Below are 61,733 nucleotides of genomic sequence, written 5' to 3' on the forward strand. Positions count from 1 at the left end.
AAATAGAAATCCCATATATTGGGAGAAAATCTTCACTAGCTATACAACAGCCAAGATCCTCACATCAAAAATATACTTAGAGTTAAAAAAAACTAAACCCTCACAAAAACAAAGCCTCAAAGAAACAATTACCCCATTAATAGTGGGCTAAAGAATCAGAAAAAGACTTCTCGGGAGAGGAAATAAGAATGGCCAATAGGCACATGAAGAACTGTTCAACATCTCTGGCCATAAAAGAAATGCAAATCAAAAAAAACTACAATGAGATTTTACCTCACCCCAGTCAGAATGGCCATTATCAAGAAAACAAATAATAACAGATGCTTGCAGGATGCGGACAAAAGGGAGCCTTACTGCATTGTTGATGGGAGTGTAAACTTGTTTAACCACTCTGGGAAGTATTATGGAGGTTCCTCCAAAGACTAAACATATATCTCCCCTATGACCCAGCAATCCCACACCTGAGCATTTACCTAAATGATCACAAACAAGGCCTCACTAAAGCTTCCAGCGCAATTATGTTCACTGCAGCATTATTTACCATAGCTAACTATGGAACCAATCCAGATGTCCCTCAGTAGATGAATGGATCAAGAAAATATGATATATATAATGGAATTCTATGCTTCCATCAGAATGACATCGCCCCATCCATAAGGGAATAGAAAGACTTGGAAAAAATCATATTCATTGAAGTAAGTCAGACCCAAAGAAACGTAGTCTCCATGGTTTCTCTCATTTGTAATAATTAGTACATGTCTAGGATAGTCCTAGGATCAATCACAATAGCTATGTACATACGACCATAAAAAATGATGTTAATCTAATGATCTCCATGATATGGAAACAAGAGGGGTTTTTAATGGTTGTTTTGGTTTTCTTTTCTTTTTCTTTCTTTTTTCTTTAAAGTGTATTGTTAGCCATTATTTATTTTGTCTTTCTTTTTTTCTCCTCTGCTTTACTCCCCATGCTCACTATTTCTGATTTGGGTACCTTTTGTCTTGTGTATAAGCTTATCTGATTTGGGGAAGGGAAAGGGAATCATAGAAATGATGGGACAAAGGGTGAACCAATGCAACAGCAATACCCACTAGACTATGTTGGAAATGAACTTTACAACTTGGCAGGAAGGGGAGCCAGGGATGGGGAGGAAGGAAAAGCAGTAGAAAATGAGGGAGTGGTAACACTGTTTGAAAATAAACGTACTCACACCTTTACAATGAAAAAAATAAAGTTATTAAAATATAAATAAAAAAGAAAAAGTGATCTTTATCAAAATGAATTACAAGAAATAGAGACAAGAGGTTTTTTTTTCTCTTTTGCTGCTTTTGTTTTTTTGCCTTTTGTCTTGTTTGTTAGTTTATCTGTCTTTGGGAGAGTAACAGGGGGGCACAGAAATGGTGGGTCAAAGGGTGAACACACGCAGCAGTGATACTCACTAGACACTATGTTGAAAATGAGCTATACAACTTATATGTTGATAGGGCATGGAAAGGAAAAACTGAGAGAAAGAGAAGGAACGGATGACACTTAAAAATTGTGTTCATTATAAGAAAACTGAGACATGAGGTTATCAGGATAAAGAAAGGGCAAAAGTAAACTTAGCAGATCAACAGGCTTTATTTGGGAGTGAAGTCTGGGAAGGGCAACTACGTCTCCTTCAGCATGGCTGACAGGGAAATGACACAACTCTCTCCCCCTTACTAGGGGTCTTTAAATACTATGCAGAAAAAGTGAAATTGGGGAAGGCAGATGGAAGCAGGTGAGATGAAGGTGGGGTGGATGAACGATATTATTTCACCTGAGGAGTTTCAAGGTGTTAACAGCTTCCATGTTAGTTAGGGGTGTCAGCATCAAATATTTTCATGCCTGAAGAAAGGTTGTTGGTCTGTTGAGTTTGCTTTCTGCCCTTTCTTTATTCTGATAACCTCATGACTCAGTTCCCTTACAAATAGTGTTGAAACCTAGGGCAGAGTTTCCCTGAGTCTCCCATCCTTGAAGTGTGCTGTTCTTCATAGAATAACTTATATAACTCATTTCCAGTAACTCATTACACTCATTACCTGACATGTAACTATATCCCCTCTGTATATCACCTTTACAATAACAATAAATAGTAAATTATTTTTTAAAAAGAAAGGGCTAGAAGTGTTACTCAAGTAGTAGAGTGCCAGCCTAACAAAGTGAGGCTCTGAATTCAAATCCCAGTACTAGCAAAAAACAAAAACCCTAACTCCTCAAGAAAAAGACCCAAAGAGGAAGAAACAAGTGCAAATCCTCTCATTATAGAACAGCCAAGTCAACTTCCAGCTAAATGATGTAAGTGAACGATGGCAAGAGCAGAGAGACAGAGAGAATAGGGAAATTCAACCATCAAATAATGACACCAGAGGAAATGGAAACGGCCAGCAATATCAAATCAACATTCAAGGAGATAAAGTCCAACTGGATCCAAAGAGACTCCCAGTACCAACATTGTACAAGAACCACAAATTTGTACAAGAATCATGTAAGCCTTGAGATGGCATACTTAGTTCTACAGCTTTGAGATGGCTGCACATGACTGTGAAGACTGCTGCGCTGAAGAGAAGGAGCTGCTCTGTGGTATGTAGGCCAGCGGCATGAAGGCTATGCCTCCCCTGGACCCATTTCCTTTTGTACAGTAATAGTTTTGACCTAAGCTATTCCACTTGGAGTGTAAATGCCAAAACAGAATGATTCTACATCTTGTTTATATATGTAAACAACTACCATCTGTCAGCACACCATGAGGCACAAACTGAGAATTTATTTGTGCCAATAAACAATTACATCTTCAACTAAATTATAACAGAAACCCCAGACACATGAACTTATCAGTCATGCCAGATGTAACACCCTCACCTGGGACCATCACAGAGAAGCACGTCAAGCCTGAGATGGGGCAGGCACACCAATCCACTCACCAGGTCATCCATCAAAAGCCTCACCCAGGAAAACTGCCAAAGCAGTGTCTTTGTCCACAGACTCTAGCTCCAGGGCACTTCTTCTTGCCAGTGACACATCACTCACTTCAAACTAATGCAGGAATCCGCCTTCCACCAGATCTGCAGTTGATAACTGTAGCCCTTGGCAGGATTACTCATCTTTTCCCCTGCAGAAATATTTCCCTGCATCTGTATCAGCATCTCTTTGTCTTGTCAGCACAGCCCTCTGTAATCTGCAATTATTTAACTTCTGTATGATTGTGAAATGTAATGTGTGATCTGAGAGTTCACATTAGTAATTAAGATGGGAATAAAAGAACTTGGATTGATAGCCTAAGCTCTCAAGTGACTTCAGTAGTAGTTGGCAAATTCAAACCAACAGAATTGACCTTGCTTATGGATTTATTGTTATTCAATAAATTCTGACATTGTAAAAAGACACAGGTGTGTTCACCTTTATTTTTTGACACAGTTCATTCATAACAAAGGTCAAAGAGGGAAAGTATTGGATATTGGTAGGAAGAAGAATTAAGATTTATCTGTCATATGATAAACCATAATAAACTGGAGGCCTTGGTAACTTAGTAATAGAGCACTAGTGTGACATGAGTAAGACAGACGTTTGGATCAACAGCACTGAATATTAAATAAATATACAATAAAATTTAGTGAGTTAAGGTGTAAAACATACACGTTAAAATTTTATACATCAAACTAACCACAATAAAGACTTGAAGTTCAAGATAGAAATGGTTAGGGAAGAGACCATGTTTACAAATTCCTTGGCTGGGTGACAAGGGATCGTTGGAAAATGGTGATGCAGAATGTTGACTCACACAGTAATGGAGAACATGTGGGGAGAATATGAGAAGGGTAGAAGCCCAACGAATATCAGCAGTTAATTCTTCTTGGTTTTTCTCTTTTCTTTCTTTCCTTTTCTTTCCTGTCTATGTGTGTGTGTCTATGTGGGGTGGGGGTGTGTCTGTGTCTGTGTGTCTACATGAGTGTGTATGTTGGTACTAGGACTTGGACTCAGAGTCTCTTGCCCTTGGGTTTTTCATAAACCTTGATGCTCTACCATTTGAGCACACCTCTATTTGTGGTTTATTTTTGGTCAATTGGAGGTAAGAATCTCATGGACTTTTCTTCCCAGGCTGTCTTTAAATCAAGATTCTCAAATCTCAGTTTCCTTGAGTAGTCAGCATTGCAGAAATAAACTACCACCTCCAGCTTTCAACACTTTTAAAATCCATGTCTAAAGAGAAAGAAATTGATGAACAAAGAAAATAATTCTAGGCTTAAATACCTGAAGAAGTAGACAAAAATTGGTGAAAATAATTGTCCCAATGGCAGAATTTGAAGAGCTGAAATGGCAGAGTAGAATGCTGTTGTTTTAATAAGCCTTTTAATCCTAGAGCTAGGATTTGGAGTTTTGTAGGGGGGTTTTGACATTGATTGCTTTGAAAACTGTTTGTTCTAGCATAATGAATTAGCTTATTTATTCAGGAACAATTTGACCATGACTTCAATTTATCATTTTCTTATCCATGATTTGTCTTCAAGAAACAAAGGTAAGGATATTGCACCCAGCTGAACTGAGTGGAAAATGTGCACACTTGGGGCTGGGAATGTGGCTTAGTGGTAGAGTGCTTGCAGAGCATGCATGAAGCCCTGGGTTCCATTTCTCAGTACCGCATAAACAGAAAAAGCTGGAAGTGGCACTGTGGCTCAAGTGGTAGAGTGCTAGCCACCAGCAAAAGAAGCCCAAGGTCAGTGCCCAAGCCTGAGTTCAAGCCTCAGGACTGGCCAACAACAATAACAAAAATGTACATGCTCTCCTCAAATACCTACTGGCTACTTACATTCACCCTGTGTGTGTGCCAAGGCAGCCTTGTCAGTGCCATATTCCTCGATAAGATGAACAGCCATCAATACTACAAGTGTTTGTTGGCACACCAATAACAGGACTTTTTGGCTTTAAACAATTTCCCATAACTATTTTTAAAATATTTCTTTTTTAATCATTATAAGTCATATCAATATGTGTCCTACAATGTATATTTGTTTTGTTGTTGCTGCTTTTAACATTTTTTAGATTCATTGGCTTTATTTTCTTAAAACAGATTTAGGTTTACAGAAAAATTGAATGGAAAACAGAATTCCCAGGCTGGGGAAAGGTTCCGATGGGAAAGCATTTTCCCAGCAAGCATAAGGCCCTGAGTCCAAAACTCAGTAGTAACAAAAACACAGCCATAGAATTCCAATACAGAGAATAATATAGTTTTCTCTGTTACTAATTAACATTCTGTAGTACTCTATAAGCCAATGTTGATTCTTTTTTTAAATTTCTTTTATTGTAAAGATACTGTACAGAGGGGTTTCAGTTACATGAGTAAGGTAATGAGTACATTTCCTATTGAGCATTGTTGATTCTTGATTAGCCAAGATTCACAGTTTGCATTAGGGTTCGCTTTGTGTTATACCTTAGAGGGGTTTGGACAAGGACCAGCATCTTTCATTACAGTGTCATATGGAAAATTGTCACTGCTCTAAAGCCACCTCTCCATCTCCTCTTCCCCTAACTCCTAGAACCATTTCTTTTTTATTATCTCCATAGTTTTATCTTCCCCAGGATTTCACATAGTTAGAATGTTGCTAACTAGATTAACTTCTAGTTAGCAACATGCATTACAATTGGTCCTTGATTTTTTTTAATGATTTGACAGTGAGTTTCTTTTTATTGCTAAAACAATATTCTCATGTATGGAGTATCTATTTACCTACTGAAGGACATTTTGATTTATTCCAAGTTTGGGCAATTATGGAGAAACTCTCTTGTTGTGGTTTGAATATGAATTGTCCCCTAAAATACAGATGTTTGAGGGCTCAGTCTCCAATGCAATGTTCAGAGACATTTGGGAAGTGAGTAGGTCACAAAGACTCAGTTTAACCAATGGATCAGTCCACTGATGTGTGCAAAATTTGATGCTATTATTGGAAGATGGTGAAAACTAGCAAGCGGGGCTAGCTGGAGGAAGAAGATTATTTAAAATATGCTTTTGAAGGTGTGTTTTGTTCTGAGAACCTTCCCCTTGCTCTTCTGCTTTCTGGTTCCTCTGAGATGAGCAACATCTCTCCACTGTACCCTGCTGAAATAATATTTCTGTCTCACCACAGGTCTAAAAGCAACACTGCCAACCAACCATGGGTAAAATTCTCCAAAACCAACAGTCACAATAAGTCTTTACTTATTTAGGTAGATTTTATCAGGCATTTTGTCACAGCACAGAAAACTGTCTAATGTATAGCTGTAAACATTCACACCCAGCTTTTGTGTGTAGACTAAAATTTTCTGCTCATTTTGATAAATAACATGGAATGTGGTTTTGTGAATATACCACCAAACCCTTCCAAACTGACTGAGCCATTTTGCATTCTGATTAGCAATGAATGAGAGTTGCTATTATTTCACATTTTTGCTAGCATTTGACATTGTCAGCAGTCTATATTTTGGCCATGCTAACCAATGTGTAGTGGTATCTCATTGATTTAACTTGGAATTACCCAAAGACATATGATGTCAAATATTTTTGCATATGGTTACTGGCCATCTGTACAATGTTAACATCTTTTGCCATCTTTAATTGGGTCATTTGTTTTTATATTGTTGAATCATATGAGTTCTTTGTATAATTTTAAATACTGTCTTTTGTCATGTGAGTTTTAATCTATTAACACGGAACATGGAAACAGTCTGGAATGGATATTAGGGTGCTGGGTATGGTGGCTTAAACCCACAATCCTAGCTACTTGGGGCAAAGATCAGAAGAACATGGTTCCAGGATAACTTGGTTAAAAGAAGTTTGGGTGACTCCATCTCAGTGAATGGACCAATGGCTGAGTGAAGTGGTGTGTGCATATTATCCTCAGCGACATGTGAAGCACAAGTGGGAGGCTCACAGCTCAGGCCAGCCTAGCATTACACTCAGGCCCAACCTCTAGGTAAGGCCTAACCTTTAAAAATATCAAGGTTAAAAGTGCTACTCTGATGACTGAAGTGATAGAGTGCTTGCCTAGCAAGCATGAGACCCTAAATTCAATCCCAGAACTAAAAAGCCATCAAAAAATCCAAGAGAATATTTTGTGTAATATGTAATCCTAATATCCTAATGTACATTTAAAAAATTGTTAGCATGTCAAAATACTAAAGAAATCCAGCCCTGGCAGAATAGTCTGGGAGTCTCTGGAACCAAAAGATAACTAGCAAAAAGCAAGGCTGGGGGCATAGCTCAAGTGGTAGAGCACCAGCCAAGCAATCATGAGGCCTTGAGTTTAAACCTTGTATAAAGAAAAAATGCATATCATATGTTTGTATCATGTGCTGTGTCAAAATATTACAGTGGAACTCTTCTGTTTGTCTAATTAATTCATGGTAATAAAATAATGTAAAAATACTCCCACCCAAAACAGGCTGGAGACATGGCTCAAAAAATAGAGCACTTGACATGCACAAAGCCCTGGGTTCAATCTCTAGAAACACACACACACACACACACACACGCACGCACGCACGCACGCACGCACGCACTCGCACAAATCCAAATGATGGAGATGTGTAGCTGCTGAGGGACCCAGGACTCTGACAGCCCTTGGGGCCCTTAGCTCCTCTGCTTGGAGTTGGGAGGTCTAGGAAGGCTGGACTTTGAGGGCTAAACCCCTATGTCCACATCAAGGCAGGCTGGAAGTAATGGACTAGCTGTGTGTTCAGAAAACAGGATCCCTTTCACAGCTACAGCCTACTTTGAGCTTGTTAAAGTTCTTTTCTCAGGTTCCTTTCTCCTTTCAATTTTGTCTAAGTCCATCATAATACATAAATTTCCCTTATTACCTCAATGTATTCCATTTCTGAGTCTGGATTACAAGAGTTTGAAGAACACTTCTCCAAGTCTCGTAGGTGTCTGTATGCAGATGGTAAGAGTCTTGGTAGCTAAGATTTATCCTTCCTTTCTTTAAGAAAATTTGCAAACTCTCTGAGCTCATGCCCCATCTTTCATTCAGATAACACCCCCTAAATCAACTGAGATGATTGCCTGTCCTATTTAAAACTTTAACAGCCAGATTACATGTCTTGCCAGGGAAATAATGTGTAGCAATCCTTGCTCTAAGTGATTTCTCATTCCTAACTTAAATCATTTCATGTTTTTATGAGATAGAGAAGAATTTCATATTTTTTAAGTTGCAAAAAATACTTATCTTTTTAACCTGTATATTTACAGCCAGTGTTTGGCAGTGGAACTCACGGGAGTCAATTTCTAAAAAGTGTAACATTGACGTTGGATATGCCATAAGCATTAGTAAACATGGTATATTTGAAGAGTGAAAAATCTTTACCACCCCCATTCATTCCTAATGTTTTAAAACACAGTTAGTATTGCCTTCCAGTTACCATCTAATTTTAACAAAAGTTTCACATTGTTTGGCAATTTTATAGATGATAGTAATTATTGCTGTTTAATAATTATTTTATGTGCTTGCTAGCTTATTTTTCCAGAAGATTTTTACTATTTAATTTTTCAGGTTGTATAAAATGATTCATAGGAGCTCATGATGAGAATTTATAGTTAATCAACACATAACTTAGGTAGTGTTATTTTTAATCCATAAATTTGTGAATCTTCCTTCTTAAAACCTACTAAGATTTTATAATACTCTGTTAATATGTATTTTCTGTTACAAAATAAATCACCATTTATTTAACCAACACTTTTATAAGTTGTTTTGTTTTCTAACTATATGCTAGTAATATAAATACATAATTGTTTTTTAAGATATCTTTTAAATCTTGAGATTTTGTGTGAACTTTACTTTTTTAAATGCCTTATTGAATTCTTTGTACAATTTTAAATTTTGTAAATTTACTCTTCTAACCAGGTGACTTAAGATGTTATTTGAGTTGTCCTTCAATTTTCTTGACAGTATTATTTAAGTTTCAGTAAGGTAGTACTGGGGAATACTTTACTTAGTGTATTCAAGGTTCTAGCTTCAATTCTCAGCACTGACTCACTCCAAAGTTCAATAAGATAAACAAATTAAAATGTACCCATTCTTAGTCTTTTAATTACACAAGTCATTTAATTAAAACCAAACTATAGATAAAAATTCACTGAATTTTAAATATCACTAACTGGAAATCATATGTCATCTAAGATTATTCATGGAATCAGAAATTTAATTTCTGTAGACATTAAAAGAACAAATTGATATCCCAAGTGAGTACATAAAATGTAACCATAAATTTTATAAGCACATTCTTTTATATCATTAAACTTTTACTATAATGGCAAAGAATGTTTCTACCATGAACCCTGAGGGAAAAATCTTATCCAAATTACAGAATCAGTATCAATTTTTTGTGTTATGATATCACCACCTACTGGGGGATTAGAAAGGAAAGGTTTATGCTTTGGAGATCCCCATCAGTCACAATGTTTATTGAATCTAAGCATTCCTTGACTGGGAACATTTTCGAAGGTGCAGAGGTCCTAATACCTGCCTTTATGTGCATAAAAAAATAAATATAGATGGGATAAGTAGGGTTCAATGGTGTGTTCCAAAGCATAAAACTAAATGGTGTGTGTGTGTGTGTGTGTGTGTGTGTGTGTGTGTGTGTGTGTGTGTGTGTGTGTGCAACTAATTATGTCTAAGACTCTAATCCATGTCTCCAAGTCTTCATTGACTTGGAGGTCAATATCCATTTTAATAATGGCTAACCCACTCTTGACATGATAAAAAGTATTTATCATATTGATGGCTTCTCTCTTACTGTCTCATTTTTTGTTTGAGAATTTTGGCAGTACTGTTCTTTGAACTCAAACCCTTGCATTTGTTAGGCAGGTGCTCTGCTACTTGACATGCATCTTTGGTTCTGGCTTAGAATAATTAACAGTGAAATTCCTATTCTTCATATTTTCTGTAAAGATAGCAGTTGATTGAATTATTTCATCAAATGAATCTGAGTCTCATCATCTCTCTATTATTTCTTACCTGAAATTAAGGGAAAATGGTAGCAATTTTTAATCTGATCAATAATTTAAATCCCTGTTGAAAAAGTGCCCTTGTAAATCATTAGTAGTAAACTGATAAAATAAATGATTGTACACCAATACAGCAATACTGTAGAGGATATTGCCAGTGTGTCTCCACCCTTGGTAGTAATAGAGATTGAACCCAAGGCTACAGAGATATAGATATAGATGTAGATATAGATATAGAAATTCTTCTTCAGTCAGTATCTTAGCTGCCCAGGCCCAGCTTAAACCTGCAATGTTTTTTACCTCAGTCTTCCAAGTAGCTAGAATTACAGGCATGTATTCTGTAAAAGATATTTGTATATATCATACTGTGTATACTTACCAATAAGCCTGATGTTTAAGGAAAGGAACTAGTTTCTACTTTATAGACGTGCTATCATTGTATATGTATAAAAAATGTTTTAAATTTTTATTATTTATAGTAAATACAAAGTATTAGTATATTCATAACATTTAATTTGATAAGTATGCCTAGACCCATAAGCAATGTACACATTTGTTTACACATACAGAAGATATTATGACAATATTCTCCATATTTTTTAGGCTAAGACACAGCAAAATAATTGTCCTACCCTAGGGGATACACTGGAGGGGTTTTAGGGACATCTGTGTGGAGTTCGGTAAGAAAAACTAAAGAAGAAATCACCACTCTTGCTTTACATGACAAGATCATGTTGGAAATTCAAAGTGCTCTCATTTCATCTCAGAATCTCTCTAGCGAGTGGTCTGTTTCCTTTTAGTTCTCTCCACCCAGCAGTTATTTGCACCTACCTGTTTCTGGAAAAAATAATTGTGGACTTCAGTTCCAGCCTCTGGAACTTTGTGAATGTGCTTCAACTTAATCCTAGCTCCCTCTTCTAACAGAAAAAAAAACCAGATTGGCCATGCTTGGGTGACAAATACCAATCTATTCATTTGTGTTCAAGGAGCAGTCTCTGGGATCGCTGTACTGGAGTACAGTCCTCAAGGACTAAGAGACACCCCAAAACTAAGCTCTGTCACTGTCTGTGCTCTTTGTCTTATCATAATCTGACTTGCCTTTCCTCATCCATTAATAATAATTAGGGAAATTTCTCTGAATTCTCTAATTCTACGTTCTAGTGATTCAAGTAAGGGAATGTTGTTAACAATTGAAAGAACAGAGACGCCACGGCCTACATTCTTTGAACCATATACTAGCCTCCCTCTTCTATCCATGAAGTCAGTCCTTCTCTATGAAAAGCAGACCAAACTGTGTTTAAGTCTACATAGCATCAGGAGAGATACATCACACATACACAAAAATCTTTAGAGCTTGGAGTTCTGTGTCAATTAATTATTCAAATACCTATGATATGTACTAATGTGCACTTAGAAGGGAGCTAAAAATTAGTGATTCAAAAGGAAGAGGAGAAGCCAGATGCCATTGTCTCATACCTGTAATCCTAGCTATTCAGGAGACTGAGAACTGAGGATTGCAGTTCAAAGCCAGCCTGGGCAGAAAAGGTCATGAGACTCTTATCTCCGATAAACCATCAGAAAACCGGAAGTGGCGCTGTAGCTCAAGTGGTAGAGGGCTCGCCTTGAGCTGAAGAGCTGAGGGACAGCGCCCAGGCCCAGAGTTCAAGCCCCACGGCCGACAAAAAAAAAAAAAAAAGCTGGAAGTGGAGATGTGGCTCAATGTAGAGCACTAACCTTCACTATAAAAGCTCCCAAGCCCAGAGTTAAAGCCTCAGGACCATAAAAAAAGGAGTATTATTTACTCATAAAAAAAAGAATGCAGTTGTGTTATTTACACAACAATGGATAGAACTAGCAACCATGTTAAAATAATATTGAGAAAATCAACAACTCCATGTTCTCTGTCACATGTGAACTCTAGTCCTTAAAATGAATGATATGGATGACATTGATCAAGATATATTATATTCATAAGCTACTTTGTTACATGGCAACATCTTTGTAAAACTACTTAAAGATAATGAAATGAAAAAAATACGTGGAAATATAAAAAATGAAACAGATTGTACTCTCAAAGTCAAATAAAGTGGTAGTGAGTCTGAAAAAATAGAACAGAACAAAGAAAACTATTAAAATAACAAAGGAGAAGAAGGAAAGTGATGGAAAGGGTGACTGATCAGAAATATATATATATAATGAAAATGACAAAATGATATTCATTTGCATAACTAATATAAGCTAAGAAAGTGGGGGGAAGTGGAATTAAAAAGCTATGCTTGAGTAAAGGTGCTAAATTAATTCATTAGGCCAATTAATTCATTACCTAGGTAGAAATGGAAGGCAAAAACTTAGGAAAGAAAACAGAAAAGGCTTCTGTTCTTTGTTAGTATAAAAGGTAAAGAAATATATACACAGGAATAATATTGAGGTTATTCAGCCTTGGACCAGGTGTTTTCTTGGCCAAAGTGAGATTCAAATGGCAGCAGTTTCAAACCAGCCTCATTCAATTTCAAAGCCCAGATAACTTATTATAGTCAAAAATAAAACTGAGGCAAGCATGTCACGTCACTGGAGAACTCTGTCTCTCTTTCTCTCTCTTACTGTCTCTCTCTATATGTCTCTCTGTGTCTCTGTCTCTCTCTCTGTCTCTGTCTCTCTCTCTGTTTCTCTCCTTAGATTTATGCTTTGCTTTGACAATGAAGGATAATTCACAGGGTTCCATAAAGTGGAAGAGTAGGCCCCTGGCATAATAAGCAGAGATGCGAAGAGAGATTTGTTTATTGTATTCTTGTTACTCATATCTGCTGATCTAATACTTGGGCCACGGAAGGGGGTTAAAGGAGGACAATGTTGGAGGCCTAGAAAATGAGAGAAGTAAAAAGAGATTTCAAAAGAAAATGTAAGGAATATCCTGTTTCAAATTCTCTACCATATCAATCAATAAAATCAAAGTGCAATTTTTCTAGATGATTTAAATCTTGTCTTTGAATTTTCTTTCCTAGCGTGTTAGGAAATAAATGAAAACAAGGGCTGAAAATTTCGTCTTTTTTAAGCAAATGAAGTTAACCGTTTGTATAAAATAATCAAATAGTAAGATATTTAGCCCTCTATTATCGTCCATCTTGTATAACACTGTACTTCTGAAGTTTTTTGTGTTCAATAAAAAGATCAGGAATTTAAATCTCAAGTTACATTTGGAACATGTGGGCTCTTGGTCCCTCTTGTGGACACTTGCCACATTACACATCTTTTGCTTTTTTTGTGTGTTTTTCCTCATTGGCCAAGAGGTACTTTGTGAAGCCAAGAATAGTTAGAAAGTAATCTTAATTAAAAAAACAGCTAGGATCCTAAAAAAAGAAAAAAAGCAACAAACTTCGCATGATCAAAAATGTGTATCTAGTGATACTGAGAAAACTACATATTCAGCAGAATTTATTGTGGTTTTTTTTTTGTTTGTTTTTTTAAAGCAAGACCAAGTTAGGCATGATGTGATACATGCCTATAATCTCAGCTACTCATAGGCTGAGGTGGGAGAATTGCTTAAACCCAAGGGTTCAAAACCTATGTGGGAAATGAAGTGAGAACTCACCTCAAATATTAAGAATGATCATGATAATGATAAATAACAACAACAAGCTAATTATGTTGTAAGGTAAGAAATCAGAGAAGCCACATTTTGAAGGATTGAATCTTGGGATCTTTATTAAAAAGCTGGCAACTGCATGGTGGACACCTATCTCAAAGACCAGAAGCCAGCACACACACTTAACACTTTTGGAAAACTGCCATGAAGGCCAGATAGGAAAGAAAGAACAAAAGCAATACCAACAAACCAGTTCAGCTCCAATGGAGATGGGAGAAGAACCAGGAGACTAGAGACAGGACAGGAATACTGAGACAATGGTAATGGTACCTGACCTGGTCTGGTCCTAAATAGAGTCAGTTCAGGGGGCATGATCACAGGAAACTCCCAGTCCCAGGCACTGGATTGACAGGTTTAGGAACCTATCAGCCAAGTGCCCACCTCTGCCTCCAGGGATTCAGGCATGCCCATCCACTGAAGCCCTGGGAAGGAGGGGCTTCATCTTACCCCACCATGAAGACAATATGCCAAATCCTACCATCTACCTTGGGGCCATGATGGCACTGGCCAGGCCCCATCTCCCTATTTCAATAACAGTCTTTGGTGGGCAGTAAGGATGACTCATTAATAATTGTTTTGTAAAATGTTTGTTCCGACTGATAAAAGATTAGACATTTAAATTGGGCAGCTAAGTAAGGAGAAATCCCACCCACATCCTAGAATAGCCTGGCACCACAGAGACAGACCATAAAGAAAATTTGTGTAAAATGGAGAACATTCCAATAAGCACTGTGAACCCAACATGCTGAGCCCTTCCTGGGATCTCGTACATATTTAACAGGAGAAATTTGTAAAGCCTTTCATAGAAAATGGTAATAAGCCCGAGTTCTTTGTTCCTATGTGATTTGTGATATGTATAGACTTTGTGGAACTTTTGTAGACGTTGTTATCCCCAAATTCCTAAGTTCAAAATATCTAGTCTCCAAGATACTAACATTCAAAAGTAGAGACTTCAGGAGGTAATCTTATCCCTATTCATGAAATCATTAGTGTTTTTATTAGAGTAAGCATGAGAGTCTTGTCTTTGTCTCTGCCTCTCTGTCTATCGTTCTCAAGCTCTCTCTCTCTCTCACCTTACCATATGAAGACAGAAGACAGATAATTAGCAAGTTGGAAGTGGGCCCTTGCCAGGACTCAGCAATGCTGGCATCCTCATGTTTCACTTCTAGCCTCCAGCACTAGTCTAAGACAAATACAAATATATCTGTGGTTTTAAGCTTCTTGGTCTGTGGCACTTTGTTATTGTAGATAACTAATACAATAACTCTAGATCATTCGCTGAAAAATAGTTCTTAGGTCTAAAGAGACAACTGGAAGTAGACACCAATGTTAGCATGTGAAATGCCATGGTCCTTCACTTAAGGGATCTGGAAATCTGTAAAGCCACTGGATGAACACTATTGGAAGTAGTTGAAGGAGGAAAATATATTGTTTCCTAATCCTTTTTTTAATTAACAAGAACAATACAGGAAATAATGCCATGAGCCCAATTCACAGATAGAAGTTCAGGTTTCTATCTTCCTAGACCTGTGCTGCTTCTAAACCACTAATGACATGGGTAATCTAAACACAAGGAGGAGAGAAGGACTCTGCAGGGCCACTGTGTGGAGGTGAGTGAGAGGGCAGAGCAACCACCCTCTAGACAGGAACCCAGGCTCAGGCCTGGGCCTAGTCTTCCACTTCTTCTGAAATTGATCTCTCTGAGCCATTCTGTTCTGAGCCATTAGGTGAGATTGGAGTACAGTCCTTTATTACCTTCTGCCTCTTAGCTTCCAAAGAGCTTTTCAATTCCCTGTGTGTTACTCGACAAGTCTATACTTAGATACAAGTGAACAGAAATGCAATCATGCAATTTAGGTGACTGTGGCTCTGTCCTTATTTCTATAGAAATTCTATCTGGTCTTTTTCTTTTGTCTAAACAAAAATCATAAGCAAAGACAAAGAGGGTAACCTCTTGCACAACTGAGAAATGGAAAGTAAGCAAAGAGAAAGAGAAAGGCGTTATCTCTGAACAGCCAAAAATAGACAGTGCAATGTCTGTGTGTAAGATTAATGGCTGCTTGCATAATTCTGAAACTGTTCACTGAGAATAAGACTAGCTTCTTTTACTGCTGTGAAAAAGAAGAATTCAATGGTTTCACTGGGTATCAGATATCATTTGTCACAAATTTAGAATAAGAATGAAAGAATCATTTACTACCACAAGTACTCTGAAAACACACACACACACACTCCCTTGCTCTGAATTTGTGAATTACACTGAGATTGTCATTGGCACTGCTAACTGAGACTTCCCATCCTCTGGCTGTCCTCTTGGTAGGACCTTATTTCCCCAAAGCCCACAATGTTAGGCCCAGTCATGAAATTTGCTTTGGCCATGGAAATGTGAATGGAGTTATCTGTGTCACTTCTAGTCAAAAGCTTTAGGTCTGGGCATGGTTGGCCAATTTTTCTTCCTCTATTCCAGAGGAAGAAAAGTGGTGTTGGTTCTTACAATTAAAAAGACTGGGAGGGAGGGAGGGGATGGTAGGGGGAAAACAATGGAGGGGGTAACAATGCTCAAGAGGAAGTGTACTCATTACCTCACTCATGTAACTATAACCCTCTGTATAGTATCTTTACAATAAAAAAATTAAAAAAAAAATAAAACATGATTGTTCAAAACTCCAGTGGAAGTAGCAATACACAAAATTATACTAAAAAAAAAAAGACTAACATAGGCAGACTGTCCCATCAAGTCATCTTTATCTCTGTAAGCAAATCTTCAAATTAGGTATTACCCTAGCCTGGGTAATACCCAATACCCTGACTGATGCATACTCACTCCCTAGCTGCATACATAGAAGACCACAATATTGCTCTTCAGACCACAATATTGCTCTTCAGTGGCTGTCCAATCTTATACATGGTCATAAAACCATAGAAGATACATTACCCAAGCCTATGAAAATTAAGGCCTTTGTTCTGATAGGCTGATCTGTTCATTCATGGCCTATAAAAGGAACAGCTGTACAGTACATGCAATTACTATAAACAGAAGAGGCAATTATAACAGGAGTAATAGAGTTCCACTTAACAGTGGGTTTGCTTTTTGCAGTTTCAGTCACCTGCATTTAACTGCTGACCAAAACTGTTAAGTGGGAAATTTCAGAAATAAATAGTTTTAAGCTGTGTAAGTCTGATTAGCATGAGATGATCTTGCATCATGGCACCTGCCCATTAGTCACTAAGTAATCATTTAGGTTATCTGATCAACTGTCAGTGTTTTTCAGAGCTTGTGTTCAAATTGTCATTATTTTTCTTAACAAAGCCATCAAAGTTGTCCTGGCAATTTGGATATGCCAAAGAGAGGCCAAAAAGAGGTTCCTTTAAGTGAAGAGCTGAAAGTACAATGGATTATTTTTTGAGAGAAAAATAAAAGGAGAGGGATGAAAACAGGGAGATTAAGAGAGACCACATACAAATAAAATTAATTGCAATGTATTGTATTTTCCTATTACTGTTACTATTTTAGTATGCTTAATTTATAAATTTAAATTTATTTATATACAGAGATAGCACATTCTGTGGTTGCAGAAATCCACTTGGAATGTATTTCTCATGAATACAGGAGCCATGGTATTTATCAGGGGGACAATAAACCTATTTACCTCAGTAGATTAACAGTGACTTCACATGCAAGTTCCAAGCTATCACAATTACCCATAGTCAAAATTCTACTAAATTTTGTTTTTAATTCTTATTAGAGTTCTGAGAGTATGGACCAAGTGTTAATATTATTGCCTATGCCAATGATGGCTAAGAATTTCTTCACCTGAATAAACCATGTAGCCATACTGTATCTGAGGCAATTTTTTTAAAGGAGTATTGCCTAGCAAGTTGCTGCATTTAAATCTCAGTATGATCTCACTCCGCCCCACCAAAAAAAAATGCTAGTAGAGGTGCTTTTGATTCTGTATTCTTTTATGTCAATGACAGAACTTTAGAACCAGAATATATAACAAAGCCAGGCACCAGTGACTTATGCACATAATCCTAGCTACTCAGAAGGCTGAGATCTGAGGATCGTGGTTCAACGCCAGCCCTGGAAGGAAGCTCCATGAGACTTCTTTTTTTTTGCCGGTCGTGGGGCTTTGAACTCTGGGCCTGGGCACTGCCCCTGCACTCTTCAGCTCAAGGGAGCACTCTACCACTTGAGCCACAACACCACTTCCAGTTTTCTGGTGAGTTATTGGAGATAAGAGTCTCATGGACTTTTCCTGCCCGGGCTGGCTTTGAACCTTGATCCTCAGATCTCAGCCCCGTGAGTAGCTGGGATTACAGGTGTGAGCCACAGATGCCTGGCCCATGAGACTCTTACCTCCAACTAACCACCAGAAAACTAGGAGTGGTGCTGTGGCTCAAGTGATAGAGCCACTGAGCTGAAGACCTCAGGGACAACACCCAGGTCCAGAGTTCAAGCCCCATGATTGACCAAAAAAAAAAAAAAAAACGAATATATAAAGAGCTATTCATGCTACCTAGAGATATTTCTAGATTTGTACTTAGGAATCTCTTGATTCCTAAGATCTTGATATTAGTGGCTTTAAACTCTCCTTTGGAAAGTTAAATGTGCATTTCTAGATTTTGCAAACACCCTGTGCAGGAACTGGGGTGGAACTGCGAGTTCCTTTGGGCTGTGAGCTCCAGTCTCTACTGCATTTGTACTTTCTGCTCTTCATACTATAGCTGTTCCTCTGTCTTCACTCTTTAACTCATATGTGAACTCATTCCTTACATACTTTTTAGGATGTAAGTTGGCTATATTTAATGAGATTTTCTATTATATTTAAATATTATATAAATGCTTACTTGTTTTTAAAAACATTTGTTTTTAAGTTGTTCCGTTCTTAGAGGAAAATAGACTTAAAGCATATAGGAGAAAAGAAGAATGGCTGAAAACTCAGTATTTACTTAAAAACAAAAAAACCCAAATGTATACTCAAAGAAAGTAAAAGAAAACAGGGGACTTTTTCTTCAAATCTTTGTCCCATCCTGTCTCCCTAACTCCACTCATTTTGAGACACTGATTCACTATCAATACTGGAGAGGGGTGAGTAAAATCATGTAATACTCTGATAACCAGAAGTAATCATTTGACAAAAATCAGCTTTGAGTCTTAATGCAAGTTCTTAGCAACAGGAATAAAAATGTTTTCTGTAATCTGTAAAGGGCAAGTATGAAGATAATATAAGAAGTTAACTCAGTAGTAAAACACTTGCTTAGCACACAGTAGGTCCTGGGTTCTGTCCCAACATTGCAAAAACAAAATCATGTACCAAATACCACATTCAAGGAGAAACCATCAAAAGCTTTCTCTTCCATCAAGGAGTGAGACAAGGATACTGTGAGACACACACTCACACACCCAAACTCAAAGAATAGATTTGGAGACACCAAGTACAACGATAAAGGGACTTTAATGGTTAATAGCAGTCTTTCACAAGCAAGTGTCTGGTGGAAAAAAAAAACACTCAGAGAAGAGCTCCCTCCAATCAGTTTTATTGAATAAATTTTTTTGTCTGTCGTGGGGCTTGAACTCTGGGCCTGGGCACTGTCCCTGAGCTCTTCAGCTCAAGTCTAGCGCTCTACCACCACTTGAGCCACAGTGCCACTTCCAGCTTTTTCTGCTTATATGGTGCTGAGGAATTGAATCCAGGGCCTCATGCATGTGAAGCAAGCACTCTACCTCTTTCAGCCCCCTTACTGACTAATTTTAACATATGTACCACCTGCGGTTGGTTGTCTCCACCATCACTCTTTATTCTCTTGTGGCAGGAAAGCTCTTCCGGCACCTACTCATTTCACTGGCCTCTACTCTTCCCTCTCTTACTGGATCCCTCCACCTTCTGATACTCTACTGTGTTTGGAGAACTTCTAAGGGCAGATACTCTATGCTAGTCACATAAATTGGTAATCTGGTAAGTCATTGTGTAAGCAACTTTTCATTCAGGGTCAGTACCTTGGCTTGAAAATGGGCCACCACTGACTTTATTATCCACAGATGCCTCACTGACTTTATTTTTTCACAGATGCTTCATTCCCATTTCTCCTCAGCTGTGTAACTAAGTGTTCCCACTCTCCCAGCTCTCTCATCAACACAGTAATGTCAGACTTCAAATTCGATCCTTATAGTAGATGGATATCAGTATCTTACTATTGATTAATCTTGCATTATCCTGATGATTAATGACATTAAGAACTTTTCATATGTTTATTGATCATTCATCCATGCTCTGCTATAAAATGTCTTTCAGATCTTTTGCCTATTTAATTTGTTCTTCATTCATCTAATGGGGCTTGAACCTCTGGCCTGGATTCAGTCCCTTAGCTTGTGCACTCAAGGTTAGCACTCTACCACTTGAACCTCTACCATACCTCTCTTTACAGATTTGTGGTAATTGATTAGAGATGAGTCTCATGGATTTTCCTGCCCAGCTTTAAACAGCAATCCTCAGAGCTCAACCTCCTGAGATTATAAGCATGAGTCACCAACACCTGGCAATGACAATTCTTTAAAATGATTATTGTTTTCTCTATTTTGGATGAAGAGACTAAAGCTTTGCTTAAGATTAAACAACTATTAAGTTGCAGACTAGGATTTGAGAGTCCTTGCTTAAATCTTTGGTTTTACTCATGATACTAAAGAGTAGACAAGGCAATGAAATGAAGTACTCGATATACATATAATAGGCCATGAGATGACTTCTTCTCTCTCAGTTGAAGATGGAGGTATTATCAAGAAGGCTTAGATATGAGACCTAATGAATTGTAAGTACATACAACCAGGGTAAGAAGCAGGAAGCGTTGCAATAAAGAAAAACTTAAAGTTAGATGACACACTAACAAATAAATCTTCACAAACTTAAAAAAGAATCCAAACTGGGCACTGGTTGCTCAAACCTGTAATCTTAGCTACTCAGAAGCCTGAGATCTGAGGATCACAGTTTGAAGCCAGCCTGGGCAGAAAAGTCCCCAGACTCTTATCTCCAATTAACCACTCAAAAACTGGAAGTGGCACTATAACTCAAGGGGTAGAGTGTTAGTCTTGAGCACAAAGAGGCTCAGAGACAGTATCCAGGTCTTGAGTTCAAACCCAACAACCGACAAAAGAAGAAGGAGCAGGAGGAGGAGGAAGAAGAGGTGAAGGAGGAGGAGGAAGAGGAGGGGGGGAATAAAAATCCAGCCCATTAAAATCAGGCATGAGCAAAAAAAGCCAGAAGTGGTGCTGTGGTTCAATTGGTAGAGCTCTAGCCTTGTGCTGAAGAGCTGAGGGACAGTGCACAGGCCCAGAGTTCAGGCCCACAAATGACAAAAATAAATAAAATAAAATAAATGGTAAGTAGTAAATGGATGAGGCCACCCTCATATGAGATAAAGTACTCTTTAAAAAGACTTTGGAAAAAAAAGAGCATGGCATTTAATAAGTATTCTTAGTTATATGTGACACAAAAACAATTCACTTTTTTAATGTTTCTCAAAGTACTCACCTCACATTTTTGGTCATATTAGCAATATTGCAAAATCTACAAAACCAAGTTTTTCTCAATTAACTTGATCACTGTCTTTGAGCATGTAAAGAACCTTTGGAACCAGTGATTTGTGGATATAGATGATTTAACATATTACTTCATGGTTTCTCCCAAACCAATAAACTCTAAACATGAAATAACCACTCTCTAGTCCATTCAGACTGTTTGAGAAATGATGATTTAATTTTTTGATGACTACCAAACACTTCTAAATTTAACTGGAATTCCAGAATGTTTCTAAGCTCCTTAAATTAAAAGTAACACTTTCTGATATCCAGAAGCTCAATGTTTTTAACTGTAGAGGTAATTTCCCTCTTCTCTAGTAATGTTGTTTTCTTGACATTATTTGTAATCCTTAACAATGAGAGCATAAAGTTCTAAAAAATTACATAATGGCTTAAAAGCATCTACTATAAGTCCACAAACCACTTTGGTTCATCTGAATTGCAGCCATGAAAAAGCAAATCACCTTTAGGAAATGTTGGTTGGAGGATGTGTTTACAAATGATATTCATTCATTTACAAATAATGAAAACCATCCTAGGTTCTCTGGCTCCTCCCTATAGGAAGGAAACTAGAACTGTCTTAATCATGTCTATTCCCAGCCTAGAAAAAAAAGTAATAATAACGTTTCAGTTATAAATAGAAAGGAGTAATAGCACTTGTAGGCTATTTATGACATGAGATATAAAGAGAATTAATTATGAAGGAATATTTAGGCTTCATTATTAAGTCAACCAAAGCTCAATGAGTCAGAAGTAGATAAGAATTGTAGTAAAAACAAGATATCAAGACTCAAAGTTTAAAGAAACTTTTTATAGAGCCAGAAAATACTTCCATAAATAATAACCCATTTGAGCAGAAACCCTGAATCTAGTTTCTCCTCCGTGTCCATCATTACTGGTCTTGTGGATAGCCTACATCCTTATCCAAAACTATCTCAAATGTTACACTTGCTGCCCTCTGACTTCTAGTCTTACACACCTTGATTCATCTAATAATGATCAATTCTGAATGCAAGATACAGTCTCAAAAAATCCTCTCCAAAACAACACTTTATTTTTTTCACGTTTCTAGAAATAAAGCTGCATTCTTTCATGTTGCTTTTATGATCTTTCCTGATCCTTTTTATTCCTCCAGTCAAGCCAGGTATTTTCACTATTCCTCAAACATTCTGAACACAGTCTCTCCATTGAAGCTTTGTCATTGTCTCCCCTGCCTGGAAGTGACTGGCATCACTCTTATCTGCTATACCCAAGATATACCCAAGAATTTAAGTACCACCTTCTACTTTCTCCCATTTCTCCTCAAACAGAATTCATTTCTCCATTTTTGTTCCCATAGTTCTTTGCTATAGTAACACATTTAACTTCAGAGTTTGACCACATCATGTGCATACAATGAGATTCAAAGAATCAAAACAAAGGCTCAATTAATCATCTTTGAATCCCCCATAGCCTACAAAACATTTCTTTAGGTAGTTTTTTTGTTTTTATTTTGTTGTTGTTTTGTTTTGTTTTTTGCCAGTTGTAGGGCCTGAACTCTGGGCCTAGGCACTGTCCCTCAGCTCTTCAGCTCAAGGCTAGCACTCTACCACTTGAGCCACACATAGCACTACTTCCAGCTTTTTATTTTCTGCTTATGTGGTGCTGAGGAATTGAACCCAGGGCCTCATGCATTCAAGGCAAGCACTCTACCATTGAGCCACCTTCCTTGAGCCCTCTTTAGGTAGTTTTTGATTTAAAAAATATTTTTGGTATTAAAGTGTAAGCTTTCATTTGTAATGAATTTTTGTTAAAAAAATATTTCGTTCAAATATAAATCCCCCATAAAGTCTTTTTGCCAAGGAGGCTTAGAGAGGAGTCATTTTACCTAACGAGATGGACCTATTTCTGCTTAGGTACCATAATCAGTGAATAAATTGCTAGGAAATTGTACTAGTAACTACAGAAGAAGTGATATGATAAAAAGCCAAAGGCAGGAGCTAAGACTACAGGGACCGTGAGTTCCTGCTGGAACTTAAGGATAAAGAGCTAAGACACTAAAGGAAAAAGCTCCAGATCTATAAGGCTGGGTCTTGGATGTTGGTGCTCTGAGGCCTGAGCAATAGGCCTCTGCCTTGTACAGCCTTGTACAACTGTGAAAGGTTGTAATCTGTTACAGTTACTGTCAAAAGCCTTTGGTTTTGGAAGACCCATTGGTGAGTCTCTGGAACTCAAAGCAGTCAACATTAAGAGAGCTGACATTTTGTGTTTCCATGATTCCAATCCTGACAGAGCAAAAGGAACCTTAGCTAGCTTTTTGCCACATTAAAATCTAGAGACACCATATAATAATACAGAAAAATGTCTAATGCAAAATTAACTTGCAGCCGGGTACCAGTACGTCATGCCTACAATCCTAGCTACTTAGAAACTTAGATTGGAAGATTGCAGTTCAAAGTCAGATGGGCAGGTAAGTCCATTAGATTGTTATCTTCAAATAACCACCAAAAATCTGGAAGTATAACTGTGACTCAAGTGGTAGAGTGCTAGCCATGCACACAAAAGCTCAGGGACAACATCCAGGCCCTGAGTTCAAGCCTCAGGACCAGCATATACACATATGCATGCACACTCACACATACAAACACACACACAAACACATACACACAATTTTATACCTAACTAAATAAACTTTTGTGCAAAATTGTATAGTTACACAGGGAAATTGCCTCAAGAAGATGGAAAAGATTTTCCAAAAGCTCAGATTGTAATTATTAAGGCTGAAAGATGAATGTGTGTATTACATATAAAGATAGCAAGGAAATTCCATTCAAAGGGTATGGTAGTGAGATACAAAATGATGTGTCATATTTACATATCAAAGACTGACTTGGCAATAGCTTAAGTACATGGGGCAGGTGACATTGGACCAATAAAATCAATACATGAGGAAATGCTTTATATTCCATAAAAGGTTATCTCACACACCCCTACTCCTCCCCTAGATGGTGGGGTTTAGTAAAGAGAAACTGCATGATGAACTTTGTGCTTTTGGAAAAAGTAATGCTGGAGGCAGAACAGAAGTACAAAGAGCTAGTGGGAAACTAGTATGACAAATGCCTTTACAAAAATGCTGAAATAAGGATACAGTTGAGCCCTTGTAACAAGGAGATGTACAAGACACTATGTTGAAAACAAACTTTACAAGCTGGGGTGGGAGAGGAGTTGGGGAGGTGGGGAAGGAAAGGATGGTAGGGGAAAAACAAAGGAGTAGGTAACAATGCTCAAAGGAAATGTATTCATTACCTTACTTATGTAACTATACAGTATTTTTACAATTAAAAACATATAAAAAAAGAAATTGTTAACAGGTAAAAAGAGTATGTTGGGAGTGAGATCCTAAGTAAATCTCAGGTAAGGGAGAGCCAGTAGTGTCAGAAGCTTCAGGATTGTTCCTAGAGGATATAAATGGTTAAAAAGAAAAGAAAAGAGACTAGGTGCCAATGGCTCACATCTGTAATCCTAGCTATTCGGGAGGCTGAGATTTGAGGACTGAGGTTCAAAGCCAGTCCAGGCAGGAAAGCCCATGAGACTCTTATCTCTAATTAACTACCAAAATTAATAGAGGGGAGGGGAGGGAGAGGGAAAGAGAAAGAAAGAAACCTAGAAGTGGAGCTGTGGCTCAAAGTGGTGGAGCACTAGCCTTGAGCAAAACAGCTCCATGACAGCAACCAGGCCCTGAGTTCCAATCCCATGACAGCTCCCACCCTCAAAAAAATGTACTTATGAGTGTAGTATATCTGAATTTTGAACTTAGTAACTAGGTTTTAATAGCTGAATGACGTGAAATATTATTTTATTTCTTTGGTCTTTAATAACTTCTATTAAATCAATGACTATACCTAACCCAAGTAAGAATTGTAGTAGAGTTGCTATGTATGCTATGAAATTACATATAAGATCTAAGAAAATTGCTACCTGTAAAAAGTATATGTTTTATGAATAATTAAAAACCTCTCAACCAGGTGCTGGTGGCTCATGCCTGTAATCCTAGTTACTTAGGAGGCTGAGATCTGAGGATCAAAGTTCAAAGCCAGCCCCTGGCAGAAATGTCTCTGTGAGACTCTTATATCAAGTTAAACACTCAAAAACTGCAAGTGGAGCTGTGGCTCAAAGTGGTAGAGTGCTAGCCTTCAGCAAAAGAGCTCACGGACAGTGCTTAGGCCCTGAGTTCAAGCCCTACAACAGGCAAAAATAAAAAAAATCATCTTTTAAAGGATGGAACAAAGCCACTGTTCATTGCAATTACCTCTGTTCTTGACCCTGTGATGTCCATACAATGTGAATTCACTCTCTCTCTGTTGCTCCTACTCTTATTCTCACTCTCCCAATCCCACCAATTGTGCTACTGAGGTTTGAATTCAGAGCTTTGCTCTTATTTTACCACCTGAACACCATGAAGGGGCTTTGATTATTTGTGAGGTAGGGTGTCAATTTTTGTTCAGGCTAGACTGGACTGTGATCCTACTCTTTATACTTTCTACCAGTCTGAGTTGATATGTGCATGCCAACATACCCAGCTATCAGTCGAGGAACTGTGATCCACCCAATCTCTGCCTCCTTAGTAACTAGGATTTTTACTAGATATGAGCATTGGTTCTGACTTCTTTTTATTTCTTGACTTTTTGTAAATGGAAAAGGGCTTTGGTAATAGTAAAATTTTGGTTTCCTACTGTCTTCATTTACCTATTCACTTTTCGAAGCACTAAATGTATATTTTCTTTCTTCAGAACCTGTCTCAAGCCTACATCTCTAGTCCAAATCTGTCTCCACCCCACCATCCAATATCCATCTTCAGTCTCTTCTCCTAAACTTCTACTCTATACCATAAGTTTATATTCAAAACAAGAACTGCTGGGTGCTGGTGGTTCATGTCTGTAATCTTAGCTACTCAGTAGTCTGAGATCTCAGGATCATGGTGCAAAGCCAGCTCAGATGCTTTATCTCCAATTATCCACCAGCCAGAAGTAAAGCTCAAGTCACCACTAGCCTTGAGTACAAAATCTCAAGGACAGTGCCCAATCCCAGTACCAACACACACACTACAATAATTTCAATATAACAAACGTAAGGTTTCAGATCTATACTGCCATTTACTGCAGGCTGGATTCAGTTTCCATTTTGTTTCTTTGGGTATAAAAGGGCAATAACAATACTTACCTAGCATAGGAATAGATGAGATTATACATGAAATACACTGTAGAGGAGAAAAATTCCTCCTTTATTCTCTCAGAGTCTGGAGCTAGCTATATAAAACAAACTAAACTAAAAGTTTAATAGGTTGCATGCTTTCCCTCATTTGTTTAATTAGAATGTACCTATAAATCTACAAGTAAACCCAATGGAAAATAAAAGACAAAAAAATGACACTTGACATGAAAAATTAAACAGAACTCCAAACAGTCAGACAGTGTGACCAAAGGAGGATATTCTTAGGAGAGGATCACAAGGGTTCAATAGCTGGGTGCATATGATCATATAAAATGATGTTTATTGAACTGAACTCCAAGAAATGGAAACAAGAGGCTTTTTTTTATAGTTTTGTGGAGGGGTTTCCTTCTGTTTTTCCTCTTTTATCTCTGTTTTTGATTTCTCTACCTTTTATGTCATGTGCAAGTTTATCTAATTAGGAGAGGGTAAAGGGAATGCAAAGAAATGGTGGGGCAAAAGGTGAGCAAATGCAACAGCGATACTCATTAAGCACTATTTAGAAATGAACTATATAACTTGGAGGGGAGGGGGTTGGGAGGAAAAAAACTGGGAGAAAATGAGGGAAGAAGTGACACTGTTCAAATAGAAATGTACTGTAACTCCTCTGAACTTCACCTTTACAATAAAAGAAAAAACTTTAAAAAAATAAAAGTTTAAGCAGGTGGAAATCATGAAAACTTTATTTTGTACAGTGCTAGAGATTGAATCCAGAGCCTTGTGTGTGCTATGCAAGTGCTCATCCTCAGCCTTTGAGGTTATTATTGTTACATTTTGGGGTTTTTTATTGTTACATTTTGGGGTTTTTTTGAGACAGTTTTCCTAACATATTTACTTACACCCACCTAGACCTTTGGCCTCAAATTCTTCTTACTTCCACTAAGCCTTCAGAGTGCTGATATTACAAGCATTTAATCTGGATAGGCTACCATGTCCAGCTGCATTTTCTTTTTTCTTTTTTGCCATTCCTGGGGCTTGAACTCAGGGCCTGGGCACTGTCCCTGAGTTTCTTTTGCTCAAGGCTACCACTTGAGCCACAGTGCCAGTTCTGTTTATGTAGTACTGAGGAATCAACCCCAGGGCTTCATGCATGCTAGGTATTGCAGGGTCTAAAGAGTCTACCACTTAAAGCTCAAAGATTAAAAATAAGCTTTATTATAGAGGAGCTCAACTGATGGTCCAGGGATGCAGCATAGACTCAGGGGCTGTGACTGCGATCCCTCCTGCCAGAAGGCAGGGTTTTTAAGGCCAAAAAAAAAAAAAAAACCCACAATCAAGTGTTGTCTTGCAAGGCAAACAAGTTTCTAGAAATTAATGCAGCATGGCTGGGAAGATGGCTCAGTGGTAGAGTGCTTGCCTTGCATGCATGAGGCCCTCCTGGGTTTGATTCCCCCCCAGCACCACATACTCAGAAAAAGCTGGAAGTGGTGCTGTGGCTCAAGTGGTAGGGCACTCACCTTGAGCTGAAGAGCTGAGGGACAGTGCCCAGGCCCAGAGTTCAGGCCCCATGACTGACAAAAAAACAAAAACAAAACAAAAATAAATGCAGCAGTTTTTTTTAAGATTTACAATACAGAAAAACAGGATCCAGGTGCACTTGTACAAAAACAGGATCCACAGACACAGACAGAATATGGGTATTTCTGAGATAAACAGGACATGGACCTTACCTCAATCAGACTGCGGTTTAACAGAATATTTTTTTCCTTACACAATAACCAGCAACCTCACAGAAGGAAGGAGGAAGTAAAGTGAGCTCTAGGTCAAGATGATGCTACTTTGGTCAAGCGAGGCCTTTACATGGGCAAACACTCTACCACTAAGCCACATTCCCAGGCTCAGCTGCAATTATTTAATACAATTTTACCTGTATATGGGGTTGTCCTTATAAAATCATAAATGTCTATGGTTGGGTTTACCTACTAAGTAAACCAAGAGGGGAAAGAAGCTAGACTACTGAATGTTACCAGTAAGTTTAAGATGGCTACACAACCTCAATCCTTGGGTTCACAAGAGAAGAATTTAGGCAGGACGCAGACATTAGTAAAAATGTTAGAAAACTTTATTAGAAAAGAAATATGGCAGAGAAAGGCAGTACATGCCATGGTCTCATAGGAAAGATGGCAGTTCAACTTATCTCCACTATCCTGGGGAATCTTCATTCATCTTCCTGGTTATGGAGCTTGGCCGTAGGTTAAATAGTTGACTGTTGGATGCCTTTCTGCTTGGTGGATCTCCTTTCTGTTTCCTGTAAAGTTGTGAGGCCAAAGTTTTACTGTCCAGTCTTTAGTTCCTCATTCTTCTGTAGTCCCTGCCCTGATGACTTAGTCAGGCAAGGTGTTGGTTTATCAGCTTATCCTGCCATCTGCAAGCTGTGTAGGGCGCAATTCCCTGCAGACTATTTAAAAAACAAAAAACAAAACTAACCCAGAATCACTGTGAGCTCACACCAATCAATAAACCTAAGGAGTATGTTTCAGGGTGTCAGGCTCGAAGCTACAGCACACAACAGAAAGCGCACAGCAGGCACCCACAGCCCCCTTCACACCCACATTCTTCACGTAACACTTCCAGCAAAGCTCTACTATAAATCTGTGTATTTCCTGCTGACATCTTTCTCTTCCCCACTAGATGGAGAATTGGATGATGACCCTGACTGTTTTTGCTTCTGCATTTCTGGGGCCTAAGAGTGCCTGGGAATAAGAAGTTAGATCCACTGTAGTTGAATGAAGCAGGTGTAAAAGAGTGCAGCTCTGATTGCAAACAGTTTTAAGCTGTCTGCTCTAACTACCCATGCGCACCTTGGGGTCACAGTACCTGTAAGTCTATGAGTGAACTTGACCAAGATAGGGTTGCTACGTTCATGGGGTAACACAACCAAGGCATGTTCTCATTCCACCGTCGGGTGAAGTGAATCTGTGACTCGACGCTGCCCTCCAGGACGGCCCGCGGCACCTTCAAGCGTGTGGCAGTGATCAGCATGGGGATCTTTAAGTGACATTCTTAAAACCGTACGGCCCAGACAGCGGCGGCGCAACACAGGAGCGCGCACGCCTCGGTCGCGGCTCCGCCCCCTCTCGGGGGCTTCCCGGCACGGCTCCGCCTCCTCCCGCAGTTGCTAAGCAACCAGATCCGGAAGTCGCCGTAACGCGTCCGCAGGGGCGCCGCGAGCGGGTGGAAGATGGCGGAGGGTGGCGGCGCGGGGCCGGAGGAGCAGGAGGGGCGGTCTTCCAGGCCACGGCCCCCGAGCGCACGGGATTTACAGGTGAGGCGGGCTGCTGACGTCGGGGGCTGGCGGCGGAGTGGCGGTGGGAGTCCCGCGAGGGCGGGTGGCTGCGTGCGGCCGAGCCGTGCCCCGACCACGGCCGGGGCCGACGCCGCTGCGGCGCGGGGGTCGCCCGCCGCCCAGCCGGGAGGCGCGCCACCCCGGCGGGCCGCGGAGAGGTGTGCGGACGCCGGCGCGCAGGTGCCCCATTCCCAAAGCGAGGAGGAACAGTGGCCGGGATGGCATCCCGCGGGGTCGGACGTCCGCCGGCTTGTTGAGGACTCCGCGGAGTTGCGGTCGCTGGCCCGCGGGGTCCCATCCGCGATCACTAACGAAGCGACGCCGTGCTCCGGCTCCTCCTCCGGGATCCCGGCGCGGAGTGGATGACTTCGGCCTAAAACATGGTTCCTTTTACCCCGTAGCTTTTCTTTGTTAAAGGAGTGAGCCTTTATGGTTGCAAGAAGGGGTGGGTGAGACCGTGCACGGAACAGAGAAATAAAAGTTGGTAATGTTGAAAACCACCTCAGTTAACTAGATACCAGTGCACCTAACACTCTGGGCAGATGCTAACACCATTCTGCTCTTTTTTTCCCTACCTCCTTACTGGAGGTTTACACGAGTAAGGAGCCAAAATAGAAAATAAACGAGACTCCTCCGCAAACTTGGACAGAATAGTTTAATAACTATATATTGGTTCTGCATTTTTGAACCAATATGTTAACTCCTTACCTCGTAACTTACTGCTAAGATCTGTGAATGAAGATATTAAACAGGTCATCAGATCCATAGCTGGGTACCTGTTGAAGGGTATGAAATGAAATTTTTAGGGGACAGTGATGGGCTGGGCCCAGCAAACTGAATCAATAGAGTTTAATTGGATTAACCAAAGTGGAGCTTTGCTTGGTTGCTGATAACCCTCTAGGCAACTAGTTAAGCTACAGTCAACTAACCTGTTCATCCAGCCATGCTGTAGCCAGTTAAGTTGTCTGTGCCTTCCTTTTAGTCAGATCACATTGGTTCTGGGGACTGCACCATTTGCAAATTCTTTTTATTTGGCTTTGGTTTACAATTAAATGTTATTATATTTAATCGGTCTAAGGAATTTGCCTTTTCAAGATTGTTCAACCTTTTGGAACCCTTCATACTTTTTTTTTGAAGGAATGGGAGGTGAATACTGAACTTAACATTTTAAAGATGAATTATCATTCAATGCCCCAACAAGTAGTTCATAAGATGAAGAATTTGAGGAATGTAGAGATGACTTCCAGTGCCCAGGTCTGTTTCAGAGGTAGAAGTAGTAAGGAGAACTGAAGAAAAGGAAGTTATCCACTTCTATGTTTTCTAATGTGGACCTAAGAGGCAGCATGAGGTGCTGTAGTTTTTTTGTTTGTTTGTTTTTGTTTTTCTAAAAAAGGATTATTTGGTTCTGAAAATTTAGGAGAAGACTCTTGGCCTTTATGGTCAGCAATGTCTTCACTTGTAAATTACAGGTGATGAGAATTAATACTGTCTCTTAATGGCCTATATACAACTCCTTTATTATCCTGGCTCAGTCCTTGCCTGACAAGTGTGCTGTTACTTATCATTAGTTAGTACTCTTTAATGCCAGTATTGTTAAGACTATGTAACCATCCACTCTCCAAATCCGTTTCCTAATTTTTATCTGAAAAGTGAGGCTTGTTTAATCATGACTTGTTTGTTTACACACTAATCTAGTGAATCAATATATAATTAATGGTTCAAGATATTCTTACAGACATACATGCATAACATTTTTTATCTTTCTATTCTATGGCAGGCACATAACAAATTTATTAATAATAATTTGATACACCAATAATAGTATTTAAGAATTGATCGTCGGGGCTGGGAAGGTGGCTCAGTGGTAGAGTGCTTGCCTTGCATGCCTGAGGCCCTGGGTTCAATTCCTCAGCACCCACATAAGCAAAAAGAAAAAAGCTGGAAGTGGTGCTGTGGCTCAAGTGGTAGAGCTCTAGCCTTGAGCTGAAGAGCTGAGGGACAGCATTCAGGCCCAGAGTTCAGGCCCCACGACCAGACCCAAAAAAAAAAAAAGAATTGATCATCTGCCCTCTAAGATTTAATTGGAATGTGAAGGACTTGCAAGAAGCAACCAAAGTGATGAAATTTTAAGAAATAAAGTATATATCAAAGGTTTTAAAGACTTGGATAATGTTATTCCCAACTGGTTTCTTAGGTATCAATTACTTCTGAACTATTTTATTGTAAAAAATTACCTAGTTAATACAGTTTTCAGTAGATACTTCTTCCTTTTTTGGGGGGGGGGAGGTGGTCCGGTCGTGGGGCCTGAACTCTGTGCCTGGGACTTGAGCCATAGCACCACTTACGGCTTCTTTTTTTCCTGCTTATGTGGTGCTGAGGAATCGAACCCAGGGCCTCATTCATGCAAGGCAAGCGCTCTACCACTGAGCCACCTTCTCAGCCCCTCTTCAGGACTTTTATCTTGAAGAGATGTTGGACTTTATCAGACATTTTCTTTGTATTGAGATGATAATTTTTGTCCTTTAGTCAGTTTTTGTGTTGTACTCATTGATTGTGTATGTTGACCCATCCTTGCATCCTTGGGAATAATGTATGATCTTTTGGATTTGGTTTACAAGTTTTTAATTGAGAACATTTGTGTCAATAGTTAGAAAGAAAACCGCACTGGGCACTGGTGGCTCATGCCTATAATCATAACCACTCAGAAGGCGGAGATCTAAGGATTTCTGTTCAAAGCCAGCCAAAGCAGGAAAGTCCATGAGACTCTTATGATTTAATCAGAAAAGGCTAGAAGTAGTGCTGTGGCTTAGGTGGTAGAGCACTAGCCTTAAGCACAAATTGGCTCAGGGACAATGCCCAGTCCCAGAGTTCAAGCCCCAGGACTGCCTCCCCCCCCCCAAAAAAAAAAAGAAAATCACTCTATAATTTTTTTTTCTGTTGTGTCCTTATCTAGTTTGGATATTGGAGTAATTATAAAAGTAACTTTGCTGGTTCAGGGTCTGAAATAAATCATTCTCTCTTTGTTTTTAAAGTTTCTTTTGAGGAATCTGTTTTTTCTACTAGATTTGCTTTTATAGTTGACATGGTACGATTTTCTTTTACAGCTTTTGGTGGTGTTTCCTTCTTCTATGTAGTTTTGTACAACCTGAGGTTTTAACTGTAATATATACTTGAGCTGTCCTTTTCTGGACTTAATTGGAATCCTATTTTTTAATCAAGATTTTCTTGAATATATTTTCTATGTTTTAGTTTACTTTTCTTTCTGTATTCATGATTTGTAAGTTTGATTTTCGATAGTATTCCAGAGGTCTCGTATGTTTCATTTGTACTTTAAAAAATTTTAGTGTTGCAATACATTACTGAAACCTAGTGCTCTACCACTTGAGCCACAATTCCACTTTCAGCATTTTTCTGGTTATCTAGAAAACAAGATCTCATAGACCTTCCTGCTTGGGCTAGCTTTGAACCATGATCTTAGCCTCCTAAGTATGAGCTAGTACTCCTGGGTATAATACATTTCCAAACCCTGGTAATAAGTCTTCAGTTTTATCCAGTCTACTGGGAATGCTTTCAGCTGAGTTTTGTTTTTTGTTCTTACTTATTGAGCTTTTCCATAATTTCAGGTTTTGTATTTTTTTTTCAGAATTTCCATATCTTTAGTGAATGTGTTCCCCTTGTCTTTATATATTTTATTAAGCTCTTTGATTTATCTTAGAGTTTGCCCAGGTATTTATTACTGTCCTCTTTAATTTCATTTTTCTTTCTTACAAATTTCTTTTTGGAAGAATTGGATTGTTCAGGGGATTGTCCAAGCAAGTGTCCAAACCCTGGTGTGACTCTGAATGGATTAGGGAGGAGTAGGGAGACAAGCAGAGCACTGCATTCTCACTGACAGGAATCTAGGCACTCTTTGTGCTTCCAGGCCCTTCCCAGCAATTTCCTTCCTTTTGGTATGAAGGTGGCTATGGACATCAGATGATTCAGAGGGTTTGGGGTCAGGGTCTCAGTTACACTTGAAAGCATATACTGGGATGCAGTTCCTGAAGGAGGGCTTCAATGTTTTTGAGTACCATACAATTATCTCCTTTTGTGGGAGGAGTCTGTGGTGATGACATGATTCAGAAAGCCAAAGCTCAGGGCTCTCAGACTTACCTGGCAGCTAACACTTGCTAAGATTCATGGAAGTATAGGCCTCTGTGTTTTCATACACTGCCCAATAGTTTTCCCTCCTTGTGTAAGGGAAGTAATATCATATGATTCAAAGATTCTAGAGTCATGAGTCTCAGCTCCCCCGGTAGCCAACATACAAATCCAGGAGGCAGGATCTGGAGGTCCAATAGTACACCATCCACAGGTTTGTTGTGTTTTTGCTGTAACTCCAGCAATTGGACTTGCTCTATGCCTTTTGAGGGTGGCCTTTTGAGCACCATACCCTTTGCTGCACAATTTCCTTGTGGCTTAAATGTCTCAGCAGGTCCACATCACACTGTTCCTCTCTCCATGATCATCTCTTAAGACCATTTCTCCCTCCCTCAATACTGTGTCAGCTGTCTTTAGATTCCCTAAACCATGATTGTTCCTTGTTTTTATTTTTGTTTTTATCCTAAAGTTCTTTTTTTAGATTTAATTTTATTGTATGTACAAAGGGGTTACAGTTATATAACTAAGTAATACTACATTTCTTGTCGAACATTGTTACCCCCTCCCTGTTTTTTCTCACTTTCCCTCCCCCCCACCACTCCCTTCCCAAATTGTAAAGTTCATTTCCCAAATTGTAAAGTTTATTTCCAACATAGTGTTTTATAAGTATTACTGTTGCATTGGTTTTCTTGTTTTTAAGCCCATCAGAAGTAGCTCAGTCTTGTTACTGAGATCAAGCTACATAGCAAAGCTGTTGTTAGATAGTTGTTAAGATGAGGACAGGAGAATGATAGATGTATTTGAGCAAAGCTAGCTTTTTCACACTAAAGCAGTCCCTATCTTATCAAACCCCAGCAGGTTTGCAGACAGTGTGGGATTACCCTCCAGCTGGAATTGCCCACTGTCTGGCTTAAATATATGATTTCACGTTCAGCTCCCTGACCCCAGTTCCTGATCCTGGTGAGCCAGGGACAGGGTTTGGGGCTTTTACTACTTCTCTGTACTTTTCTCTTGCATCTTTTGTTTCTCTCTGCTTTCCACCTATCCTGCCATCATGATTCTTTATGTTCTGTCTCTTTTGCTCTTCAGAATACAGTCTCTCCTTTGTTACTTCACTCTTCCTGTTCAGTGTCAAACTCAGGACACTTCTAATCCACCATCTCATCTTTTCTCCGATAGACATTTTTTTTTCCAGTCCTGGGGTTTGAACTCAGGGCCGAGGCACTGTCCCTGAGCTTCTTTTGTTCAAGGCTACCACTTGAGCCACAGTGCCACTTCTGGCTTTTTCTGTTTATGTAGTACTGAGGAATCAATCCCAGGGCTTCATGCATGCTAGGCAAACACTCTACCACTAGGCCATATTCCCAGCCCCTCTAATAGACTTTTAAGCAATTTCTTTGAAATTGTCATTACATTTTGAAATATCTAAGTGAAATTTTTTATAAATTGGAAGAGTTATATAAGACCAAACTTGAAAATGATTTGCTGATAGGGTTTTAAACTATTGAGTAGTTAACTGAAAATAATTAGAGTAGTTAACTGAAAATAATTAAACAACTATATTTAAATTTTGCTCTAATAATCTAGTTAGTTCTATTCAGTGTAATATGCAATGAGTTTATTTTGAAAAGGAATCATCTTTTGAAGCAACAACTTTCATTTTTTCCATGAACAATCCTTACAACTCAATTTCAATTTAAATTCTATTTGTAGGTTGTATAGTAGAATCTATTTCTAGTGTTAATATGTTTTATAACAAGCATGTTATTATATAGTTGGCCTTGGCAGAATTATATGAAGATGAAGTGAAAAGCAAATCTTCCAAGTCTGATAGACCTAAAGCTACAGTCTTTAAGAGCCCAAGGACACCACCTCAACGGTAAGTCTTGTTTTAAAAATATTATGACTATTTAAAACTCACAAGTCCAAATTAACTTAAAAGAGTTTGGAGATTTTAATAATAATAATAATTTCTTAAAATACATAGTATTCTTAAAGTTTTTATAGTTCAAAGGCTAAAAGAAACTAAGAAAATTACTTGAAATTTCTGGTCTATTAGGTAGCATAAGAAATCATATCATCAAGCTAGGTGCTGGTGGCTCATACCTGTAATCCTAGCTACTCAGGAGGCTGAGATCTGAGGATCATGATTTGAAGCCAGGTGGGGCAGGAAAGTCTGTGAGACTTCTTTCTCCAATTACAGAAAAAGCCATAAGTGGCACTGTGGCTCAAGTAGTAAAGCGTTAGCCTTGAGCAAAAGAAGTTTAGAGATAGTGTCCAGGCCCCGAGTCCAAGCCCCAGAACTGGCCAAAAAGAAAAAACAGAAATCATATCTGTAGTGGTATTGTTTGGCTCAGTGGTTCTTAAGTATTTTTTGAGTAATAAGACACATTGAGGATCTGATGAAAATTTTAAGCCCCTTCCTTCCAAAGCAGCAGGCATGTGCTGTTTTGACACGTTTTTAAGGGTTCCGATGTTTCTTAAAGCCATCCATGCAGCCTTTGTGGGTTTTTGTCCTCCATTTAAGAATCTTTAACTGCTAGGCCTGGAGGCACGAGAGGTCCTGGGTTTAACCCATTATTACCAAAAAGGAATATCTTAATAGAACTTCTGAAGTCTGTCTGATTCTGTTGTATTATGCCTTATATAATAAGCAACCTCCTGGATAGTGCTTGCTGTTAAAATTCCTGAAGTATAAAAATGTCAACCATGAAACTTGAAGGAGATGAGAGTCAAGTATATAAAGTATCTCTCCGCACATGAACATAAAAGCAAAATAATGTTTATGTTTTCGCTACTAATTTTTCAAATTTTGAAACCCATGCATAGTCAAAAGGTTAGTATAATGAATAAATACGGACGGAGTACAATTCACCTTAGTTACTAGTTGTTACTATGCCTTAACCTTGCAAACATGCATGATGTTTCTTTACTCAGCAAATTGTAATCATCATGACACTAATCTGTAAATGTTCACTGTGTATCCCCTAAGAATAAACGTACATGGCTTAATATCTCTGATAACACAAAATTATCAGTGATTCTGTGATATCATTTATTGTATAATCTGTAATTAGGTAGCTCTTACAGCCTTTTCTTGGAATTTTAGGATCCAACCAAGTACCATATCTGCCTTCCATCTGATTATGTCTGTTTTGAATTTTTGAATCCAGAGCATTCTCTTTACCTTTTTTGTTGCTTGTTGTTAGCTCACCTACGTAATATAGAGTCTTATTACACTTTAAAAAGGGTCTAAATCACATGTCTTATAAAATGCCCCACATTTTAGATCATTGTTTCCTCCTCATTAGATTCTTGTTAAAAACATTTTTGTCAAGCATACTAGATGAGTGATACTCTCTGCTTTTTATTATATCACATCAGGAACCCTATAATTCCAAGTTTTACCACTATTGATGATATGCTCACTTGGTTAAGGTGCTGACCAACACATCACTCCATTGTAAGGTACAGTTTTTCCTTTGTAATCAGCAGGTTGGTATCTTGGCACGATTTGAATATCATGTCCTTGCGTATAATTTATATATATATATATATGTATATGTATGTTTATATGTATGTACATATAGTATTTTTAACTTCTTAATTTATAGGTTTTCCTATTTTTAAAGTACAGTATGTATTTGTGTACTGTAGTTGTACTCATTTGGTATTGTCCTCAGTTTGACAATATAATGAATGACTTTAGCTCTTGGTATAGCAACTCAAAGTATATGAATTTTTAAGTATATTAATAATTTGCTTTCTATGTATATAATTCTTAGAATATTGTAGTGAATGGTTTTACTTATGCTATCTGAAATAATGTTATTAATAGCTTTAATTTCATAATCATTTTTTTTTAGTTGGTGCTGAGAATTGAACCTAGGGCCTCATACATGCTAAGCACATATTCTACTATATCTACTATGTTGAGCTATATCCCCAGCAATAATGCAGTTTTTAAAGACTTTGTACCCTGGTTTGATCTTGAGTATTATTTATATACCCAAAAAGATGAGCTTCCTTAAGGGATATTTATGTAGAATTAAACTCTTTTTAATTACACAGGACATGATGCCTAGGAAAGTATTGTTAGCTTCTCGGTGTGATTATTATCTAACATTTAATCATAGGCACACACATAGTTCCCTTGCTTTCCCATTCAGTATCTGCATTTGCTCAGTGTCATTCTATCTACTGATTTGTGTGGTACATAAAAACAGTGCTTAATTTTATTTCCACCTCCTCAGGCACCATTAAAATCAACATGGTTATATGAGCTTTGGGTGTTTTTTTTTTATTTGAAAAAGATTCCACTGTGTAGCCTAGACTGGCTTCAGATTCATTATTTGCCACACCTCCCAAGTGCTGGGATTATAGTTGTGTGCCACTATGGTTTGTACTCCTTGCCATTTCAAGCCAATATATTTTTTGTCTAAATTCTAAATATAATGTGATCTTCATTTTAAATTAGAGGAGATACATAATCTACCAAAAAAAGAACACTCCAATACACCTTATGCACATGTCTTCTACAAGTCATTATATAATAATTTTGTTTTGAGGATTAACTGAGATAATAGAGTATGTAGATGCCTAGCACAATGTTGAGACTTAAAAGATTATTAGAATCTAGGTGAGCATAGAAGATGAGAAATATAATTCTAGGCATAAAGAAGCATTTAGTTGATAAGCAATATATCCAGATTAAACCAGCAGAACCGTAGCAGGTTAGTAGCAGAAAAACTTAGATTAAAAAAAGGTTGACTAGGTGGAGGTGCAACCAGCATGGACTTCATGGGTATGTAACCTGTGTTCTATGAAATGTTTTGGATCCTTAATACATCTTGAGAAAAGGGACTTACATTGTCAGTTTTCAACTAGTCCAAATTATATAGCCAGTCCTGGATATAGCCATGTCATAGACAATCTTCAAAGTCAAGCAAATGGGTTACATTTGTATAGAGGATGCAGTAGAGCCAATATTTTTAAAATGTAAATTTAGTGATAAACTATAGTGAAGCTGGGTGCCTGTGGTTCTTGCCTATAATCCTAGCTACTCAGGAGGCTAATATTGGAGGATCACAGTTTGAAGCCAGCCCATGCAGAAAAATCCTTGTAAGACTCCTTTCTCCAATAAACTACTCAAAAAGGCCAGACGTGTCACTGTAGTTCAAGTGGTAGAACACTAGCTTTGAGCACAAAGTGGCTCAGGGACCATGCCTAGGCCCTGAGTGCAACCCCAGGACTAGCCAAAAAAAACTATAGTGATAAAATTTTGACCTTATTCTCTCTCCCCCTCCTTCTCTCTTCCTCTCTCCCTCCCTCCCCCTCCTTCGCCCCCCCCCAAGTAGGCTTTCCCAGTCACAAAATTTTAGCCTGTCAATGGATTTTTCTTTCCTATAAATTGGAGGTGATATCAATGTTCTGAGGATTAAATGACCACATTTACCCTGGTAAATAAATGTTAGCTGTTGTGTCCTTAAAAGGAGGACTGGCAATGGTAAGACAAAGGATAGGAGGCTAAGAAAGAAGAAAACAGTTGAAGTAATCAAAAGAATGAGGTAGTACAATTTTAAGTTCAGGTGTTGTCAATGGAATGATAACGCCTATCCCTATTTTCTTTTTTTTTTAATTTTATTTTATTTGTGAACATACTGTACAGAGGGGTTACAATTACATGGGCAAGATAATGCATACATTTCTTACCAAGCATTGCAGCCTCCTCCTTTGTTTACCCTTCACCTCCCTTCCCAGCTTCTCCCCTCCCCCCCATCCCTGTTTTCATTCAATCTATACAGTGTTAACTATAATTAACACATGACGAAAAGGAGAAGTAAAACAAAAGTATACAAATTGGAAAGAAATCTTTGCAATCAATGTTTGATTTGCAAATATGTTTATGCAAGCATAGAGTGGTCGTTTACTAGTCAGAAAATACTGCTGCTTCTCATTCACACCCAAATAATAGTCAGAACATTCACAAAGGATTACAAAAAAGTGCAGGACTTACACTACCAGATATAAAGGTTTACACCAAAACTGCAGTAGTGAAGAGGGTGAAGACTGGCAGTAAGGGGAAAATCCAAGGAACGGAATCATAGGTGCTCACAGGTGGCCACTTGATTTCTGATATGTGACACTGCAGAGGGGAAGGGAAGAGAATTTCATTGTAACTTACTTGAACATATAGACATTTGTGTGAAGAATCATTCTTAGCCTCTCCCTTACACCATATGCAGACCATCAGTTCCAGATGGATTATGGGTCTAAATATAAAAGTTAAAACAGTGATGCTTCTATAAGAAAATAGAATATATGCTTAATCTTAGAGTAGGCAAAGACTTCTTAAATATACATTAAAACCACTAATCATAAAAGAGCTAGTAAATCTTTTCCAAAAAAAAAAATGTTTCTCACTAAAGGAAAGCTAAAGAGGACGCATGTTTTAAGCGAGTTTGGAAACCTGGAACAGGGAAAAGCAGCAGGAAGCTTTGCTTTTGCTTTTCAGTGTTTGGCAGGGTCCTAAGACCATCTGCTATCCAGCTAATCCTAAAAGGAAACCAAGCTGCCTGGGTGAAGGCAGAGTGCAAGCATGAGAGGAAGGCTTCCCTAGCTCCTGCTCCTCCCAATGTACTTCTCCAAAGCACTGGCAGTCCAATGAAAGCCCCTCGCCCCACAGCACAGAGTAGGGTTCTTTGACTGCCCATTTGTTTCCAGGTAGAATTTCACTGACAAATTGAAAGTTGATCTGCTCTCCCCTCTATTCTGTTCATTTTTCACATGCTAATTCTATAGAAAATCTTTCAAGTGAACTCAATTTCTAGTTCCAGTGCTGATATAATTTCCCCCATTGCTTTTCAAGTCTGTTTAGTGTGAGTTTGGAACTAGAGTGGATGGAACATGAAGTGAAGGGTGGACTTGGTCATCTTCCACTTTATTTCCACTTTCTGTTATTCTTGATAAAAAAAAATATGTTAAGATAAACAGTGTTACTCTCAAGTGAAGAAAATTTGTATGTTTCATATGGACATTAGTCACTACATAAGAAATATGAAAAACAACAGCTTCTAAATTATTTGTTTTTAACATAGAGGATTAAAATGGAGTATATGACCTACAATTGCAAATCTGTGATAAACTGTATAGCCCTATAGTCTATAGAGTTGGATGTTTATAATGACTAAATACAAAGATCTCCACTGACTACTCTTTCCTGGGTGTCAGTTCCTTGCAGGGGAGGGACTAGCCTCCCATTGTCACACTTTTTCCCTGATCTGTGAACGAGGTGCCTTTCATAAGCAGCCACTGAGCCCAGAGCGGGAAGCACGCATGCCAGTTATAACGCTGGTGCCAGCTGGGTGCCAGATGTTCCATCAGAATCTCTGAAACCTGAGTGAGGAAGTATATGTACCTATGTTCTGTCTTTTCCTTAATTCCATTTTAAAAATCAAACATCTCCACAGAAATCAGTAATGTCTCTTAAATAAAATTTATCTCATAAGGCTTATGTAGTTTCTTTAGATTTTGTCTATTCCATTTTTATTCATGGACTATACTGTTTAAAGCTTTTATTCAGGAGAACATGAATATGGTGGATTACATATAGTTCGACCTTCAACTGAGAAAATTGTGAATGAGCTTTTCAAAGAGGCAAGGGAACATGGAGCTGTTCCTCTGAATGAAGCCACGAGATCTTCAAGTGATGACAAACATAAGGTCAGTGCCATTTAAAAACTATACTGTGTTTGTATGTGTGTGTGTATTTGTGTATATGTAAGTGTGTAGTGCTAGAAGTTTGAAATAGAGCTTTACACTCTGTTTGCACTACCTACCTCTAGCAATTTCCATTGTTTCAAAATTATTTACAGAACTTATTTTCTAACTGTATTTAATCTTTGAGATTTATCATCTTTATTTTTATTTTCTTTTCAATATAAATTTCTAATTATTTGATTCCCTTTTTAAATATTTATTGTTATTATAAAGGTGATGTACACAGGGCTTACAGTTACATAATAATCTTTATTTTTTGTGCTTGAAAAAAAATTGAAGCCATTCTTACTGCTAAGTAATAGATTTATTTTTAAAAAGATTCTCGAGGATTTGCAACAAGAATGCAGAGAGCTCACGATTTGTCACAGTGATTCCATTTTGCATGATTATAATACAGAATCAAAACCAGGAATTTGGCATTCGAACATATGTAGATTTGTGTAATAACCAACCTAACCAAGATGTTCTTCAATTGTTATCAAGCTCTTTTGTCATCTCTGCATCTCTTTTTTGTTGTTGTTTTTGGTCATGGGGCTTGAACTGTGGGCTTGGGCACTGTCCCAATGCTCTTCAGCTCAAGACAAAGTACTCTACTACTCGAGCCACAGAACCACTTCTTTATACTCTCTTAACATATGGTCATTATCAATCTGTTTTCTTTCTCTGTAAGTTTAATGGAATCATGCGGCATATGACCTTTTGGGAATATAATTTTCACTCAGCATAATGCCCTTGAGATTCATCAAAGTTATTGTTTGTTTTAATATTTGGTTCTTTTTTATTCCTGGCAGAACTTCACATTGTGAGTAGACTACCATGTGTACAAGCATTCACTGTTGAGGCACATTTTAGTTGTTTCCAGTTCTTATCTATTACAGTTTCTGTGAACAATCATCTTGTAGATTTATACAAATAAAAATTTTCATATCTTTGAGATAAAAACCCAGGAACTTTTATTGGTATGATAGTGTATGTGATAGGGAATATTTAATGTTTCAAGAAACTGCCTACTTGTTTTCTGAAATGATTATATTAGATTCTCACATATTCTTATGTCAGCCATTAGCGGTGATACTACTTTTTATTTTAGCCATTTTAATAGGTATGTCATGAGAATATAGTGTGATTTTTTTAATTTACATTTTCATCATAATTAGGTGACTTGCATTTTCCTAAAGACTGGTAAGATTGAACATTTTTCAAATGTCTATTTGCCATTATCATGACTGTTTTCAGTGCAATGTCTCTTCATAACTTCAGCCCACATTCTGTTTGGATTGTTTGTTTTGTTATAGTCGAATATAGAGTGGTCTCTATTTCAGTAGATGGCAGTTCTTTGTTAGATACATAAATGATATCCAAATATTTTCTCCTAGTCTATAATTTGTATTTTCATCCTCTTAAGGTGTTTTGCAGAGCATAAATGTTTAATGGTTAATGTTTATAGTTCAATTTATCTCTTTCTTTTATGTATCATACTTTTGGAGTCTTGTCAAATAATTTTTTTAATTAAGTTTTTTATTGTGAAAATACTGTACAGAGGGGTTACAGTTACATGAGCAAGGTAATGAGTACATTTCTTAGCCAGCATTGTTGCCTCCTCCTTTGTTTTTCCCCTACCATCCCTTCCCTCCCACTTCCTCAGCTACCCCCCCCCCCACCTAAATAGTAAAGTTCGGTTTTTGACAAAGCGTCTTGTACATCTCATCTCATTGTACATCTCATTTTTGTTGGTTGTGGGGCTTGAACTCTGGGCTTGGGCTCTGTCCCTGCAGCGCTCTTCATCCACAGTGCCACTTCCTTGTCCAGTAATTTTTTGTATAACTTCAGGTACCAAAGATTTTCCGTAGAAAAATTTTCAAGTTTACAATCTATGTTTTAGCCTTTGACCCATCTCCACCTAATTGTATGGAAGGTGAGATTCCTTTTGTGCTTATGGGTGTCTGTTTGGATCACTTATTTTGAAGGCCCATCTTTCTCCTTTGCATTGCTTTTTTTTTTTTTTGCCAGTGATGGGGCCTGAACTCTGGACCTGGGCACTGTCCCTCAGCTCTTCAGCTCAAGGATAGCACTTTACCATTTGAGCCACAGTGCCACTTCTGGCTTTTTCTGCTTATGTGGTGCTGAGGAATCAAACCCAGGGCCTCATACATGCAAGGCAAGCGCTCTACCACTGAGCCACCTTCCCAGCCCTTGCATTGCTTTAATAACTGCCTAAGTTGCTATAAATCTTTGTGTAATTTCTATAACTGTGACAACTGATACAGTATTGGGATACTAAGGAGGACAGGCACTAGTGTCTTTAGACCTTTTCTGTTTTGTTTTTAATGTCAATATAGGGGCTTGAACTCAGGGCCCGGGTGCTGTCCTTTAGCTTTTTCACTCAAGGCTGGCAGTCTACCACTTCAGACACAGCTCCAGCTTTTGGTAGTTAATTGGAGATGAGTCTCATGGACTTTCCTGCATAGGCTTTCTTTCACTGTCCTCTTATCTCAGCCTCTGAGTAGCTAGGATTACAGATGTGAGCAACCAGCACTTTGCCCTGCATATATTCTTCTCTTCTCTTCTCTTCTCTTCTCTTCTCTTCTCTTCTCTTCTCTTCTCTTCTCTTCTCTTCTCTTCTCTTCTCTTCTCTTCTCTTCTCTATGTTAGTCGTGGGGCTTGAACTCTAGGCCTGTGTGCTGTCCCTGCGCTCTTCAGCTCAAGGCGAGCACTCTACCACTTGAGCCACAGCACCATTTGCAGTTTTTTTTTCTGGTGGTTTATTGGAGATAAGAGTCTCATAGACTTTCCTGCCCAGGCTGGCTTTGAACTGTGATCCTCAGATCTCAGCCTCCTGAATAGCTAGGATTATAGGTGTTAGCCACTGGTACCCAGCTTGCATTTATTCCTATAATCAGTAGTTCTCAATCTGAAAGTCTCTTGAGTCATTTGGAGGATTTTCTAAACCACCATATGTCTTGGGTATTATGGAGTAGTAGATTTGAGTTGTTCCTAGATGTGTCTTTTGAAAAAAATTCTTATAATTTTTTCATTAACTTAAGAATCTCTATTCTAAACTATACTTATGTTTTACTCTTTATTTATTACTTAATAGTTTGAGACTTTTACAGTCAAGCCTTAAGGTAATCTTAGTTTCTGCAAGTTCCTCAACTCTGTAAGAAAAGTGTGGAATCTATGTGATTTAGTGTGTAGGAAAGAAAGCTAGATGGACATTAAACAGAATGGCATTTTCTCTCCTAAATTCTCTTATCCTATGACCTATGGCTAACAGAGCAAAATAAAAGGTGCGAAGCCTGACACTGGTAGCTTATGCCTATAATTCTAGCTACTCAGAAGGCTGAGATAAGAGAATTGCAGGTCCAAGCCAGCTGGAACAAGAAAGTCTGTGAGACTCTTACTTCCAGTTAACCACCAGAAAACTGGAAAGTGGCACTTGGCTCAAAGTAATAGAATGCTAGTCTTGATCACAAAAGCTTAGGGTCAGTGCCCAGTCCCTGAGTTCAAGTCCCATGGTGGATAAAAAAAAAGTACAGTAATAGATGACTTATTATGGTTAAAAAAGTAGTTTATAAAATATATTAGAGCTTTTCAAGGTAACATTTATAGATATTTCTCCTTTACCCTGTAAAACTTAACTCTTGAAGTACAATTTTATTATAAAATTTGTTATAAAATAGATGACTATATATTCTTAAAAATACATATTTTAGCGCATAAGATTACCCTAAATTAGTTCAACTTCTGATTTGAAGAAACTTGTTCCAGGCGCCAGTGGCTTACACCTATAGTCCTACCTACTCAGGAGGCTGAGATCTAAGGATCATGGCTCAAAGCCAGACTGAGCTGAAAAGTCCCTGTGAGACTCTTATCTCCAATTAACCAACAGAAACCCCGAAGTGGTGCTTTGGCTCAGAGGGATAGAGCATTTGCATTAAGCAAAAGAGTTAAGAAACAGTGTCCAGGCCCTGAATTTAAGCCCCATGAGAAGGAAAAAAAGAAAGAGAGAGAGAGGAGGGAGGGAGGGAGGGAGGGAAGAAGGGAAGGAGGGAGAAAACTTAATTTCTTTCTTGAATAAACTTCTCTATAACATTAGGTCTTCATTCTAATATAAAATTATCCTAGTAATTGTGAACCTGTTTGGCAGTTATGCAGTTATGATTTACTAGTTTACAAATTCATCAAGCATTAATAACATTTAGATTATTTCTTTAGTGAATTTTTTACTTACTTACTGTGTATTTTAGTCATTTACAGGTGGAGGATACAGACTAGGCAATTCCTTTTGTAAACGGTCTGAATATATCTATGGAGAAAATCAACTTCAAGATGTATGTACAATAGCAAGTATCTGCCTCTAGTTACTACTGTTTTTACTGTTTGTTGTTACTTTTTGATATATGGATTAAGGACCAGTGTGTGAGTTTTCCATCTCAATTTTAGTATTTCTCAGTCAGCCTTGCACTTACTTAGAGATTCATAACTTTGTAGAAGAAATGTATGAGTTAACATAGAACACATAAGGTCATTCTATTGAATTTGAAACTTTGGAATTATAATTTCATTCTATTATTTGCTATTTATTTTAAACATTAGGAGTTTCTTGGAAGGTGATTGGAGGGTCAGCCCTGCTTCTAAGTTGTAGAGCACAGAAGATATGATGTAGAGTTTGGTGTAGATAAAGGAGCAGGATGGGGGTAGCTGGGTGGCAGGTGCTGCCGTCTCATTGCTCTGTTTGTACACCGAGGCCAGAGTCCATCTGCAGAAGCTTGCAACCAGTGTCATTTTTTGTTAAGCTAAAAAGTCTGCTAAGCAAACACATACGGTTCCATATCTTTTAACTTTGAATAGAGAACAGAACAGATTCTTCCAAATAAATTAATTGCATAATATGATGTAAGATGACATTTAAATCTTAAAATTTTTTGAAAATGGTTTCTTGTAGTTTTAATTTTTATGATCATACAGGTCCAGATTTTGCTTAAACTGTGGAGCAATGGTTTCAGTTTAGATGATGGAGAATTGAGGCCTTACAGTGATCCAACAAATGCTCAATTTCTGGAATCTGTTAAAAGAGGGTAAGATGTATCATTTATGTTCTATTGTTTCTTGGAGTGCAGAGAATTTTTTTTTTTAAACAGACTACTGCTCAGTTGTGTGCTACTAGTTTTTAACAATTAATTAGTGGGTTCTATCATATAGGTCATTGCTGGGGAGGTAGTTTATCTAATTCTTTGTACAGAGGGCCATTGGCTACTCACCCTTTTTAAATCTGATGAAAATGTAGCTCTACTCCAAGATGAAACATTTTGTTGAAATAAATCAGTGAATCAATTCATATGTAGCTCTCTATCCACAAATCCACTATTCTCCTTATTGGCGGGATAACTCTTCATTGCATGTATGCCTTAAATCCAGCAACTTAATAAAAACCCTTTTAAAGTGGCATTATTGACAGAGATTTCAAAAGGTTTTAAGTTATAATATTCAGCCATAAACCAGATATAAAGTGCCTTGACTCATGCAACGAGCATTGCAACTTACCAGCCCTTCTTGCCACAGGATGGAGAGTCAAGTGATTTTGTTATGTTAATAAAAGCTTTTCTACCGTACAATTTCACCAGGTGACAGTAGTATCATTCCCAAGCAAAAATACAACTAAAGATACAAGATTTGTGATAAACTGAGAGATAAAGTATGAGAAAGAGACCAAAGTAGGTTATACTACATACAGGATTGAAGGTAGAGCTTTTTGCAAGTGAAGAAAAATGCAGGACAGTAGCTGAAGTGGAATATTCTTTGGAGTTGAAATAGTCAGGGAACTCTGGAGGAAAGATGTTTTAGATGAGTTAGCATAAATTTTATTTGAAGTTCTGTACAAATTGGAAACCACACAAAGACAAGACATTCTATAAACTATGCTTGAGTCATTGAGAAAAATGTGAAGCTGTCCTGGGAGGCAGTATATTGTGGTAGCTATTATTTGGATTGAATGGTTTAAGTCACTGGGAAGAGCTGCGAACTAGAGGAACCTTTGAGCCGCTAAAAGAAACACATCATTTGATGGGATATCTTGAACAGATGCCCCAAGAAAACAGTGATGATTTTATACTGTGATATAGATCAAAACTAACTTTTTGTTAAAATAATTTATAAACTTTGTGTGTTAATTTTCAGCCAAATGGTATATTAAGAAGATTTTAAAATCTGAGGCACACATGTTAGAAAGTCATAACTAGGAAGAATTTTATAAAAGGCTCATTGAATGAAAGAATGGTAGCAATTAGTGGTTCTTAATTATAAGATCCATTGTCTCCAGTGTATATATTGAGTATTTGTGCCGGCATTGGAGCTTGAACTCAGAACCTGAGCTCTAACTCAGCATTCTTGCTCATGGCCGGTGCTGTACCACTTGAGTCACATCTCCAGCCTTGCTTCTTTATAATATTTTGTATATTGTTTCCACTGTCCTGTAAAAAACTTCAGAAATTATTGTCTATCCACATTATTTTGCCAAATATTGATAAATGTTCCACCTTAAATATATTAAAGTGATTTATCATAAATTGAAATATGTATCAATTTTTGATGATCTGCTTTTATTTCTTTAGTTTAAATTGCCATTTCAGTTTATAAGTGTTCAAGTAAGACCACAACAGCAGACAAGAAGTAGTAAGCTGGGACTGGTGGTCTGTAATTTCTTGGAGGCATAGGTAAAAAAGATTACAGTTCAAGGCAAGTCTGGGCAAAAAAGTTAATGAGACCTTATCTCAACAATCTGAACATGGTAGTTCATACCTCTATCCAGCTGTGTGAGAGACAGAAGAGATAAGATCATGGTCCAAGCCCCGCCCTGGAAAAAAGCTTGAGACCCTACCTGAAAAAAAAATAAAAGCATGACCAAATTGATGTTTGCCTGGCAAAAGGTGAAGTCCTGAGTTCAAAAGGCTATACAATAAAAAATAAAAAACTTGTGTATTTGTTCAGTTTAGCACTCATGTAAATGTCACTAGTATAAAAACAAAAAATGAGGCATAACTTAATAAAGTTGTTGCTATAGTATTGCAATCTAGAAGTTATTAAAGTTCCAAACAAAATGTGGTCTTCTCTCAGTTTACATGGTAAACTACATGCCTGGAAATTTCAGTCTAGTAACAAAATATATTTCAAGCAGGTTTAGGCTCAGAGTTTTTTTTATTGGCAGTCTATGATTCTGTGTCATCCAAGTGTTCACTGTGCATCTCCAATCCTCCCAGAGCCCTGCTTCTTCAATGAAAGGAAGCAGTGCCCATCAATGACCCAACAGTCCAACACCTGTCGGGGCACAGAACTTCCTGCAGGCAGTTTAGAAATAAATGTTTGTATTAACTAAAAAAAATCATAGGAATTTTCTACTGCTATCTAGGTATCAGTTGTTATTTTAACAGCATAGTTTTTAATGCACTACAATATTGCTTTGACCACTATGTCATTCCTGTGTTGAGACCCACTAAGAAACAGTGTATGTAACTTGCAATAAAAATGATCAAATAGCCATGGAAATTTTGTACAGCTCATGACTTAATCACGGTAATCTCAACAGTGTGGTTTCATTTCTCAAAACCTTAACTCATACCTCTTCCCCCTCTTGAAGGGAGATACCCCTGGAGCTCCAGCGACTGGCTCATGGTGGCCAGGTGGATCTGGATATGGAAGACCATCAGGATCAGGAGTACACAAAACCTAGACTGAGGTTCAAGGCTTTCAGTGGAGAAGGACAAAAACTTGGAAGGTAAAATTCCTAGTGAGAAGTATACTGCTTTGTTCAACCTGAATTTTATTTTTGAGAATAATAAAAGCAAGCCAGTCTTCAGAGTAAAAAACCAAACTATGAACTTATGACCTTCTTGAAGGAAGTAGATATGTGAATCTGGTATAAAATATTAGTAGCGAACTTTTAGGTTTCAGTTACTGTATTTCTGGTTCTCTGATTATTTTCCTGCATTAATTCATCAACAGTCTTTTCAGGCACAGATACTGTTAGTGCTCTATTTTATAGTCACAATAAGAAAATAGCTGTCTCACAACTATGTTTATCACAACATTATTCACCATAGCTAAGATATGAAAAAACCCAGGTGACCTCAGTAGATGAATGGATCAAGAAAATGTGTATATACACACACACACATAATGGAATTCTGTGCTTCCATCAGTAAGAATGACACTTCTCCATTTGTTAGGAAATGGAAAGACTTGGAAAAAATCATATTAAGTAAGCCAGACACAAACAAATATAGGTCCCATGGTTTCCCTTATTTGTAATAATTAGTATATGCCTAGTATAATCTTATCAGATGAGCAGAAAATTTCCAAAGCTATGTACATAATACCATATAAGATGATGCGAAGTTAAATGAACCTCAAAACAAGAACACAAGAGGTTTTTCTTTTTTTTTGGGGGGGGGGTCCAGTCGTGGGGCCTGAACTCTGGGCCTGGGCACTGTCCCTAGCTCTTCAGCCCAAGGCTATCGCTCTGCCACTTGAGCCACAGTGCCACTTCTGGCTTTTTTTCTTTTTGCTTATGTGGTGCTGGGGAATAGAACCGAGGGCCTTAGGCATGCAAGGCAAGCGCTCTACCACTGAGCCACCTTCCCAGCCCCACAAGAGGTTTTATTTTTTGTTATTGTTTGTAATGTACTATTTTTTCTTTGATTTTTTTTCTTTGTTTCTTTTGTATGTTCTTCCTCCTATGGTATATCCCTGTTGTAACTGTATTTGATTTTGGTACCCTGCATCTTGTATATATATTTACCTAATTTGGGGAGGGGAATAACAAAATGCTGAAACAAGGACACAAGATGACCCATTGCAACAATGAGACTCACTAGACACTATGTTGGAAATGAACTTTAGAATTTATTTTGGGGGCTGGGGCGTGGGGGAAGGTAGGGGAAAGAAGGGATAGTGGGAGAAAAAGAAAGGAGGAGCTAACAATACCTGACAAGAAATGTATTCATTACCTTACTGATGTAACTGTAACCTCTCTGTACAGCATCTTTACAAAAAACTAAAATTTAAAAAAAGAAAGAAAATAGCTGTCTCATAGGGTTCAAACTGAAGTATCTGAGGTGTCCCTTTTCGCCACTATGCCTTACTTCTCTTTTAGAGCACATGGTTTCAAATGGGGAATTGTGAAGGGTTGCTGAGTACATCAGACAATAGGGTACTTTACATCATACATGATGGCTTTACGCATGCATGTCTGCCTTGAGTACTAAGATCTTTCAGCAGGATCAGTGTGCTTACAGTGATGGTGTCCAGGAAGCTTGTGTGTGTGTATGTGTGTTGGTCTTGGGATTTGAACTCGGGGCCTAGACACTGTCCCAGGGCTCTTCAGCTCAAGGCAAGCACTCTGCCACTTGAGCCACAGTGCCGTTCCTTGTTTTCTGCTAGCTAATTGGAGATAGGAGTCTCACAGACTTTCTTGCCCGGGCTGGCTTTGAACCATGATCCTCAGATTTCAACCTCCTGAGTAGCTAGGATTACAGATGTGAGCCACTGGCACCTAGCTTGTTCAGTATAGTTTTAAGTATCCACATTCTTTATTTTGGAGTCCAAGCTTTGTCTATAAAACCTGAGCTCATTTGATAGCAAGTGAAGGAAGGATTGAGTCTGAGACCGTTCCAAGGAAACTATAGGACTTTGAATAGTACAATTTAAATGCTAATATTCATGGCATAATATATGAATGACTTACTTATAACCATGGCTTGACATCATCTTCATAAGTAATAAAATATATTAGAAAAGTAGCCTCTCTTCCTCCATGCATTACTACCCTTTTGTGGGACTTTATTCCTTTTTATGCTACTCCATCCTTTTCAAATCTATTTGCCATGTTTACATTGCTTATCAATTCCTTTGTCCTATCTCAAAATAGACAGGAATTTTATATATGGCTCTTTAAATTTTTATTTCCTGTCTTTATTCTCTCATTCTTTTCCCTTGATGGAGATTGCTTCCTAGAAAATACAGAAGAAACAGGAGTATGGTTGACTTAGCTTTGTTTTTACACTCAAGTCCTTCACTGCCTAATCACATCTACTTAAAAATTCCCTTCCTGCCAATAAAGGTAGGTTTTTCTTAATTGTCTTTTTGTGTAGCCACGAACTCTGATTCTCTTGCTTTAATCTCCCAAGTACTGAGAATAAAGGCATAAGGCACCATGCCTGACTTATGTATTTTTTTTCCTGAAAGTTTTCAACCCAGAGTTTTAAGTCCATAAATGTAGCACCCTTGGATACAGAGGCATACTACAATTATTTGTTTGCTTGGTGCACTGGTATAATCACAACTGCAGGGAGTGTAATAAATCCACTAAGTTTTTGGCTTCTATTGTACAGAAATTTTATATTTAGGAGTTTAGTGTGATAGTATAAACCTGTATACACATGAACTTATATTTAATATGTGTTACTATATAATTCTATGCAAATGAAGTATTAAATTGAACAGTTCATGTGAAGATTTTACATTAAAAAATATGTTGAGGAACTGGAAGTATAGCTCAATGGGCTTGATTCCCCAACACTCCTCACCCAAAAAAGTAGTAAGACAAAAGCTTAACAATTAAGTAACTCTTCTCAAGCAACTATTTCCTGAATTGGCAAAAAAGAGGGGAACAATCCATTTCTTCCATAGATGGCAGTCTTAAGTACAAATAGAGAAGAAAGTTAACCAAATCTTGTGATACACTATTGATTATGGATAAACCTAATATAAATATTAGCAGTGTGTGTTTTGGGAGGGGGTGTTATTAGCAAGTAGGCTCACATAATAAGAGCAAATAAATCATTGATGGAAAACTGTAAACTTGCAATGGTAGCACAAGCTATATTATTTAAAAATTAACAGGATAAGGTAGAGCTCAACTAGTAAAGACTTAGCAAATCGGGGTGTGTGTGTGTGTGTGTGTGTGTGTGCGCGCGCGTGACTTAGCAAATTGGTGTGTGTGTGTGTGTACGCACGCGTGCACGTGCTCCCCTACACACTTACTGGTACCGGGGGTAGCATGAGCTATATTATCTAAAAAGTAACAGGATGAGGTGGAGCTGTAGCTCAAGTGGTAGAGCGCTCCTCCTGAGCTGAAGAGCTGAAGGATAGAGCCCAAGCCCAGAGTTCAAGCCCCATGACCGACCAAAAAAAAGTTGTAAAAATTAACAGGATAAGGTAGAGCTCAACAAGTAGACTTAGCAAGTGTGTTTGTGTGTGTGTGTGTGAGCATGTGCACGTGTGCCCCTACATGCTTGCTGGTACTGGTGCTTAAACCCAGGGCCTAGGTACTATCCTTTAGCTATTTATGTGAAAACTGACATTCTAACCTTGAGCTACAGCTCCATTTCCAGCTTTTGATGATTAATTGGATACCTCAGAATCTCACAGACTTTCTTGCCTGGTCTGGCTTGTAACTGTGATCCTCAGCTCTCATCTTCCTGAGTAGCTAGGTTTACAGGCATGAGCCACCAGTGCCCAGCTAATCATCAGCATTTTTGACAGAAGAACTAGAGTGTGGACCATCACTGAGGCTTTTGCATTGGTATGTATAAAAATAAAAGTCATTATTTGAAGTCGATCTTGGTCCTTAAAGAGCAGTTCCTGCCTCTTTTCATACTGCCTAGTCAATTTGGGATATTCTGTTTGTTATTCTGGACCTGGAGTTTGACTTCATCTTGGCCCCAGAACCCTTAAGGATATGCCCAACAGCCCCTTCCTTCCTTTCTTTCTGTGCTTATCCCGGTTGTTGGGCAGCCCCTCACCTTTCTACAGTCATTGGACTGTCTGCTTTTGTGTCTGGACACTACTGGGGACAGTCTCAGCTGCTGAGAAGGCAATGATGTGTCTTCTCATTTGCAGAGGGCTGGCCCCAAATACTCTGTAGATGTTCCCTGCTTGATTAAGTGTTCATTCTACCTGTACATATTACCCATCTCAGATTTGTTTGCTTTTGCCCCATTGTAGAAATAGTACCAGAAATAAAGCCAAATGGGAACTTTGGTGTTAACTTCAGTATCCAAGCTTGCTAAGGACTATATCCATCCATAATAAAAAGTGTTCTCTCTCCTACTTGAGGAAGTTAGTATCACATCCTTTCCTCCTGTTTGCCAAGACCTTGTTTTATCAGTTAACTTCCCAGCTCTCTCTCCCCCCTCTCTCCCCTTTTGCCCTTCTCCCCTCTCCCTTCCCTCTCTCTTCTAGCTACTCTTTCTATTCTCTTTTTCTTTCTCTGTGCTGGTCCTAGGGGCTTGAACTCAAGGCCTTTTTACTATCCCTGAGCTTCTTTTGCTCAAGCCTAGTGCTCTACCATTGGAGCCACAGCTTGACTTCTGGGTTTTTATTCGTTTTATTGGGGATTAAAATTTCACACTCGTTCCTGCCCAGAATGGCTTTAGACTGTGATCCTAAGATCTCATCCTCCTGAGTACTAGGATTGCATGCAGTGCCCAACTTAACTTTCTGCTCTTTTAAAAATAATCGTCTATACGTAAACTTGAAACACAACATCTTTACAATAAAATAAAATTTAAAAAAAGTCACTATGGTTGATTGAATTGGATGTTAGGGGAAACTTAAGTAACAGAAGTGTGACTTTGAAAACTAAACATTAAAGTTAATTCAAGTTATTAAAAATGGTTGGTTTTGCTGGACTGTGACCTCATTTAGTTTTCAGCTTTAGCTATGAGCGTGGTATTTGTTCTGTGAAATAGTTCTTGCCAATGAGTGTGGCTGACCTACCTTCACCCCACGGTCCATTTATTCCAGTTCTCAAGTGTTACTGTTCCATCGAGTTTCACTTTGACACACATAATTTTTACAAAGAGCGTAAAAAGTTTTCCTCATCTAGAATTCCCCATATACACTTTATTTTTATATTTCAGAAAAGCCTGGCCTGGTCACAGTTTAAAACAGAAAGCTTTAAGATGATGGAAACAGAAATGTGAGGCAGCTTTATGTCCTGGAAAAGAGAGAGTCCCAATTAAACCCAGCATCCTCACTTAGCACTGGGGAGAAAGTGGTAACTTTTCCTTCCAGCTGTCCTTAGGGTCATTACAGTATAATGCCAGCTACACAAAGACTTTATTTCAAGTGCCTTTGTGTCCTCATGAATGTCAGTCTTCACAACTGTGCTACCATCCTGTCTTTCATCAACAAGAAGACTTAGTGGAGTGAGCATGAGTGACTCCTGGGATTATACACCTACATAGTGGAGTACATTGTAACCAGGCAGTGTGGCTCCAGAAACCATGTTAATGCATTATGCAACACTGTCTCACAAGATGGTTCAGGTGCAAAGGAGTTGGAGATGGTGGCAATGATAATGATGGCAATAATGTGTGTATCTTCTTATTAATGTTGCAAAGAAAGTCCTATGCATTCTCCTGGCCCTGCCCTTGGACTTTCTTCCTTCACGTTTATACTGTTGACACAGTAAATGGCTTTACACTTAAGTTTTTAAGCCCTTATTTCTAAAATTGAGACAAGAAAAAGAAGAAAATCCTTAATATATAGCAATTCTTTGCTGTAATGTTTTCCTTTTTTATCCTTACATATTTTCTCAAATTAATTCTAAACCAGCTAAAGGGAAAGTGTTAGCAGTGAGTATTAATTTTACTATCTTTAACTTGTATTCTGGAGCAACTTTTTTGATGTAGTGAGTCATGATAGGTTCAATTTACATTGAACTAAAGCCTGGATGCTCAGAGACTTTTTAATCTGATAAAATAACTTACAGGAAACCAGGTGCATTGTCTATGTTAGATTAACCATGAGGGCTGTAAAAGAATCTCTCAGAATGACTGAGAGAATAAGGTTTGTGTCTGTAAAAGATTGAACTAAGTTTGTTCTCAACTAACTCCCCCCCATTTTTGCCATTAACATTATTTGTCATGATGAACCATCCTGCCAAACGATTGTAACTTGTTTAAATCTTCAAGCTACTAAGAAAATGTAATGTCACTATTAATCAAAGTCAAGTAGTAAGGTGTTCTGTCTAGTAAGCTTCATTATAAATTCTTCACAATGAATAAAATTTTATTCCTCATTAATACTTCAGTTACCTTTGTTTTTGCCAAGCAGTAACTACTTAAATCAGATGGCTTTAAGTAAATTGTTTAAAAAGGTTTGTGTAAATATAGCTAGAACTTTTTGAAACATTGTGGTATAGGCAGTATATTAAGGATTTACTGGGATTACATGACTTCATGAGTTTATTCCTCCATATATAGGTACATATATATGTGTGTATAAATTTTTAACATATGTATGTATAAGTGTGATAGAATGGGATTTCAAAGAGATTGATTAACTTATACAATTAACATAGTTGAGAGTTGAAGTCAGGTGTATTTTTTGGGGGGGGGTACAGTCTTGGGCCTGAACTCTGGGCTCTGGGCCTGGGTGCTGTCACTCAGCTCTTTCAGCTCAAGGCTAGCACTCCACCACTTGAGCCACAGCGCCACTTCCGGCTTTTTTCTTTTTGCTTATGTGGTGCTGAGGAATCAAACCCAGGGCCTCATGCATGCAAGGCAAGCGCTCTACCACCGAGCCACCTTCCCAGCCCCCAGTTAGGTGTATTTGTGTGTGATCTTAATCATTCTTTGATATTAATTGCTGTGATTTCTAATCAAACTGTTATGCTGAACCGTCTGAAATTTCAGAGATAAAATAGGAAAATGCAGTTAGGCTTTTGAATGATACTAGATAAGTAAATGAGAATTGTAATATCCAAAACAATTTTAATATGATGAAAAACCCTGGGAGAAGCAGAGGAGAAGCACAGGAAGCTGTATCCTGCCTGTCCTGAAGTCATACAAAGGGTTGCTTGAGGGTCAGCTACAGTTCCAGCTATTCTGTACCTTCAGTGTATGGTGTCTCTCATGTTCAGACTTGTGTTCTGATTCTGAAAAATCTTCTCCCATAGCCTTACACCTGAAATAGTCAGTACACCCTCCTCCCCAGAAGAAGAGGACAAGTCGTTATTTAATGCAGTTGTTCTTATCGATGATTCAGTGCCCACTACCAAAATTCAAATCAGATTAGCAGATGGCAGTCGTTTGATACAAAGATTCAATAGTACACACAGGTAAGCTGCTTTACCAACAGAATATCTATTTTGCTATAATATAATGTTACTTAACAAAGTAAAATGAGATTTATAATATGAAATTCCTTATATTACTTTTTTTTTTGTCAGTTGCGGGGCTTGAACTCAGGGGCTAGGCACTGTCCCTGAGCCTCTTTGTGCTCAAGACTAGTGCTCTACCACTTAAGCCACAGCACTTCTTCTGGTTATTGCATGGTTAATTGGAGATTAGAATCTCATGGGGATTTTTGTGCCTAGGCTGGCTTTGAACTGCGATCCTCGAGGATTACAGTTACAGGCACAAGCCATCGGCGCCTGTCCCCTTATATTGTTAAAGTGAGCTTTTGACAAAATAAATGGCAGTAGTCATGTATAATAAATAAGCAACTCCTGAAAATCATCCAAATCCCTATATAAATTCCAACCACTAAAAAATAAATTAAGAGCTATAGTGTTGCATTGCTGCTGATTGAAGTTGAGTAGGGAAAAAAATCTTGGGTGAATTTATTTTTAAAAATTTAAGATAATTTTAAGTTCAAGACTAGTCTGGGCTATAGTGAGACAAGAATAACGACACCCTCCCACAAAAAAGTGATAATTCCAATAAGAGTTATATAAACTTTTATATCATAAATTCATTGTAATATGAATTTGTGATATAAAAATATAGTATAAATAGTTTGTGGTGGTGTCAAGTATAGTATGTTTTAAGTGTCCCTTTAATAGTTAATATTTCTTATGCACATAAAATTTTTTTCAGTTAAGTTTCCATGTATATGAGCATAATTTTTAAATATTTTTTCCTTCTTTTTAAAAAAATTCTTTTTGATGCAGTGTCTTACTATGTAGCTATATAGCTCAGGCTGGCCTTAAAGTCACGGTCCTGCTGCCCCAGCCTCCTTAGTGCTGAGATTACGTGCATGCATATAGCCACATGCAGCTCATGTTGTCATAAACCAGCCAGGTGTCCTAACATTTTTTCTACTCCAGCATAAAACTTGTAATTTTACTATAGTACTATTGTTAATACTTTATGTATAACTCAAATTATTTACAGTAAAAGTAAATGTTCACTCCAAGTTATTCATTATACTTTAATTGAAGACTGAGATAAATTTTCCCATTGAAATAATGTAAACTAAAGAAAATTGCACCACCTTTAAATTAGTTAGAATTGTGTAACTTTTATTATATTATGATTTAATTTTTGCTTGCATGGAAATATTCCTTTAGTAGCATATTAATTTTTTATTTTTATTTCTTCAGGATCCTGGATGTTCGGGAATTTATTGTACAGTCTCGCCCTGAATTTGCAACTGTTGACTTTATTCTTGTGACTTCATTTCCAAATAAGGAGCTAACAGATGAAAGCCTGACACTGCAAGAAGCAGATATTCTTAACACTGTGATACTCCAGCAACTAAAATAATACTATCTATGCAGTAGCATATAGAAATAGGTAATGTGCCATGTTAATAAGAAAAATACTTTTCTGCATAGAAATTATTATTATACCAGATAAATTTGGTTTTGTTTTTCTGTCTTCCAGCCTTGGTTTAAGTTAATTTGGACTAAGGGTAGACCATAAATATGTTCAAATTTTTAGTTGCAGGGCTGGCTTAAGTTGATAGGTTTTAAGTATTTAAGCCAACCAGTTTGTTACATGCTCGGTTTGTAACAGTGATGTAATATTGGTTTATGGAAAAAACCTCTTTTTTATATACATGTACTTGGTAAAATTTGCACTAAAGTTTCCTGATGCAGAAATGACCAACAGCCATTAAAATCCTTTTGATCATATAAGATAAAAATTTTTCTGTAATACATATTGAAAAGTGTCTGTATTCTGAGTTTGATTGAAATTGTTAGCTCATGCAATTATTTCTCCTTTTAAGAGACTGGGAGTTTGTTTTGTTTTGTCTTTTTTGTGACACTGGGGTTTGAACTCTGTGCCAGTTATTTTGGAAAGTATTCTGGACTTTTCTACCAGGCTGGCTTTGGACTTCAAACCTCCAGATCTCAAACTCCTGAATAGATAGGAATATAGCTGTGAGTCCCAGGTGCTCAGCTTCCTATTAAGATTTTTACACATCCTTTTTACTTACAGATTGAGCTCTGTTAATAGTATCACAAAAATATACTTTGGTCTTGTATTTTGTGGAACTATGGCCATCGTAAATTAGAATCCAAAGAAGAGAAAGTCAGCAACTCTTGAGATGTGACAAACAGCACTTTAAAAACAAGTCATTATAATTCCTTCCAGATTCTAGCCTGATCACATTTATTTATCCATTTAACAGATTTTCTATCCATTTCTAAATGAGCAGCTCAGAATGTATTCTAATTCAGAACAAAACTACTGTACAACAGAAAAGTATCAATTCAATCAGGTAGTCTGGATCTAAAGAATTACTAGCCCAAATGTTTGCATTTCTACTGAAGCCAAGTATTTCTCAAATGATGAGTTATATCAAGAATAATAGAAAAGCTTTTATTTTTTCTAGACACTGATTCATCTTTGGTCACAACCTCTGGTTGGTTGGTTCTTTGTTTTTTTCTGCCATAAAATATTACAGAATCTGTTGGAGATTGGTGACTCACACCTATAATCCTAGCTATTAAAGAGGCTAAGATCTGAGGATGGATGTTAGAAACCAGCCCTGGAAGAAAAGTCTATGAGCTCTTTATCGCCAATCAGCCCACAAAAAGTCAGAAGTAGAGGTGTGGCTCAAGTGGTAGAATAGCAGCCTTGAGTGAAAAAGCCAAACACAAGCTCAAAATCCCAAGTTCAAGCCCCAGTACTGCAATAAAAAAAAAAAAGTGCACAGGTGCATGCATGCATGCACATGAACACGGGTGCGTGTGTTATGTGCACACGTGCACGCGCACACACACACACACACATTGAAATAGCACAGTCATTATCTTCCAAATCTATAGGTTGCAAGTTCAGCATAGTGCTCACTGTGCTAAGATCAGGGTTTGGTTATAGTACACTCCTTTTAGGAGGATTTATGGGAAAATCATTTCCAGGTTGATCCAGCTTCTACACACCACCTGTACTCCTTTGCTTATGACCCCCATCATCCATCCTAAAAGCCTATACACTGTGTCCTCTGACTCTTCTGTCATTACATGTTCTTGATATCAGCCAGAGATGTTCTCCTAACTAGATGGGGTCCAACAGATTCAGGATTACTGTATTTGCGGATTGGGACATGAACATCTTGAGGAGTAAAAGAGACATTATGCTTGCCTACACAGTCTATGCTGTCTCAGATTCCTCATTCCAGGTACCCCATCCAAAGATTCTCAAAGCTTCACTGCACATGTTGATTACAGCATCAACTCAGAAGTCCAAAATTTTACCTGAATTGGCCAGCTGAAAAGTCCCAAATGTCATATACATCTAGTATAGGAGAGCATCTGTGTCTCTAGGGATATACTGCCTCTCTACCTGTGAATCTAGGAATCAAGTTACCTGCTCCACACATAATGGCTGGACAGCTATAGCATAGCAATTATAAACATTCCTGTTCAGAAAATGGGAGATGGAGTTTTTAAAAATGGAGTCACAGGTGCCAAGCAATGTACAAATCCAGCCAGACATATTCCAGTAGGCTTCAGAGCCCAGAATTAAGCTGTGACTCAGTGCTCAGTCCACTGGGGTCGTAACGTCTTCAGGCATCCTTCCTTCTCACAGAAAGTATTACATACCTCCATCTGAGTAGTTATAGAAGTTTGTTTCTTCTTTTTATCTTGTAGAGTGATGGAAACGTTTTTTATACCATACTCTCTACTTTTCAATTTAAGAGAGTACTTTCTGCTCTCATACTGCCAAGGTATGCCTTGACATTACATTGTTCAGAGGTATACCACCTCTAGTCCTAGCACTCAGGAGGGTGCAAACTGTGAGTGCAAGGCCAGCCTGAGCTACAGAATGAGACACTATCTCAAAGAAAAAGAGAAAAATAAACTTGTAGGAGTCCTGTGAATGTCTTGGAGATAGTGTATCTTTCCTTGATAATCCCATCTATTTTATCTGACTCTGATACTGGAAGTCTGAGTCATTTCTTTAATCTTTTCCTTTTGGGTTACTGACATCTGAGACATTAGCCCAAGTCTATACTGCCACACTCAGGTCCCTCTTCAATTCAGTGTCTTTGGCTATTTGAGTAGATTGAAAATTTCTTCGCCAAATTCTGGTTGCATTATACTTATTTATTTGCTCTCTCCACACTATAGCTGTTTACATTCACATTCTATTACAATTGGCAAGAAGAGAGCAGATAATACCTTCCACTATTTTCTTGGAAATCTCTCCCATGGTTTCTGCATGCAAATAAGTACAAATCTCATATAAGTTTGCAACTATATAGCAGTGATCTCTTTAATTTTCCATAAATATTGTATATTGCCTTCCAAGCCTTCAGTGGCCACACTTCTGTGAACTATCTATTCATGACTTAATATTCTTTGTTAATCTCTACATTTCTAAGAGTGTGTCAAGCAATTGGAGCTCTTTTCAATGTACCTCCCAGTTCCTCCAGTCTCTCCCATTCTGTCCCAAAACCACTTCTACCATTTTTTGGACATGGAGACTTGTACTCTATTTCCAGGCATCTAGAAGTTGTGTACACCTACCTACTCAGTGCTAGTTGGTTTGGGTGTGTTACTATTGGGAGTCATCTTTTCCTGGGCTTACTGGTTAGTTCAAGGAAATTAGGATTTTTGAGTCCTGGAAACACTAGTACTTTTTTTTTTGGGGGGGGTCCGGTCGTGGGGTTTGAACTCTGGGCCTGGGTGCTGTCCCTCAGCTCTTCAGCTCAAGGCTAGTGCTCTACCACTTGAGCCACAGCGCCAATTCTGGCTTTTTTCTTTTTGCTTATGTGGTGCTGAGGAATCGAACCCAGGGCCTCATGCATGCAAGGCAAGCACTCT

General features: G+C 38.1%; 1 protein-coding gene and 1 long non-coding RNA gene across 2 annotated transcripts; one reads left to right on the top strand and one right to left on the bottom strand.

The window, feature by feature from the left end:
- Positions 1-28,508: 28,508 nt before the first annotated feature.
- Positions 28,509-29,442, bottom strand: LOC105980466. The gene is made up of 2 exons (XR_001174745.1): positions 29,284-29,442; positions 28,509-28,864 (listed from the first exon to the last, which is right to left on the bottom strand). It is a non-coding gene; the product is annotated as an uncharacterized LOC105980466 (long non-coding RNA).
- A 190-nt stretch (positions 29,443-29,632) lies between these two features.
- On the top strand, positions 29,633-58,768 carry Ubxn2b (UBX domain protein 2B). The gene is made up of 8 exons (XM_013009212.1): positions 29,633-29,731; positions 35,668-35,771; positions 41,464-41,614; positions 45,919-46,002; positions 46,640-46,749; positions 49,305-49,442; positions 56,631-56,792; positions 58,059-58,768. Exons 1-8 carry the CDS (start codon positions 29,648-29,650, stop codon positions 58,219-58,221), a joined length of 996 nt encoding a protein of 331 aa, XP_012864666.1. The 5' UTR covers positions 29,633-29,647; the 3' UTR covers positions 58,222-58,768.
- The last annotated feature ends 2,965 nt before the right edge of the window (positions 58,769-61,733 follow it).

This window comes from Dipodomys ordii, unplaced genomic scaffold, assembly GCF_000151885.1.
Source record: "Dipodomys ordii isolate 6190 unplaced genomic scaffold, Dord_2.0 Scaffold9, whole genome shotgun sequence".
NCBI classification, from domain to species: domain Eukaryota; kingdom Metazoa; phylum Chordata; class Mammalia; order Rodentia; family Heteromyidae; genus Dipodomys; species Dipodomys ordii.

What these genes read in the sequence shown, in the direction of transcription:
- Ubxn2b (XM_013009212.1), top strand. Translation starts at nt 29,648, where the DNA reads ATGGCGGAGGGTGGCGGCGCGGGGCCGGAGGAGCAGGAGGGGCGGTCT. An exon ending in CCAAGGACACCACCTCAACG is followed by an intron (nt 35,772 to 41,463) that starts GTAAGTCTTGTT and finishes TACTGTTTAAAG; the next exon opens with CTTTTATTCAGGAGAACATG. An exon ending in AGATTCAATAGTACACACAG is followed by an intron (nt 56,793 to 58,058) that starts GTAAGCTGCTTT and finishes TTATTTCTTCAG; the next exon opens with GATCCTGGATGTTCGGGAAT.